We start from the raw sequence: 72,089 nt of genomic DNA on the forward strand, positions 1-72,089 counted from the left end.
TCAATAGTAGTAAATTTTTAAAATACCGTCAATTTAAAGAGAGTATTGTTTGCTTCCTGCGTTACCATTTTTTGTTGTTGACCAGGAAATGAGCCTGGGAACGGGAACTCATGCATGCTCTGTTGTAAAAGTTTATGGAGGTGACAGACTATGAATCCAAATTAGATGTCCTCTTAAGAAGCTTTGCCAATGTTTATTTTCTGTTTTTGAAGAATGTAGACTATACCATCAACTTGCGTAATTTAGCAAATTTCTCTCGAAATCAAGAGAGCTGGCCTGATTGACACCAGCTGAAAATCTGGCTCAAGTTTTTAAAAATCACTGTGATTAAATGTTGGTGTTATTTTTCTTAAGTAATATTGTTTGCCAAAGTGGAAAGTGAAGTAAAAGCTTCAAAAGGGATAGAAATATTTCAGTCATGCATCTCAAAGGCAGCTGGGACAATAGGCCATTACAGGGAGTTGCTTCTTCCACATGACAGTAAATTTAGCAGATTTTGTTTGACTAAAGCTGTGTCCCTTAAACCAATAAACCCTGTCCATTGTGCCAGGGCATAAATTCCCTGATACAAAGAGGTCAAAGGAGCTGTCAGTTGTGTCAAATATAGAGAATATCTGAAAGCCAAAGAAATTGTAACTTCTTCCCCAAAATATGTGAAGTTTGAGACCAGCCCACATAAGAGAAGGCAGGGAACGCCAAGCTCAAGGCATATCCTGGACTCAAGAGGCCTCTTGCAATGAGACTTCCCATCTCTACTCTTTTCCTTTAGGTGAAGTAAATTCTACCTTGCTCAGAAGATCTTCATGTGTCTTGCTGTACTAATTCTATTCAGAGAAGTAGGAAGTAACAAGACTAGTAAGCCTGCTGTGTGAAAAAGCTGGCATCCAGAGGGATATTCCCAGCTGGATCATAGCTCGGCACCTCAGATTTATGGGAATAAGACTGCTGAGAAAAAGTGTGTAGTGGAGGGAATGGAGCAAGATCTGGGAGGACTGAGTCTGCTTATGAGATTACAAGTAGTCCTGCTCAGGCCATTTGAACCAAAAAGTTTATCATATTTGTTGGTGACACAGACAGTGGGATCGAGTACACCCTCAACAAGTTTTCCAATGACACCAAGCTGTGTGGTGTAGTCAACACACTGGAAGGAAGGGATGCCGTCCAGAGGTACCCAGACAGATTTGAGGAGTGGGCCCATGTAAACCTCATGAAGTTCAACAATGCCAAGTGCAAGGTCCTGTACATGGGCCACCAGGGCAAACCCAAGCACAAGGACACAATGGATAGAGAATGGATTGAGAAGCACTTGGGAGTGTTCGTTGATGAGAAACTCAACATGAGCCAACAATGTGTTCTTGCAGCCCAGAAAGTCAACAGTATCCTCAGCTGCATCAAAAGAAGCATGACCAGCAGGCTAAGGGAGGTGATTCTCCCCCTGTGCTCCATTCTTGTGAGACCCCACCTGGAGTACTGTGTTCTGCTCTGGGGTCTCCAACATAGGAAAGACATGGGCTAGGATAGATTGCACAGAGAAGCTGTGGATGCTCCATCCCTGGAAGTGTTCAAGGCCAGGCTGGATAGGGCTTTGAGCAACCTGATCTAGTGGAAGATGTTCCTGCCCAGGGCAGGAACAGGGCAGGGTGGTCGAAACTAGATGATTTTAAGTTCCCTTCCAACCCAAACCATTGTATGATTCTATGAAAATAAGGGCCAGTCATTCTTATGTGATAGAGAAGCAAATCATCTGCATCCAAGAGAAGTATTTTGAATAATCTGTATGCCTCTTTGTTAGTCTTTTTTTCCTCTGAAATAATCTCCCATTGTTTTGAATATTCAGTAGTTCACGTCACTTCCTCAAACATTTCTAACCCTGAATGCTTGGCTTCCTCTGTTCCACCAGAGCTGTTCCAGTGAAATCAAATAAAAGCATAGTTTCCTTCATCACACTGAAATCTCTCTCTCTTGTTTATGAGGCTAATGTAGAAAAGATTTGCTTTTTGCAGAGTATTATCTCGTGGTATTGCAAGGCTTCCCACTTTTACATTAAATCATCCAAATTGAGCCTTCAGCTGATGTAAATAGCCATGGACACAACACTTTAGGTCTGAAGACGTCTGCTGGTAATTACAAGCTTGAATAACATCTCTCTGAAATAGCAAAACTGGTTGTCACTTTCAGCACACTGTCTCATTTTGTAAAAGACATGTTCTCAGGTGGGTTTTTGAGGCTCCTGGCAGTGGAAATTTGGGGCATTGCTTAGAGCTATAATAAAGGAAGGTCAAAGGCATAAACCTAGCTTGAAGAGTCATATGATGAGACTGAAAGATTTTCATTGAGAATAATATGAAAATATGACTGTAGTGGAACATCAAGAATAGTGTTTACCAGTGTCTGTACACTGCCCCCACCTAAAGAATGAGAAACAACAACTAATCCCTACTAATCCCTGCATATAACTTCCTGATCCTGCAGCCACTGTTTGGAAAAATTATTTGTAGACTAGTAGAAAGAATTAGACACAAGGCAATAAAGATGATACTTTCTGTCAATAGATCAACACTGTCTCCCATAAGATCCTCACAGAGAAGCTAATTAATTATGGCTTTGATAAGCAGACAGTGATGTAGATTAAAAACTGGCTGAATGGCTGCACCCAGAGGATGACGATCAGTGGCACAAAGTCTAGTTGGAGGCCAGTAACTAGCAGTTTACCTCAGGAGTCTATGCTGGATCCAAGCCTGCTGAACATCATTAATTTTCTGGATGAAGGGGAGAGTGCACTCTCAGCAAGTTTGCTAATTGCACAAAACTGGGAGGAGTGGGTGTAGTGCCAGAGGGCTGTGCTGCCATCCAGAGGGACCTTGACAGGCTGAAGAAATAGGCTAACAGGAACCCCATGAAGTTCAACAACGAGAAATGCAAAGTCCTTCAACTGAAGAGGAGCAATCCTAGGGATCAGTATATGCTGGGAGCCGCCCAGCTGTAAAGCAGCTTTGAAGAAATGGACCTGTGGATCCTGATGGACATCAAGTTGAACATGAGCCAGCAATGTGCAGTTGTCACAAAAAAGGCTAATGGTATCCTGGGCTACACTGAACAAAGTATTGCTAGCATGTTGAGGGACATCATCTTTCCCCTCTACTCAGCACTGGTGAGGCCATACCTGGAATGCTATCTCCAGTTCTGGGTTCCTTGATATAGGAGAGACATGGACATAATGAAGAGAGTCCAACAAAGGGCCACAAAAATTTTTAAAGCACTGGAGCATCTCTCCTATGATGAAAGGCTGAGAGAGCTGGGACTGTTCAGTGTGGAGAAGCTGATGCTCAGGGTGATCTTATCAATACTTACCTGAAGGGAGAGTGCAAAGAGGAGGGGGTCAGGTTTTATCGGTGAAGCTCAGTGACAGGACCAGAGGCAATGGGCAAAAGTGAAACACAGAAGGCTCCATCTGAACATCAGAAATTTTTTTTTTTACTGGCACAGTTTGCCCAGAGAGGTAGTGGAGTCTCCATCTTTGGAGATATTCAAAAACTATCTACACATGGTCCTGAACAGTTTGCTGTAGGTGGCCCTGCTTGAGCAGGGGGATTGGACCAGAAGACCTCCAGAGGTCCCTTCCAACCTCAAACTCCCTGTGATCACCCTAGACTTGAATGTCTCAGACATAGATTAGCTACCTTTTTATAAAGATCTCTTCTTATTAAAGCACCTAGTTCCAAGATAAGACATTATTCAGAACAGGCAATGCTGATCCTTCTTTCACTAAAACATTTGAAACACTGACATAGCTAAAATTTTATGATGATGTCCTAAGTTGGTGAACAACTTACTTCTTTCAGAAGTATTCTTAGAATTAGGAAACGCACAGCTATCTTTACCCTGGTTTTTGAGGAGCGTCACAGATATTGGTGGGGTTATTCTATTAATGATTTACACCACTTTAACTGAAAAGACAACCCAACCTCTCATATATAAAATATGCAGTATTATATCTAACAATAAACAGCTTGACTGCTTCATAATAAAGTTTGTTAAATTTCCTAGTGCACAAAAACTCTGTTGTCAGTATTGTTACTGTGCTGAAGGTGCCTTTGTTATCAGACTTTCTTGTACATGCTCATGATATGGTAGGACTCCCTCCCTCCCTCTCCGCTCTGATTTCACATGAACGCTTCCAGTGACAGAGCCCTGCAAGGAGTCTGCCATCCCTCTAGCCCTGCTGTGCAGTGCAGTATCACCACAGACATCCTCTCAAGATTCTATCTCTCTTTGTAACTCCCACCTTTGACTAGGGAGGAAAAGAGGCATTTATGCTCTTGCTGAGACTCAAAGCAGCTGGGTTAGGTGGGAGGAGAGACACTGCCTCTATTTCACAGTCACTTCTGCCACTAGGCATGAGTTATGAGAGTAAGAGCTGGGTGGTAACTTCAGCTGTGCAGATACTTTTAGTGACTCCAAGGTCAAACCTGGAAGTTGTACTGAATAACAAGACTAAGTCATTCAGCTAACACATAACGTTTAGTCAGTAGGTTGGAAGAAGCTATTTCCTTCACATTGGCTTTTTGGGGACACAAACTGCATTCATCAAAAGCAGATTATTTTCCTTGCACTGTGAGGATAACCCACATAAAATTGCACTTTTTGTAATTTTTCACCAATACATATTCTCTGCATTTTCACTCCTAACATATTGCTGTTTAAGAATTTGTATGTCTGGAGAGCATTGCTGATCAACAAACTAGTAGAGATACATGGTAAACTACAGACTAGAAGGAACAAGCAAAGGGATGAGTTTTGAGATGAACAGACTACAGGAATTTAAGTTTGTTTTAAAGTCCTTGATAATTCATTCAAAGTAAAATGATAGGTTGTCACACTTATACCTACAAACTTAAATAATGAATTATTTAACTCAAGAAATTAAGAGAAGCTTGACGGTTGTTCAGTTTGGAAGACCTCATAAGATGTATCTGCTAACCTATCTAAGCAATTTGGGAAACCTTTTATGGCACAATTATGAAACTGCTGGGATTGAGTTAATTTTCCTTATAGTAGGTAGAACTTTTCACCAGCTAGCACAGTCTTTTGGATTTAGTATGAGAATAATGTGGTAGCACACTGAACTTCCTATACTTTTCCCTGGGACAGAGTTAACTTTTTTCTTTTCAGTAGTGAGGAAAAGCTTTGGAGTTTGTATGAAAAGAAGGTGAGAACTCACTGATGTTTTGGTTGCTGCCATGGAGACCAAGGACTTTTTCAGCTTTCCAGCTGCATGTGCATATAGAACATGAGACAGAACATAACACGACAGCACCTAGATTGACAGCCAGGCTGGCCAACATTATGCTTTGTATATAGCTGGACCCAGCTTTTTCAGCTTGCTAGAGTTTTCTCTCTCTCTCCTGGATCAGTTGTTGGAGACTCGGATGCTCTCTTTTCTGTGACTGGCTGTTCAGCATGATCAGGCTCAAGCATAAACTGCCGTCTGGGTCTCCACTCTTCCAGAATCAGCTATATGGGACTGAGAGAAACTGCATTGTGCATCACTTATTTTTTAGATATATTGTTATTATTATTACTACTATTATTTTATCTTCTTTTTCTGTCTTATTAAACTGTTTTTATCTCAACCAATGAGTTTCTCCCTTCCCGTTCAATTCTCTCTCCAATCCTACTTGGAGGGAGAGAGTGAGCACACAGCTCCTTGGTCCTGGTTGCCATCTGGGGTTATACCAGGACAACAACCCACCTTCCATCCTGTCTTCTGTTTACTGGATACTTTGTCCTATTTGCTCAATAATTTGACCTTCATGATCCATCACCTCAAGACTCTTATAGCAGTTCAAACATATACTCATTCCCCAGTAGTTTTTATTTCATTAGAAGACACTGAAAGGTGCAACTCTGTATTATAAGCAGTGTCAATGCTTAAAGATGTATTTCTGAAACACAATAAGGAATATTTCTTATTTTACCTTACAGCTATTACTAACCTTAAAGCCATATTTGCAGAAAACGTATTCTGTTGTTTTCTTCTGCCAGTCCTACAAAACAGGTAACTGAAATGGACACTCATTTAAGTGATTTGTTTGCACAAAGAACAAAGCTTACTGGAAAACTGTTTACAGAGAGTTTGGGTGCTTGTGAACCTGAAAGTTTGCAGCAGATTTAGCATTTGTGTATCAGTATATCTCAGCAAGCTCTTATCCATCTACCAGCCAAACCACACGCAAATTCTCCTTGTCAGCCCCACTGACCTTGGTGTTTGCCTATTTTTACACATCTAAGAAAAACAATGAGCTTTGAAATGTTATTTGAAGGTAATTTGGTTTGGGATACTAACCAGACAGTTTTGAAGTACAGAGATCAATCTTTAGTAAGATTTATTCTTCGTACTGTAGCAGCATCTACCAGTTCTACTCATGGATCATGTGATTCAGGCCTCTAAGTTTGTACCCTAATATATCAAAGTGCCCTGCTTTCCTGTAAGAGGCATTTCTCATGTTTGCTGAGACCTCAGCTATTCTAGCCTTTAGCTGCTCACCTTTCTTGTTAAATCTCAATTCTTTGGCAAACTATGGATGTTAAGTTATTCAGTGTATTACAAGAGATATTAAGTCCTTTGCCTACGCTTCTGACTAGTGCCAAGTAAGAAGCTGGGTTGGAAAGTCAGCCTTCTGGGAAGTCACAGACTGCAGTTTTTATAGGAGTAGTTCTGAGTTGTTTATATGCTGTACTGATGTGAGATAAATAAGAGTTGAATGTCTTCAGAGAGACCTGGTAGAGATGGTGTTTTTTCTTAAATATATTTTGGCTGTTTTGATTGAACTGTACTTCTCTAGGAATTGTACTGAAAATTACAAATTGAACTGAAGTAATAGCAGAAAAGAAGTGCTAAATCAAAGAACAGTATTTGTGTTGTGTAATAGATGCAACAGCACATCTCATTCAAGGTGTGACTTCCTCACTTCTACAACAAATCTTTACATATTAAAATAATAAAATTTCCAAAATAATTACCTCGTAACTTTTAGAAAACTGCTTTAAAATTGTGGGGGCTTTGAAGCAGCTGGAACAGAAGTTTCCAAATATAAATTGTTTTTATATTAGTGCCAAGCAAAAAGTCACTGCATCTGCACAATCTTCACATCACTGAACACGTTTGATACAACATACTTAAACCTTCAATCAGTGGCAGAAGGGTAAGTCTTTATCAGAAAGCCACCAAACCCATCTGTCTTGTTATTCCTTTCATTTAAAAATGCAAACTGATCTAATTTACCTCATAATTCTTACTGGATAAGAGAGAGGGGCTCAGAGTATTTCACAAAACTATTCATTGGCTCAGTTATAGCTGTGCTGGAGTATGACTATCACCTCCAGTACAGCAAGCACTAAATCAATTCATACAATGCACTTCTTTGTGTACTGAACTGGGTTAAATCCAAAATCTGAGACTAAGTCCTTTTGCATAAAATGATTGCTCTGTTTCTGTGCTCAGTGCAGCCTGCAGACCCAAAGGTCTTAGAGTCATTCTGACACAATAAATGAAATGCTTATTCAGAAGACATGATCTTTCAGTAGGAAAAAAAAAAAAAAGAAAAAAAAAGCAACACACCACCCACCATCAACAAGAAACAGATGGATTTCAACAGATAAATAAGGAATGAAGATTGAACTGGCTACAGGGAGATTTATTTAGCAACTGTTTCCAATTTATCTTTGGGACGTACAGCAGCAGCAGTTCATGAGAAGTCAAAGCCAGCTTGCTATTTACGTTGCATATAAACAACCCTAAGCGAATAATTAAGCAACTGAAATACTTGTTTATCAAACTGAAGATTAAGTTTGGAAGTCTTGCTACTTCCTAGCACTTCTTGTTTCTTGAGCATCCTAAAAATAATTAGCATTACTACAAATTTGTAAGAGTTTCTCAGCCTTTGGAAGTAATTCCAAAAATATATGCAAGTAAATCTAATACAAGCTCTTATATTTATTCTATTATATTCCTAATCAGGATATTGTCTTCATAAACAGCATTCATTCAGAAATAACTGCAAACACACCAAATAAAGTTTGTTAAACTGCACAAGCAATCTTTATATTAAATAAAATTTCAAGGAGATTATTGCTAATATTGCTAGTGTTAGCTGCAGCAATTTCTGTTCAGCTGAAATAAATGGGAATTATTTGGAAAACAAAATTTCTTACTAGTTAGCATGTGATGACATTTTTATTTTATTATAATGCTTTTGCTTTAAATTAAATTAGTGAATTTAAAAGCCCTAGAGTTATTGCCATTGGCGACTGAAGTCTTTTGTGTGCCTACTGAAAGATATAGTATTGCAGATTTGCTCATGTTGTTTGGCCAGTGTACCTCAATTCTTAACCAAAAATTTCACTGCGTGCCTTTAGACACTCACCTCGTTGTTAGTAAACACAAAACCAATATTGGATACAGCACTGGGGGCAGATACTGAATTGAATAACTAGGGTAATTGTTGCAGAAATCCATGTCAATACTAAGACATGGAGCATCCTGACTGGATGTTTTTGTTGCGTGCTCTTTACTTTCCTCTTTCAGTCTCTCGTATTTTCCTGTGCCTTGTTATATTGAGCTGGTCTGACTGGGGGTTTTTGCTAGCTTCTGAAAATTTAAGACTCACTATTAATAGTACTTTCTGAAAAGTGCTATGATGGTTTTTATGATGTAAGCATCTGCTAACAAACAGACTAAGATGAACAAGACATTTAACACAGATCATTGAACGGCTGATGGCAAATTTCAGGTGTCACATTATCATCCTGTGTTAACATGGAGCAGGAATCACATTTTATTATCTTTTCACAGCCCCCTAGTACATTATAAAGGCTTCTGATCTAATAACAATAATATCAATAATATTAATAGTGACCTTTTATAAAATACTGTTTCTATCATTAATTTCTGACAGCAAAGACAGGCTAGAGCTAAGCCCAACAGCATGGTTTCTTTTCCCATATGCACCATGTATGTCTTTATAAAACCATATGCAATGATGCAATTTTCTGAATACTGAAGTACACTATCATTTGTATATCTAAAGCTCTGTAAGATGCGTATTATACACTGAATGAAACAAAACTCTTCAGGCTTTTCATGCCTTGTATAATTCCCTAGAGTTCCACAGATGCTACAAAAAGCCTTAAGACATAGAACTGTGACAGTACAGTATTTCAAATAGTATTTATATAAACTTCCAAACAAAACATTGCACTGTATGAAAAAATCTTTTCAGTTATCAAATATTTACATTTCTAAATCTGACCCTTTGTATGACTACAGAAATTGCAGGAAATAAACCCTCCCTTGTGTATTCACAGGATGCTGGGTTATCTGAGCTTTAAGCCAAATTCAAAACATACTTCAAAAGCAATTGCTACACAGAAGATACTGTTTATGTGAGTAACTCGGTTACATCTTCACCATATGAAGTGCCATGCATTTTCCTTAGCATATCATAGAATCACAGAATGTTAGGCATTGGAAGGGACCTTGCAAGATCACCTAGCCCAATCTCCCCCACTGGAGCAGGAACACCTAGATGAGGTTACACAGGAAGGTGTCCAGATGGGTTTTGAATGTTTCCAGAGAAGGAGACTCCACATTCTCCCTGGGCAGCCTGTTCCAATGTTCTGTTTCCCTCACTGTGAAGGAGTATGTATCAATACACACAAAAATGCTGATGTTACTTTTCTTCTTTTAAATCCACTGAGAATCCATAGGCAGGTGACAGTCAAACATTCACATAAAACTTCAAACTGAGTACTTCAGAAACTTACAGATGTAATCCCAACCTGTGTTTCATGCTTGGTTCCAAAAATACTTTATATATAATTTCTAGATCACACTGTCCCCTATCAGACACAAGGAAGCCTGTAAACTCTCTAAAATTCCTCAACATCCACAAAGTTTAGAAAATGTTTCCTAGGTTCCTTAGTACATGTCCAGCTAGTACTATAAACTGTCTGCTGACATGATTCCCAAGCTGCCTAAGACTATAGTATCTTCATACAGAGAGACTGTTAAACAATTATCTGTTTGGATCTGACCAGTTTCTTTCATAATAACTCTTGCTTTTTTTTTTCCAGTTTCAAGTTGAGAACATAATTTTGTACCTGTTCGGTTAGCCAAGCAATACTTCAGCATTTAAAAGCTGGCTTTCTTCTATATTTTTTCATTAGGCTTTTCTGATACTGCTAGTTACTCATTTTGGCTTTCTATGAGTTAGTTTTGACCATCTGGCATACAGTTGCTTCTGGTGCAGACAAAAATTCCAATGTGTAGCTCCCACTCTACAACTGCTTGGAAATGTCTTCTCATTGACTCATTACTTACAGTAAATACAGAGGAGAATTCCTCAAAAAGCTGATGTTAGCTGGAATATTTATATTATAACAGGGTAGAATCATTGCATGTGGAAACGCAACAGGACTCCAAAATTGTGCAACAGAAGAAGTGAGGAGAAAAAGTGACTCACCTCCCTTTCTTGTCACTGTGTTGGTTAGCAGAGCTGCTCATAGCAACCATTCACACAGGTTGGAGGTAGCCCCCACCTCTCTTCCCACCAAGCGCTAACTTTGTTACAGCACCAAGGGTCCATCCCTGCCCCCTGGCACAGGAACGCCCAGCAAATGTAGGTTGAACTGTATAGATGAGAGAGAAGACAGCAAGCAAAGGTATGCAGAACAAATATGACATCGGGAACAAATGGAGGAAAAGGGCAGAAATTCCATGTGGCAACTGTGTTTCCCCATGGGACTCCAGTCACCCAGCCACCCAAAGTGAGGAAGTTGGGGCTGTGACTGAAGGTGTGACTGTCTTTTTACCTCACCCCGGGCTCTGTACTGCCCAAAGAATGGGATGCACCCAACTGCCCAGTCAGAAGAGGAGGGAGCTAGCTCACCTCCCAGGCTCTGCAGCACCCAACGGGCTTCCCAGGAGCTCCTGAGGGAACTGCTGGGGACCATGGCCCAGGCAGGGGACATGGACAGCTTGTTGGATGGTAAGGCCAGGCTGCAAGAAAGTGTCTCACATGTGTGCAAAGAGGTACTACGGTTGTATTCCCACCATTTTGTTTCAAATGTCTCCCTCAGCAGCTCTCTCCTTAATTTCACATATGGCCTTACTCCACTTTATGTTCTGATAACCCCCAGACCTTCCTGTGTTACTGCTTTGGTGCTTTTAAGGAAAGGCAGTGCAAGCCTTTCAGTGACTCATCAGGGTCAAAGTCTACTGACACTTTGGTTTCAATTCTGAAAAAATGGCTAATGCCAATCTATATAAAGCTTCTTTCAATGGCCCCCTGCCACCACCTGCAAAAAAGGGGTTATAGATCAAAGACTCTTTGTCTCCCTCATCAATTAAATAGATTTCCCAACTGGAACTCCCAAGTTGACCATTAGTCTTATGAAGAAAAAAAAAAAAGAATGTGTAATATAAAAGCCTGCTTGTTCCCAACAAATGTAGCTAAGAACATTTGCACTATAAACATTTACCACAAGAGCAAAGAGCTGGACTGAATAAAAGGTGCTGGCTTTTTTTTTTTTTTAATCACTTCCCGACATGGAGTTCTCCATTAAAATGGGAAAGCAATCTGTTCCCAAACAGCCCGGTCAAAACTTGAGAAAACAACCAGAAGATGTATCCATAAAACTCCCAATGCAATGAATGCAAGTCGTGTGCTGAAATTGCCTTTACAGCTTTTAGAGCCTCAGACTTTGTCTACACTTTGGTCCGATTCTTGCAATGTGTGTGTCAGAAAAAAAGAAAAAAGAAATAAATTTTGTGCATGGCAGTTACTTTTTTCTTCTAGAGGCAAGACAAACAATCCAAAAATAAAGACTGTCAAAGGTACTTTTACTATGTAAATTATTTTTATTCAAAACAGATTGAAAAAACTAACAAAGCTTGCCTAACTACATGAGGTAGTATATGTAGCAAAACAGAAGGCAGAATATACTATCCTGAAATATGAAGAATATGAATAAGTTTACAAGTTGGAAGGAAATAAATTTAACAACAGAAACAAAAAATACCAAAAATAAAGTTTAACAGCTTTTCAGTCTTAAAGCACCAATACACTTTTCATAGAAAGAAACATAGTATCACCACTACATGTTCTTCATATACCATAATATGGTAAAATTAATGCACTAGGCTGTTCACCATAAATGAATTTTTAAACATGGTGAAGCACCAAATGACATAATCGTCACTGGGCTCTGTACCACTATACTTCCTGGCCTGCAGGAGTATTTGCCAGGTCATGAGGAGCAAGGTTAGCCTTTGTTACAATTTTCTTTGAGTTTTTCTTGAACATTTACCCTCATATTAATGTATAGTATATGGATACCATGCACAGCTTAAGGCCTCAAGCCTGCAAATTTTTATGTATCTGTACAATTCTATGTTTTTGCTGAAATCCAATTTATGTAAATTGAAGGAGTCACATGGCAAGAATAAAGCATGTATGTGTGCAGAACTGCATTGCAGAACTGATGGCTTATTCCTTAATTTCAGGTTACTCCACTTCTCAATATGAAACCTTCAAGGTTATATGTGTCTATCTCTCACTCACACATCCCAAGACAGTTGAATATTTGTGAAAGGACTGGGCCATAATGAATTGGTTATTCGAACTAAAGAGCTTAGCAGCACCCAGTAAACGTTTTATTTATTAACATTTTTAAGAAGTAATAAATGTGAATAGCCTAGTCTCTTAAAATATTTCTTTAGAGGAAAACATGCTAATATGACCGAGGCCTTCCCTATATTTCATATTTTCCATTTTACTTCAAAATAGGTATTTGTATTTATGATTAGTGTGAAATTGAAAACAGTCTAGCTCTTCATTTATGCTTGCATGGCTAATGCTACTGTAAATCATCAGAAAGTTGTATATATTTTATTTTACTTTAAGGCATGATTTATTACGTAGAATTATTGGGATGGCTTCTTTTATGTACATTGGAAATAAAATCTCAGACCTCCCTATGGTATAGTTTTAAGGTTACTGTTAGTGGCATATATAAAGCACCATACAATAATATATTCAGATGAAGGAAACAAAGAACATTTATGAGCTTTGAATCAACTGCATAAGAGTAACTGCTAAGAAAATATAGCAATATTTAACACAGGATTCAAAATATTGTTATATATCATTTTAGATTTTCAAATTAATTTTCCTCCCATGTTTACTTTTACAGATTTTTTTTCATTAAGATATATATGTAATTTAAACTTTTTGGTGAAAAGCAGTATACATATTCTGTACAATAATGTTACAGTTTTATACAAATTTTAGGAATTATAAGAAACAGCCTTTATTATTCTCTTCCAAATGCTCTGTTTTCACTTGCCTGTTTTACATTTTACTTGCTGGACTTAAACAACAGCAAATACTCTGAATGCCTTGCTTCCTGGAGGATTCTGTAAACTGAAACATAAAAACATTCCTGATGTTATTTTTTAAGACTGGAACACTCCCATGATAACTTTTTTTAATTGTGAAATACAATTCTAGGATCCTGAGACTCTTCGTGTGACTACCCATAACTTTACCTAGCTAAGAACTCTTTTTAAAGCTGTTAGAAATAGAAATTACATAAATTTCAGATTATGTTTTCTTCCAAGCAGCTTATTAGGAACAAATCATAACATTAAAAAAAAAAAAAAAAAAAAAAAAATCAAGTAATCCTTTGCGATGAGGAATTCTGGTTCCAAGAATAAAGCTCCATTGAAGCAAAATATTAAAAAAAACTTTTTAGGAGAAAGAGAAAGCATGCATCTTATGCTCTCTATTCTAATAACTGTATTTGGACAGAACTTGAAACACTAGGAGATCACTTGTTTGTTAGTTACTTATATGCTGAAGAACAGATTTCTAAAAAGAATATTTCAAAAAAACATAGGAAATGCCTTCTGAATGGATAAATATCTGGCCTCAAAAAGAAATGAAACAAAAATGCCTAACTGCAATGAAATTTCATTAGAATAAATATTTTTGTCTTATAAACTGAACTAGCATGTCATATTGAAAACAATGTCTTATTGTTTTCACTTTTGCAGATCCCATCTGAGGCATATCTGGGAAGAGAAGGAAAATGGAGGTGAAAGTAAGCAAGGGCACAATGAAACAGGTTGCCTTCAATGGCATTACAATCCATCTTCTTCTGCTTCGCAGGAAAATTGCATGAGACTGTTTACCAAACTGCTGACCTTTCAAATTTTGCCAAGATGGTAAAGTACAAACCATTATTACATTTGCTATACTTTTCCCAGCTACATCTCTACTTCATAAGGAGATTTAAATGGAGAACAAAAGTGTCAGTGAGGAAGCACCACTTCTGAGGAAACTGGATGGTCATGTGTAAAGATCAAAGTATATGCAAATGAAGTCATCCACTAAGCAAAGGAAATCTGTATTTTACAAGTTTCCAGGTTTGTTGAAAGGTTTGAGGGAAAGAGGCGAGACATAACCCAACCTCCTATTAAAAACACTACTTCCAAGTTCTCCACAGAAACTTTTGGTGTTTTTTCCCCCCACAAATTTCATGGAAAGCCTACAGTTTTAGGAGTAAAAATAATTCCTAGCTTTACAGGACTAAAGAGTGGGACAACATTTTTTTTTAGGTAATTTCTCTTTCTTCCTTTAGAACCTGGAGAACTCCTTCAGGGATTAAATTTAATCTGCAATATGCAGACATATTTTATCATCATAGAGCGCATGAATACAGTGAATACAACTAAATGAACTTTCAAAGTATCCTCATGTCTTTCGGAAAAACACTGAGATAAACAGTCAAATCATTAAAAAAATTAAAATTATGAATTTTAATGCTTGTGAATATTATTTATGATCCAGGCTCACTGGCTCCACACCACGTAATCAGTAATAAACATTTGATCATGAACTCCTGAACTTGCATCAGCTACTTGTAGCCATCTATTGCAGATTGTCTAACTTGGACAGAAAAAAATCGCTGATGTTAATTTAAAAAAAATCCCAAAGAAAGCAAGGGTAATTTTCTTATCAAATAATGTGTTAGTTGCAAAAGAACTAGCAAAGTAAACAAGAGGGTTATTTTATTTCATAAGCAGCTTTTTAGAGTAATGATTTACAAGCTTAGAGGAGGCAGGCAGCTCTGGTACCACAGCTTCTCCAAAGTCACCACAGCTGTTACACAAGCTCTGTAAATCACCCATGTTGGCTTATTTGTTTGGTTTCTAGCACTGCCTCAGGTACAAACAGAAATAATGAAAGACTTTGTAAATCTTATTGAGGTGAAGGGTAAAATGTAATCTTTGAAACTGGGTTCTGTACCTTTCTGAATATATCCCATTTTGAAAGGAAGCAACGTACACCTTTCTTTTGTCTACTGGCATAACATCAACATAACCACCTTGATTGCGGACCACACCAGCATGTACTGCTGCCCGGCAGATACTGGATATCTAAGAAAGAATGAGGAGAAGATTAGTTTTCATTCGTCCTGTTATTTCAAAATTCTTTAGAAGAAAACTAATAAAGACATTTAAACCAAATTCTAGAAAACAATGATATTTATTGCATGACTAATTATATTACTCTTACAGTATTTGAATCAGTTTCATAGGAATTAGGCCAATTTATAGGAGAACAGACACTGCCTCTTCAAAGATCTCCTGCGACATGAACCCAAAATAATTTATTTCAGGCTATTTCAGTTCAAGGATCAGGAATAAGTTAGAATTTTTGAGCCTTTCAAAATCAATGGCTCTATCAGCCTTCATTTCAACAGCAGAGAAGTAGTAAAACTCTAACCTTAGTCCCATTAATTACTATGCATCAGGAGATTCAGTTTAATGTCCAGCCAGAGCCAAACAGGAGAACCACAGAACAGCAAAGACCCACTGGAGTCAGATGTTTACAGCAGGATGTCCTACCCCAAAGGTGAGGGTTAGACTGCAATAATTCCATTTCTAGGTGCAAAACCTCAAACAATGGTGACATGATCCATATTCAAAGGGAATGCCACAATTTCCTATCCAGTCATGGGCAAACATTAAAAGCTAACTAGATTAAAGGTACAATCTGAGCATCAAACAGAAGTTAGAGATCTAAAATCATCCCTTAACTATGAAAGTTGATTAATGGCGGACTAATGGCTTTAGCTCCTTAACTCCGAGTGAGGAAAAAGAATCAGGAGGTAAAGACTTTGAAATTGCCTCAAAAGAATAATTTTTAAATTGGGTTCTAATTCCAAAACCTTTACGCAAGCAAAATTCTCTGTGAAGTTTACAGCCATTTCATCTGAGCAAAACCTACATTCTCTGGCCACTAACTCCTCTCACGAACCTATGTAGCACAAATAATATCCACAGAAGTATTACATAGTGACAATCTCAAGAATATTCATTTAAATTATTGATTTAAACTTGCAGTTCTCTACTACACTTTCAGCATTTAAAAAAAAATATAATAATTGTCAGAGGAATTAAGCTTATTAAATACTCCAGAATGTAAATATCAATCTTAGATACATAGCACAGCAAAGTGTAGCTCCAGCTACAGTGGTTCTCCACTTGGAGCCGAATAGTTTTGTGGAAAAAGTCTTCACTGCAATAGGTGTTTCCTCAACCAACCTTAAGAACTTAGCCAATATAAAGATCAATAGCTCGCCACAGAGAGCACTATTTAAACAAGAATTGCATTTCTTCCACTTATAATTGGAATAATTTATATCTGTTACCATAGCTATTTTGTAATCTCAATGCTATACAAAACCAGGAATTTAAAATAGCAATGATTTTCCTAGTCTCATTCTAAGCACAGAACTTGTCAGTTTCACTGGTACGTAGTTTATCTTTTAATGTTACAATATTTCTAGGAGCAAAGATTTCAGACTTTTTATGCAAAGAATCTTCTACAAAGATGCTTTAGAGTTTTTACTCTTCATACTGCTGGTTGCAGTTTTCGCACATGCCAGAAGGGATGCCATTTACGGTCCTCTGGACTTTTTCTCCTTCTCCCAGGGTTACAAAACTTTTGTTACATCCTGGACACCAGTGGTCAACTTATTTTTAGGATTACAGCATCCTTTATGTACTCATACTATGGGAGTAACTTTAGATCAGATTGATCATATGCAATTTCCAAGATATGGGGGAAAAAACGGCCTCTTCAATACAGGATTACAGTCTAAAGAAACAAAAGATGAGAATCACAAGCAATTAACTACAGTGAAGAATGAGAAGAAGAGTATTAATTACCAATACTATGACATAGTAGCAACTTCGTTTTCAGTTCTCATTGGAGATATTAAAAAACAAAAACACACAAAGAGAACACCTAGAAGTACAATTGGGGAAAAGAAAAATCAAAGATTGTCACCTCTGTAGCAGTAACCAACTTTGTATACATCATTAGATAGGCAGTTACTTTCATAATCGTATTTGAGAGCACCTAAGATACTGGCTGTTCCAATGTTACTTAGAAGTTTCTGGTCAAGTAAAAAAGAAATTAGAAGCCAAAGGATGGAGATTTTGACAGAAGACTGGCTGACTATTTGCTGGAAGGTATTTCCAGTAAAGTATGGGGTCATTGTTGGGATTGGTACCACAGTTGGTTACGGGATCAATGACGTACAGCTAGGCTAATGCACAACATTTTAAAGCTAAAGGCAACATACTTATCTGGGATATGTGAAAAAGGAGAGGTCAGAAGAACTGGGTTGATGAGGCCCACTCAGAGGCTTTTTTCAGATGAAAAATAAACTGATATTCTGATGCTGCTTTCCAGATAAGATCGGAGAACAAATGTGCATACTTTTTGAATTCATGAAGAATTAATTTAGCATAAATTCATAATTATGAACTAGCTCATAAGAATACAGATTAATAAATGCATGTAGTTTTATCAATATATACATAATATATATTTTTTTTAAGAAAATATTATCTGATTTGAGCTTCCAAGAACTCCTGATTGACTTGGTAATTTTCACCTAAATGGAATCAGATTCCAGTACTAACGACGTAATATTTCCTATACTTGATAATATTATGTCATCCTGATCGCACTTCCTTGAACAGTTAAGGTGAACCTCCTGTTAATTTAAGCAGAACAGGATTTCACACGTAGGTCTATCACAAATTTCAGCATATTATTGGTAAGTTAATTTTGCTTTAGCAGCCTTATGCCACATTCTGGAAGTTTTCATCATAGATTTGGGTTTGTTTCTTTAATTTTAATGAACTCTCTCCAAAATATATATAAGACAGTATTTTTCAGTCGACATATACATTTCATACAGCATTATATGACCCTGCTTTATGGCTGTGCTGTGAACACACTGAAATTCATTAGTATTTAGCAGGTCATAGAATCTGAATACCAAGCTGCCTGCTTAATTATTTTCCTTCTTCAGCTACTCAGCAAAATACCAAATATGTACCACAGCATAGCAGGACTCTGCAAATGCATTTTAACCACGTACATCTCTTCCTCACCATCATGGGAATATAGAACTATTTAATACCTTTTTTTACATCATATTGTTTACATTTTACCACAGCAGAGAATAATGATTAGTTCTGCACAAGCATTAAGGAAATATTTCCATATATGGTTACTGAAACAAAAATGTATATGGCCAAAGTCCTCAGATGGTATGAAATTATACAAAACTATCAAATTCTTTAGATAACAGACCTTTGTTGGTCTCTAGCTCCTAAAAGGCGGCTCAATTTTTTGGTAGAAATGCTTAGTCAACACCCATAATAGAGAGTCACTACTGGTAAAAGATTTTATTTGGGAAAATGTTGCCTGCTGTGTAAGAAACCTTCGTCTCTTCGGGAGTTCTTAAAAGGCAACTAGAATGTCATTAAGAACTTCTATCACACACACTTCTAAGCTTTTCCATTAAAATAAAATGTTACCAAAAAAATCTGCAAGTGAAAGAAGTTTCAACTGAACTATTGTAGCCTCTCTTTCTATTTGTGAAAATATTTGTTACTTTGGTACTCGATAAACCAGGGACCAACAGCAACAACAAAAGACAACCTCTGTACAGGCAGGTACTGCAAGATCATCTCCAACAGAGTTCAGATAATCACATCAGGTCTGGTATATGCCAGTTCTTGGGAAAGTTTATTTTATTTCACAAATACGGTAATTTCAAAAAGTGCTTTAAAAATTTAGACATTGTTAAAATGCTTGTCAGTATGACACAATTCTGAAAAATTTAAAGCAAAACAGATAAACCAAAGTTGAAATGTGGAACCAACTCTTCAGTACAAGACAGGAGGAAACTTTTTTTCCTGGTCTCCCAACAAGATGAATCATGACCACGAGGAAACTCTAAGCAGTGAGGCCAGCAAGGACACCAAGCACAAAGGTAGCAGTGTGTTTGTGCCGTACGAAGAATGAGTTATTTCATAGAATCATAGAATCATGCAATAGCTCAGGTTGGAAGGGACCTTCAAAGGTCATCTAGTCCAACCCACCTGCAATAAGCAGGGACATCTTCAACTCTATCAGGTTGCTCAGCGCACTGTCCAGCCTGGCCTTGAATGTCTCCAGGGATGGAGCATCTACCACCTCTCTGGGCTGTGGAGAGTCTCTGGCTGTGTGCTGTGAACAAGCCAGGGCTTGATCCAGCTGTGCTACACGGAAGGATTTCCCTGAGGCACCAAAGACAAAAGGAAAGTAAACAGAAGCTGCTCTGCCCTCGACCCAGGCTGCAGGAGGGGCGTTGCCGCTGCGCATGAACAGTCTGTGAACAGTGCCCTGCAGCTAATCACCACAGTAGGGGGGATGAGTGACTGTAAGTGTAACCAATTGTAGCCTGCGCTTGCCGCATGGTCTTTTGGTATAGAGTATATAAGGCTTGGAAAAACGTGGTCTCGGGGACATTGATATTCAGTGTTGTTAAGAGTTCATTAAAGAGTACGGATGGTAAATTCACATTGAATTAGACTCCTTACTCTCGCCCGGCCTGCCCGTTCGATCAAAGAGCTTATGCTGGCGTCTGGATTCGTCGAATTTATTACTACTACACTGGGCAACCTGTCCTGTCATAACACACCCTTCTATAGGCTCCTTTTAAGTACTGAGAGGCTGCAATAAGGTCTACCCAGAACCTTCTCCAGGCTGAACAACCCCAACTCTCTCAGCCTGTCCTCAAAGGAGAGGTGTCCCAGCCCTCTAATCGTCTTGATGGCCCTCCTCTGGACCCTCTACAACAGGTCCATGCCTATCATGTTGGGGGGTCCAGAGCTGGATGCAGTACTCCAGGTGGGCTCTCATGAGAACAGAGTAGAGGGTGTACTTCTGTTTGCTGAGAATGACACATACTACAGTTCATACTCATACTGTTATAGCACTGTTTAGAAAAGAAAACTAATCGTACCATAAACTTGGAGTAAGAAATACTTTTTTTTTTTTTTTTTTTTAAGGACCTGCAGTCTACCTCAAGACAAACGAAACAAGGAGATCAACTAAAAAAATACAAAGTATAGAGCACAGATGGATGGGTGTGACACGAAAACTCTGCACACATAAGTTTATAGATCCTGGCTGTATGAACCATCACAGAATCACATAATGTTAGAGATTGGATGGGGTCTCAAAAGATCATCTAGTCCAATCCCCCTGCCGGAGCAGGAATGGCTGCACACATTTCTATATAACAGAGATGAATAATGAGATAGTACATCTAAAATAATTTTAAAGCATAACTCTCTAATACTAATTAAAGTCATTTGGGACTTCTCCAACCAAAGAAAATACATATTCTGAGAAGTTCTCCTGTATAAGTTAAACAAAAATGGGTCTTCTTTCTCCTACAACAAAGTATTTTCTAACACACTGGGAAACTTTGACTGTAGCCTTTGATTACAACCACAGAACTGAAAGAAAATTGTATTCCACAAAATGGACTTTCATTGAATCTATTTTCACTGCCCCTGTTATATACATTAAGTATCCAGTTCCACATGTACAAATCAATTCACCTCCTAAACTGGAAGTACTGCTCACACAAGTAACACTACTTATGGACAAGAGTGTTTTCTTCACAAGTTACTCAGGTAATCTAACAGACCTAGTTAGATTCAAAATAATGATGAATACATATTTGCATATTATTTTCACACATTTCAACGCGCTGGAAAGTACTGAAAATCATCACCTGACCCAGCTAGTTGTCATACTATTCCTTATGACATCTCAAAGACAGTTAAAACATAGAGTGTACTGGCAAAATGTGAACTGCTCTCTCTGCCACTATATCCTGGCTTCTCCACAGAAAGATGACAAAGAAGGGCATAAATAAGAATTTTCTTTTAATTCCTTCTACCCACTACAGAACTAAATGTGATGTAGAAAAGACAGAAAAAAAAAAAAAAGTTGACTAGGAAACAGAATGACCAAAAAACCCAGAATATTAGTCTGTTAAAATAATACAAAGTCAGATACTCTACACAAATATATAAAGAACCTGCTGTAAATATTTAGCTATCTGCACAGATAAGAAATATCCAACATAAAGAGACTGTAGACATTACTTTTTTTTATATGGGTCCAGAGTCTACGCTGAGTTTACCAATAACTTTCTGTACCCTCAGCAGCTGAGTCCTATTAATTTAAAAGGGAACCTCCGAAAAAAACTTTTGAAAAGACTATGTAAAAAATCAGCACATGAATGAAACTAGATATCTGTATAATATCTTATCTTTACATGATAGCTTTTCATAGGATTTTATATTCCCTTATATAATGCAATGTAAATCACTATACTTACATCAGAATAAATTCGTGTTCCAATTACACGAGCGTAGTGTGGATTTGCCTGCATACAGTTGTGAGGACAATACACCCTGAAATATCAAAAATAAATCACACAAAGTTAGGAAGAATGATATCAGAGTATTACTATGTTATCTACTACATCAGCTTTAAGTATAGATTAATTTGATGATGCATACATCTGGGTCCATACTGATACTAAAAGGCAGTCAGTTCTTGAAGCTTTAATATTATGGGTGAAAGTATTGCTAATATAAGTTGTGGTTCAAAATAAAGTGCTCAGAAACATACTTCAACAGGTCTGGTCTTCTCCCCTTTGGATAAGCAGATGGTGTTCTTGTTCAACATATGTGAAGCCAGTTTAACAGCCAGTGAGAAGAGAGACTGTTTTTATCTGTTTCTACAGCACCCCATATAAACTGTACAGTTGAATACCTGCTCAGGAAAGGCAGATCTGAATGAGGACCTGCTATGATGCTGAGGACTTGGTGATGCAAGGCAATTTAGCAAGTTATAATGAGAGTGAGCACTTGACATCTGCAGCTAAAATGAAAAATGCTGGAAAGTAATGAGATTCCTAGCTGATTCTAGGAGATCAGACAGCCACAGAAACAAAGACTATTTTTATTCAACTGCATTTTGTCAACCTTTGAGAAAACTCTCTCTGTGATTTACACCTGCTAGAGCTCCAAAGTGCCCAGGAACACCATGTGGGAAGCTAACAGCAGGACAGAAGGTGTCAAGCATCTTGTTTGGTAATTGCAATTTGCTACAGGGAAGAAGTGTCAGTTGGCTCTAGGTCTGCTCTAAGCTGTTTCATTTAAAAAGTAGGTCATGCCTTAAGAGCTTTGGAGTCATCCTATATGGGACAGCCCTGGGAAAGTGTACTTCTCCAGGATGTTGTCTATGCTCCAATTGACTCAACATTCAGCAAGTCACAGCACTTGGGCAAGATACAGTCTTCCCAGACGGGTAATTCAAATAGGCTGATGCACCTAGGAGAGAGATGTTTGTCTGAAGAAAGCAAGATGTCAGAGAGTCCTTTTGGAGACCTACAGATTTATGATTAGGGCATGAGAGGGTAAAATATGGTTGTGCAACCAATGCCATGGCTGTTTATTGCTTGTAACTCCCGAGACTACATTTTCAGAATTAAGAGCATGTACAGAATCTTGAATAAATCACTGCTGTTGTGAAGTTCCTTAACTTGATGCATCAGAATTACTCAGTAATTTTAAATTAATTTTTAAATCTTCTTGAAGATCAATCCTATTTTTCTCTTAATGGAGCTAGTTTTATTTTTTAATAATGAAGAAAAAATAAGATAGCAACATGGGATTGCATCTATCCATTCCTGTATTCCACTCCTTCGCTTACTTCTCCACATCTTCCAGCTAGAAAGCCAGGAGTCATAGCCAAACACCAAACAAGTTCATGGACCCAAGTGCTACATGAAGGGATGTTTTCCTAGCAGTTCTGGCTTTGTACTTGCTTCCTGTATTGGCTGTAGGGTTGTTATGAAAGTAATCCTGTGGATATCTCCAGTTTAGCTTGCGGTAAATCATGCTACAGTGTATTTACCTTTGACGCATCTATGGTTTTAAGAACTGTTACTGATTTCCTTCCTCAAAATACCGCAGCACAGGCTCCTTTCAAAGAGTTAAAATGTAAGCTTCAAAGAAATGACACATATATTTGAAGTCATTAAGTGATGTGCAGACCACACCTTACCTTAACAATGTATATTTCTTTTTTTTTTTTTTGCAAACGTATTTGCTCACTCTAGCCTCCAAAACTCCAAAACAAGTTGGTAACTTCTGCAATAAGTAGCTTTATCATATTATTTTATTGTATTTGTTTTACAGGCAAAAAAAAATATGAAATAGAGTGTATTTTGCCCAAGGTGCATAGATTTAATAGCAGACAATAGAAAAGAAAAATGCATTTTAGTTTGCACTCTTTGGTCTAAACAACAATGATTTCACTAAGACTTGCCAAGGGACCAAAGAAAGATCTTTATGGCCAAAAGAAAGTGAGTTTCTTATAATGAAAAAAACTGTAGATCATCTTTACCTATCTTAGACCAAAGACTAAGATGCTGGTAAAACATTTCTGCTTTCACTTCTGCAGCTACTGATCTTACTTTTATCAATGACAAATATAGATAATTAGTAACTGACAAATAATATGGCAGCACTTTGAATTAATAAAACTCAAATAATTTTACCTTGGGCAGTGTGAGGCTGGTTTTTGAAATGGGCACAATTGTTCCACTGTTGTTTCACAGGTGATAGCTTGAACTGAAGAAAGAAAAGAGAAACAAATAAATGTGTGCTATTTTGAAAAAAACATAACTCAAAGTAGCATGGAGTTTCTAAGAAATAAATACTAACCTGTTACTTTAGAGACAGTGAAGGAGTTAGCAGACTGGTATTTTCTGAAAAAGAAATAATAGAAATAGCCAGTAAATAACATCTCTCAGTTATTTCTTCTAGTTAGAAGAATTGTTATTAGCGCATCTACAAGAAAACTCAAGACATTGTCACCAATCAGTTTTTACTCACTGCATTCCCTGTCCCCAGTTGTGAATCTATTTATTGCAATGACACATTTACTTTGTACTCCCAGTGAATCTGTTTGAAAATCAGGAATGCATGTTAAGCTCTTTCAGTAATTCAATTTGCTGAGAGACTCAGTGTGCTAGGAAGAGATTATGCAATCTATTTGTCCCTCAAAATGTAGCAACTAAAATCTGTGGTTGAGAATTGCTCAGAAGCACCCAGCTATCAGAAGAGACGATTTTTTCCCCCTAAAGATTCCTTCCTACAAAAAGCTCCAACAACGAAGAGTTTCTCCTGGTAGCCTTTTGGAAAAATTTCATTAACTTTTACTTCTGGGTCATGTGTGTATATTAAATTATCACCAGTATTGCTATAAACCCAGTAAAACATGTAACAGTCTGTTTTGCTCAGTAATTATACGGTGCTCAGATCTGTTTCCTCTCATTATATAAAGTCAGGTATATACATCCTGTTGCTACATTACAACTGATAAACACTTGTGTCGTACTTCTTTCATCTCCTATTTCAATCCTCATTCAACTCATTGGATATGCCTCTGATTCTAGTATTTTTTGCCTGTAACAAAGAAGTTGATTATGGTTGTTTTGGCACCCATAAAGTTGTTCATTATTAAAAAAAATAAAAACAAAACCAACCAACCAACCATACACCACCAACAACAAGAAAATTATTCCGTATACACCTTTGGAGCAAATTACTGCTATGTTCTCCATAGTACTGCGAGTTGTATTCAGACAGTTTGCTTGCATTGGTTTATTCAGTTGCACGGCCCACCAACTTCACATTTGCTCATTTTTTGGATTCCAATTTACTTTCACAGAGTTAACTCATACTTTTGTGGCCCTAGCACTGCCAAACACTGATGTGGGAATAGTTCAGTATATTCTGTTGCTGATTTGCTTGCTGAGTTATTGTTTTCTCTACTAAGAATTCGCAGCAGTTGAAAAAATTACTGTATTAGCGATCCTGATTATAAATCAAAGGAGCTGAAGATCCTTTGAATCAAATAGACTTAAAAGAAACTGGAGAGGGACTTTTTACAAGGGTGACAGAACAAGGGGTAATGACTTTAAACTGAAAGAGGGTAGAATTAGATTAGATATTAGGAAGAAAATCTTCTCCAGGAGGGTGGTGAGGCGCTGGAACAGATTGCCCAGAGAGACTGTGGGTGCCCCATCCCTGGAAGTGTTCAAGTCCAGGTTGGATGGGGCTTTGAGCAGCCTGGTCTAGTGGAAGGTGTCCTTACCCATGGCAGAGGAGTTGGAATAAGACAATTATTAAGGCCCCTTCCAGCCAAAACCATTTCATGATTATATGTTTCTAAGATTAGGAAATTTGCTGTTGCACCGACATGACCTTTTCTGCCTTTCTGTTTTGCAATATCCACTAGAGGTTAAATCCATGTCATTTTATCTGTTCATTGAACAGATATGTGGTTTATGCAAGGCTCCATCCAGAGACATCAGTGAGACTCAGGTAGCTGCAAGATATCCCTGGCCTTATTGATGGACCTTTTTAAGATTGAAACCTTTGTAAATCATCTTTATTTAGCCCAAATACTTTGATTTATAAATTGATCTATGAAGCTGATGCCTGATCATAGTATTTTGTAAATTCTCTCTACAAGGTGATGTCCTAAGTACAACAGGGCATTAGTGAAGAACTATGTCATCAGTGAGCATAAATAGCGGCAGGAGTTTCCTGAAATATACTTGCAGATAGGAAGGTATAGATTTGGTTCTTTAACAGTCTTTTATCTCTAAGGCATCTAAATTTTTTTACAACATATGAATCACAAAACCAAAATGGTCACTACTGTTCAGCACTGATACGATTATCCATGCCCACAGCAAACAAAACCAAGTGTTAATACCTCGCTCTGAGTTCCAGTTCTCAGAGGATAGGTGACACACTCTGTAAACTGGACCCCTATACAGTTTTGTCTCGGAAAAGAAACACAGAGATTTCAAGTGATGGGTAATAAATTCCTTCTAGCTGGAAGATTTTCTACATTTTAACTACTCCTACATTTATAAGAAATCTGGCTTCTAATACGTTAGACTTACTTCTCTCTTCGTATCAAAGCATTCAAAACCAGATATTTGTCTGCATCTTCATTTTTTTGAGGGTAACGTAAACCACAATCTGATCATTGGATGACTCAAAGTGATTGATATCAATGTTCTAACTGTCAGCCAGGTAGCCCAAATTATCAGCTACTGAATTCAGTCTACCTAGTCAGTGTTTCTCTCCATCCTGGATTAGGCAAATTAGTTAAAAGGAGAAATTACGAAAATTGTCATAGGATGTATCATTTGCTTGAACAACACAGAGTGTTCACACCTGAGCCAAGTAAATCGCTCAGCACAGTTATGTTTTCTTTCAATTCAACATTACTCATACATTAACTGTTACACATTGACTACTATTACACATATACTAACTATATACAGAGTTAAGGACAGCAATACACATCTCTGAAGGATACATTAAAATACAGTGAAGTGTAATTTGCAAATACTAATAATATCTTAGTTTCAAACATATTAATATCCATGTACTATCATGGGATAATTATGTATGGAAACAGCCAAGTATTCTCCACTTTTATGCACTGTTTTTCTGTTTGTAATTTTAGCATGTCAACAAGTTCTTGGACCTGTTTTCACATACTAGTCTTAGGGCAAGTAGCTGAACCATGTAGTACACCTCCAAGTAACGCTTCCACTGTATGCGATATTATTCCACCACTTGCCAATACAGAAGTTGTGCATAATACTGGCACAAAATATCATATATAAATTCTGGAATTGTGATGAAACTATCAAACACACAGGAAGAGGTGAATTTTCTACTTGGTTCATGTTGTTCGTATGCACAGTACAATAGGGTCACTTCCAAAGACAAACATGAAAGTTTATTGTCCTGTTAGCTGTCACTGAATACTGTGACTATAAGTCCGCCCTGGAAATATTACCAACTTTGCCCAAAAAATGTAGAACAATCTAGTTCAGTGTTAGTATGTACTAGTTTTCTACAATAAAAATATACACATGGAAATGAATTAATTGAATACTCCAAATATTGAGATTATTTAACTACAAATACTAACTTACTGCCCAAGTGATTTTGTAAATTATTTCACTTTCTTTCAAATCATTATTGCATCACTTCTGTGCACCATTAGACACTGGATGAAGTTTCAGAATGGATGCAATACCTGTATATCTGCATGCCTTTTTATAGCATTTTCATCTTCTTTATGGCAAAGCACATGGTGTTATTACTGTGATACATTTTGTATGAATTAAAAAGAAACAGGTGAAAAACTTTCCACACGTTTTAAGAAAACTTACCCAATTGACTGAATGCCATTTCTGTAAGACTTGATAAAGTAATTTTTCCTTCCTTGCCTAGTGACATCAACCCAACCACCTTCATTGTCTAGAATGCCATAATGTATGGCAGCTTTACAAATACTGGATTGCTGAAAAACAGCAAGAAAAGCAGTTCCGTATCAGAAAAAGTCACTATCTTGCATTGTAATTTATTCATTAAAAAATCAGGTTTTAATTACAATGTGTCACTAGAAGCTTGGTAGATGGTCTATTACATTTGATGTGGTCTATGCAGGTATTATTTCAAATTAAGAAAACACCGCTGTGCCTTAATCACAGACACACTATACTCAGAGGATACTTGTTCACAGTTGCTGCTATTTCCTATACCTTTTTTCAGTTCTACAGAGTAAGTTGTATATTTTCAGCTAGCATCAGGCTTACACAAGTAGGCCTGCCTTACTGAAATGATTTACATCAGTGCACCTACAATTTGCTGTATTTCTCCTTAAGTTGCACTTTCACATATTTACACCCAAATGTGTGGACAAAAAATTCTACTGTGCATGTATAAGAACGAAGTACATTTGAACAGTACATGCAAAATAGCAGATGCAAACTTAGATCATCTGATGCTATCTTAAACATTTGGTTGGCTTTTATTTTTAGTAAATACTGATTTATTAAAAATTCATTTTTAATATGAATTTAACTAATATTTCAGCAGAAAAAGACATTTAATTAAACAATCTACTGGAACAAAATCTAATTTTAAAATGTTTACCATTTCATAATGTACACTTCCAATAACTTTGGCTTTGCTATCCAAACAGCCAGCAGGACATTCATATCTAAGAAAATAAAATACAACTTGGTCTTAAATCCTGGGATTACAAAAAGGGAAAAATATTCCAGTTCACATACAAATATAGCCTTTTATAATAATCTCAGAAGGACAAATGTAAAATTTACCATACCTATTGCAAGTTGTTCCTTTGCACTGATCTCTTAGCCTTACTTCACATGAAACAATCTGAGCTAAAACAAGCAAAAAGCAATTTCATTGCAATGAATTTGATTCAAATTTGTTGACCACATGCAAATCAGGTAAATTACTTACACATCTGCTGTGTACTTATTACTTCATTTTTCTCACTGTCATCACTGCCTGTGGAGCCTGAAGGTGAATGAGCTCTTGGCCGACTTTGCACCGTTGCATCCTGGGCTTTGGATCGCTGCCGTTCAATCTCATTGGTTTCCTCTTCTGGTTCATGGGGAGAATAAGGCCTTTCTGAATCCTCTGTTTCAGAAAAACAGGCAAAAAAAAAAACTCTCAGGAAAAAAAAAAATCACTGTTTCTGGAATGTAAATCCCTTACCATGTTTTGGCGACACCGCTTTGTTCTCACAAAATGGTGGATGAATACAAGCAAGAAAGCTTAATAATACATCTCAAGTATCTTTCAGATGCTGACAAAAGGTAGAATTTTTCTAGCATGGGCAGCACAATTGAGATATGAAAGTGCTTTTAATACTTGTGTTTTAGTATCTTCTTTATGCCATCAGAGCACCAGTAGAACAAAGGTGATATTTCTCTTGTACATTGGAAGAGATTTACTAGGTTCATAGATAATCTGTAATTAAAGAAGCTGATTTCATAAAAATATGCCTGAAAATTAGGCCCTTCTATTCATACATAATGAATTAATTTTGAAATACTCATGACTGGATCTACATTTCTTACCTAAGCAAGAACAATAATGAAGGTATTTGGGCACAGCGGTGGATAGATACATAACTTTTAAAAGTTACTAACAAAAATTGCTAAATTACTTTTACATGAGAAAAACAAAAAGAAAGAGCAGCTTTAAAATATGCTGCATTTCAATGTTATAAAATACAAATAGCGTTATCAAAAGTGCAAGAAGTTAATAAGCATCCTAGCTGACATTTCACAGAATCACATTTTGTTTAATTACTAATGTCTCCTAGTCTTGTTCTTGGTTTTTCTTACAGCAATGGACATCACTACATTGCTGAGATAACATGTTTCTTTATGAACAAATCACTGCATAGACTCCGACTATATTTTCATAATGGCATACAAGTGGCACACAGTGAGAGTCTACACTTTTGTGTACTAAAAGCCCCCAGTCTGCAGGAGTTCAGTTCTCTCACTCCCTCTGGTGAGGTTCAGCCTCATGTATGTACATGACCTCAGTCATCATAGTAAAAAAGGCCCCTACCAGGTCTTCGGGCACACGCAGAATATATTCTATTCCATTGTGTTAAAACATAATGTGGGAAGTAAAAGAAAGGTTCCATTTTTCTGCCCATTTATAGTATATACTGTTGAAAGAGTACATACCTCTGTAACAAAGATTTTCTCTGCAACCTCCTCCAAAACTAGGGGGACATGCAGAACAGGGGCGGCCAGGTTTATAAGGAGCATGACCCCACCAGTTACCCCTTTACAACACAAAAAAAAAAAAAGAAAGAAAAAAAGAAGTAAATGAACACATTAACATTAAACAGCATTTAATATGTGGACAAATAAATGATGAAAAACATCAGACATTTAGACCATAACATGGTTTTGATATACCAAATGTACAAGGAGTAATTGAAAACTCTATGAAGAAAAAAGTGAAGTGCTGTTGTAAGCTGCTGTAAGATGTTTTTAGATTGGCACAGCACTCCAAGACTAAATTCCTCAACTACCTGAGAACAGGCTCCACACTCCTAAATGGGAAATCCTATAGAATTTGGTCTTAACCATGGGCTTCATGTTACACAATCCTTAAAATCACAACAGATTTTATTTTTCAGATAAATATCACACCACAAGAAAGATCTCTGATGTTATATACTAAAACACATGCCAGAAGACTGAAGAACTAGAAAAATCACAAGAGTATTTGTGCAGCCAAAGGCTGCCTTGGGAACAATGGTCTACTTTGTAACAGTACAAAAAACCAGAAAACTCAGACTGATTTCCTTTCATTTTATTTCCTGGATTATTATAAAATATTTTTCCCCTCTCAAGATATTTTTGGGTGTCAGTCTACTTACTTAGGAGAATAATTGCATACAAGATAGACTGCTTTTGGCCAAATCTGTCCCCAGATGTTCATGTTATGACACAAATTAATTGCACAACCGATTCTGCTACTTGTAGCCCAAACAACCTAAAGAAAAGGAAAGATGTGAAAACCAAAGCTGATTAACATAAGATCAAAACTGTCTCCAAACTTCAACTTACAAAACTCAAACTACAAAAGCGATGTTATATTCCCCTCTTATAAATGGGTTGAAGTGACCTAATTACAACTGTCAAAAGGCCTTTTGGTTATATTCTTATTAAAAAAAAAAGCTCTATATTGATACTTTCATTTTACATATATGGTCTAAGCATGTATTTGAAAGTGTAGCAAAATATTTACAAAATATGATCTGAAGAACTGATTCTTGAAATCACAATTAATAAATAATGGTGAGTTAGAAGAAGTTAAGTTCCTGCGTCCTGGAGTTCTCAGCACAATCTAAGGATCCAGAGGGGTTTGGATTGGTTAGACTGTGAGAACAGATATTTGTCAGCAGTGAAAGGAGGAAACATAAATGATAAAACTATTAACAAAAAAACCCGCACACCAAAAAGACTCAAGCAATGGATTTTAAATATATACGCTTCCATGTCATATCAGTCCAAGGTGACTGTTCTCCTTTATTCATCTGTTGAAACAACTTTCATTGCAGATCTCAACATAATCTGAACTACAAAGGCTGGAACATTCAAATTAGACAAATATGACAGGTGCTATTTATTAATTCAAGGTAACCCAACTATATAGTTCCAGTAGAATTAAGGAGTTGAAAGAGACAGGTCCTGTGAAGAATTTGTACCACAAAGAACTATCTATATGTGTTGCAGATCTCACATGCAATAAATAAGTGTAAATATAGGCATTTTTACAGAAATGGCAAATAAGAATATGGAGGTAATTCTGTTTTAAAATTGGCTACAATTGTAAATTGTGCTAGTAAACAAACAGAAAATAAATGCTTAAAAATCAATCATTTTCAAGTTTTCTAATATGATATTGAATATTTTACATGAATTTCTGTATAATCTGAGGACCACATATTTCTCACTCACTGTAAAAATTGGCTGGTTCTCCTCTGGAAAAATTCTGGCTAGATACACAGATTTCAGAAGTAGCAAATAAGTTAGTTCTTATGCAATTTGAAAATATTGCAGAAGGTAAAGCAACATGTTAAAAACTGTTGTTTGATCTCAGGAATTCACCTATAAAAACCTTTTTTTTTTTTCCAAATGCACCGTTTCTTCAGCGTATTACAGAAAAGATGGCCAGCATACCAGCACAAAGACTAGATGATGCAAAGTGCACTGAGCAGTAACACTCAATACTGAAGTTCGCGAGCTTTTTCCTTAATCTTGTTAAGGAAGTTATATTTATGAGGATGAAATCTAAAGATTTGTATGAAAAACCTACTCTATGTCACGGCTACCCACTACTTCTTACCATGGAGTCTAATACCAAGACTTTTTTGTACTTTAGTGCTATGGTATATACTGCAAGATTAATATGTTCTACATGCCACATAGCAACCTAACTAGAGTCTTTGACTGATGTTTTCCATAGCTGACAAAAACCAAACCCACTTACATACCTGTGTGTAATGTGTACAAACAGGACCAGAGCATTTGTAAGGACAGTATGGGTTGCATTCATGAGGATGGGGATACGTGAAATCTCTCACTTCATCATACCAAGCCTGCACGTGAAATGTGGGAGGTCTGTACCTATAAAAAGCCGGTAGAAGTCTATTAGATCATTAAAAAGTCGTAGCTTCTGTCATTCTTTCTTTAAGTAACAATCAAATTTTATTAAAAACAATAAATCATGCATAGTATAAAACATCTTTAACTACCTTCCCCAGTGTGCCCCCAAATTCTGTCCAATTGATGGAAGAAGACTTGCAGGCCCATGCTCCCATAGACAGGTTTCAGCCCATGACTCCGCAGATCTCTCCAGTTCTGTGTCCCATGTCTGAAATTTGAAAGAAAGGACATCTTAGAAACAATCAGTGAGTAGCCCATAGTATCAAAAAACCCCACAAACAAACAAAACCAACAAAAAAACCCACAAATAAACAGAAAAAGACTGTCCATTTTCAAAGCTTCTGTTACCAAGACAGAAGACTGAAGAAAAAAAGTGAGACTTGACAACTGTATGCCCCATATTTGTGTTACATGAAAAAAAAGTTTTCACCAATGGATTCCCTTTAGAAAGTATGTGCAGCCATGCTGCAGTGAATAAAAGACAAATATGAAACTGAAAGGCTTTGTTCAACTTTCCAAGCTAAATTAAGTGCATTTTCTGTCGTGATAGATTTCTTTTTATTAACAGGCATTTTCCTAGCCAAAAGGGTATTATCCAAGCCACTTTCAACATAAGGCTTTATTTCCCCTAAATTAATAAGTTTATTTGAAATGAAAATTATTTTCTCTTCTTTTTCTATAATCAGTTTTTGCTGAAATAAGACACAGTGCAAACACAAAATAAGAAACTGGAGTAAGGCTGTTATTCATTGCTTTTATAGCTAAGTGGGTAAAAATGGAAGCAGTCATTAAGAGGCATGCTTAGGACATGTTAAAGAAAAAGTCTATTAATTGTTTTGTATCACAATTTTATATCTTTGTTTTTTATTCTTCAAGGTACATGGAAGAGCAGGTTTGTAGCTGAAAGGCAAATGCAAGTTTCTTTCTTTCGAAAGCATACTGAAACCTAGACTTCTAGAAAGAAACTATACCATACTCTGTATGCATAGATTTTACTGCATTAAGCTGGGTTTTGCTCAAAGCGGTCCCTCTTGTGCAAAGTATCCATACTGCTGCTTGACTTCTTAAATCTCCTGATAGTTGCAGAAATAGTTTCTAGATATCTGATTCTCTGATACCAACACTCAGTGTAGGAAACTGAAATACTTCCAGGAAGGAACTAGATTTCTTGATAGAAGCTCAATTATTTCATCATAAGTTCAGACTATGTTTCTTAGAGTTAGACTGTTATCTAAATAACAGTGATTCAGTATTTCCAAACCCAAATTCCCATGCAATCACTGGAGAGAATGTCTACTTTTTATTGGCACACATTAAACATAAAAAAACCCTTAACATAGCCAAACAATACAAAAATATAACAGATAAATTCCACATGCTAGATTTTTTTTCTGTTGATTTTGACATGCAGTGTTCACCTTATTTGTCAGATAACTCATTAAAATCAAATCTGTCCCTGGTTATGCAAGACCATGATTATGTAAGGACTTTAATATCAACCAATTTAATCCTTGAATATCTGTTCTTGGTTCTCTCTTCAAAAGCCTCTAAGGTACTGAATTCCACTGTGTCTGCTATTATTATCAGCAAGTAATAATTTACATAGTACCTTCTGACTCCCAAAATGCAACATTTATTTTGACAGAATTACTCAAATGGTATAATAATGACAGAATAAAGCTTTTAACCCACGTATGGATACAAAACCCAGTGACTTTAGGAAACAATAAGTATTATTCACCCTATTGCACCTATATTTCAACATCACAGGCCACAACATTCTTTAATCTTCATAAGAAAACATTCCAATCTTAAATTAGAAAGTTATGTGACAGTTTGTATAAATCATATATGTATAAATCATTTTCTCTTCCATTTCCTTGTCGCACCATCATAAATAGTTCTTTTTCCTGCTGTACCCTCTGTAAAAAACAGAAGGATTGACACACTTCTCCCCTATACATAATTTTTTCTTATAAATTGTAGTACCATTGTTTCATCATTCTACAGCAGAATCACGAGATTAACATCTTAAAACAAATGCCACAATATATTCTCTTGTAAAGCATCCCTCCACATGTTCAGCTCTGAAAACAGCAGTCACAGATAAAGGAATTGTACTGGGCGGGGGGGGGGGGGGGGGTGCAGAGCGGGGAGCAGTTCTCCATGCAAGTTTCAAAGTATTTTATGCAGCTCTTTTAACTGAAATAATGATTTTTTTTGAAAATCAGAGCCAGGTAGTTAACAGTAGTATCTACGTGGCGAAATTCCACAACATACATTTCATACATTCATTAATTTTTATTTAAGTTTAATCACCAAAATTTTGACAAAAAGTAGTGAATGAGAAGTTTTGTTATAAAAATAATCAGAAATCTGACAGTAAATAGTTGCTGCTGTGTAAGGATTGTATTCAGTCAATTATACTTCCTAACCAAAACACACAGATCAATCACCAGATAATCCCAACTTTAAAATGTTATGAGATGTCTGGAGTGAACCAGCTGTCATAAAACCTGCATATATATTTTGGGTTTGCAGCAAATTATGTCACACGTCTTACTTTTCTCCTTGGTGCATGCACCATACAACGAATTCACTCTAGAATGGTCAGCTGGTCAGGAAATTCTCTGTATGTGCCATAGAAGAATTTGTTTCTGCACCTTTAACACCTAAATCCCTTATTTTTAAAGCCAGATATAAAAACCACCTGGCATGGACATCATGCACATATAGCTACCATAGTTTATTGCCAGAAAATGCTGCCTATTATCCTGCCAGACAATGTTTTGTTTGATTCAGGGGTTTCTTTGGATGAGAAGGTGATCATGACGAAATATTGACCTACAGTACAACTCAACATTGCTTTTTTTTCATCAAGACTATCTTTGAGTTCAAATGAGCTCAAATACACAATGACTATTATTGTTAATGGAGCCAGTCGTTTCAAAGCTATTTCAGGTATCTCATTGCCATATTGCAGTCCACAGCATGGAGGTACACCAAGCAGATTATCAAGATATAATTTAATTTCTTCTTCATTGTAATTATTTAATTATTGTTCGGGGGTGTGATGGAGTAAATGTCAAAATCATTACATATTCAGATGTAAAAAATCTGTCAAGTTTAAATTGTACATAGTAAACAATCTCTTTAATTGCAGTATTCACTGTCCAACTGTCTCATTTTCTGATCAATGCCACCACTTCCTAAAGTGTCTGTAAAAGAAATTGGAATTAATACAAAACTTCTCCTAAGTTACATCGGATTTATGAAATATTCTGGAAGAAATGACCCATTGTCCCAGTTCTGAAGAATTTCCTAGAGATCCAAGTCACTTTCTTGATTCCCAGAGATGTAAAAGACAAAAAAAGAGAATACAATACAAATAATCTCCTAAAGCCAGGGGGAAAAAAAAAAAAAAAACAAAAAAAAAAAACAAAACAAAACAAAGAAAACCCCAACAAACAACAACAACAACAACAAAAACACAAACCAACAACAAAAAACACAAACAAACAAAACCCACCAGACACCACAGAAGAGAGCAGAAGTCACAGTTACTTGGGTCTCCAGCCCCTACAACACAACTCCCAATCAATGTAGAAATGAAAAAGTTTTTCTCAATCTCCAGGAATGCTCTAATGATTTTTAATAAAAAGGGGAAACAGATATCCTAATCTCAGATTAAATTTATATCTGATTACTTCAGTGATGTAAAAATTTCATATAAGTGTTAATAACATCATGAACAGGTACAGAATTTCTGAAAACAAATGAAAAACTTTTAAAAGAAATCTGAAAGACTGCAATCCCCTATCACAGATAACACAGGGTAGATTAGCTTAAAGATATTTTTAAAGGCTGTTTCTACAGTTACACAGTTGGAATTTAAACAAGGTTTTCTATTGCTTTAAAAACATGTCTAATCATTGCTTCAGGCTGGATCAAGAACAGGAAGATGTTCCTTTATCTTAGTGATGCTACCTTGATTTTTGTCCTTCTCTTTCAGTAGTTAAAATGAAAGATCCAAATTTCCTTCCTAAATTAATTACTCTGATTGGAGTCATATGAAGAAAAACTGTGTATGTTAATTCTAACGATTAAAAGACTGTTAATATTAAAGTATTTTCATGACAATCCAGCCAGATTAGCTCTAAACAGAATGCACTTTGTCATATTTGTTCTGTGTTTGCTCACATGGCAGGCTAAATGAAACAAACATGTAAAATAATCTGTATAAGTATATAAAACTTATCTCCTTACTGGAATAGGAGTTTTATTCTTGTGCTCTTAAAAGCATTCCCTTGTTTCACTTACATAATGGCAAACTTTTGGCTTCAAACAATAAAAGCATCTCCATGCAGAAAGGAAGGACATGAAACATATATTTTCATGTTTCATTTCATAAAATTCAAAAGGCTTTTGTTCTCCTAGTGTTCCCTTCCTTCTTAAAGCAGTGAAGAAAAACAAATACAGGCAGAAAAGCAAATACATAAGCAACAGTTTCCGAAAACACATAAAAATGTCAATTCAGAGAAATCTACATAATGAAGAACTTCAAATCAATACAAAAATAGTTAGGGACTTGTTTTAATTATTTAGTCCATCTTTAAAGCAGATGTGAATGAAAATCTAAGAAAAATTTCCAAGAGATGAAACATCAGATACAGACTAGAAAATAGTGATTATATATTATATTACTATTATTTCAGTACTACCACAACTGAACTCAAAGTGGGTTAGGGTTGGTTTTTTTTTTTTCTAAATTTAGATCAGAAATGTGGGTTAGAAATGAAACTCCTGATCATTCCCACTTACTGTGCATCACATAGCACTCTCAGAGGACAAACTGGACCCTTTCAAGATAAAATGCTAGGAGTTATACTCCAAGAGTATATCTAACACTTTGCAGTTGTTAGTGGGTATTCAATTCACACAGATTAGACCTAGTTCAAAATAAAGACTCCTGAAACGTAGACATCATGAATGTCAGATCCTCAGTACCAATTCTTTTGCTCTACAAATCTGCTGCTATCACACCAAAACACTTGCCAACACTAGCATTGCCCTTCATCAGTATGTTGTTAAAACCTAGTGCACCAAAGACATTCACACAGGAACGTCACTGTCAGCATTTCACAAATGTTCCCCATATGATAGACTAGCTGAGGATAAAACCCAGGTGGCAGATGAAACTGAATGGTAGCAGCAGTTGCTGACCCCAGCTGCCAACTCTTGTTCTATCCCAGAAGGTTACAAGTTTTGCAGCAGGGATGTTGCATACAATATGGATCTTCTGAATCCTTCTGGTTTACAACATATCACATTAAAATAAACCACTACTAACACCAGTTTAACTTTACAGACTGGACTACAAATTGTGGTATTTAACCTCTGTCAATACAGGGTTCAGGTAACGTGCAGACTGAAACCGATGTTCTGCTTATGGAGGAGCTGATGTTTCAGCAAGGATACCACAGCTTAAATCACAATTCACCAATAGTCAAACTAATCACATGGGGTGGGATCGACCTCCCACAAATTTAAACAGCCTCCAGGCAGATACCTACATCTGAGCTTATTACCTAAATTACCTTTGCAGTTACACAAACAAAGAGGTATCTATAGGGGAAGATAATTTTAGCTACCTAACTTTAATTGAGATAAACCGTGTGTTGGAAATTCTCATTTTTCATTACTAGTTGTAAAGGAGACTGGCTCAAATGCAGACATCTACACCACAGACATCAAAAGCTTAGTGAGATGAATCCCACCATTTGTGTTTTCTGAATGTTGAATCAAAAGAGCACATTGTCACCCAAGGCAGACCCACGTAAGAGTGTCTACCAATTATACAAACTGCTATTGCAACAGAACTGGCAAGACCAGTAGCACAAAAAAAAAAAAGTTTTCCAGTAAAATACAAAAAATGCCATGATAACATTTTAATTGGAGAGATTTTCATATATATAGGAAGGCGGAAAAAAATCACATGGGATGGGACTATATGGAAAGAAAAAATGAGCTAAAATTTGAGCTCAGTAAAGATGGAAAAGTAAGTACAGTGGGCATCACTGAAAGTAAACATTTACCATGGCATAGTATAAATACCTCATTGCTGTATACATTCTAAATATAGGGAGAGAGTGGTAAAGTAAATAGCACAGTACAGTATGGGTATTTATTTACTTTTTAATAGAATCCACTGTATTCTTTAACACTAATAACACTGAGAAGGAAAAAAAAAAAAAAGGGAAGATGAAACATAGAATGAGAAATGCCATGAACAAATAAGTCAGAAATACAGTTAAGAACTAGAAATGCACTGCATGGTACCAGCACAAAATCACAGAAAGGTAAAGCCGAAAATGGCTGAGAGAGAATGATCTTGACTGTAGTCTATACAGCCTCTTCCACTGAGCCAGAATTAAATATATGTGTATTATCTACATTTTTTAATTAAAACTAATAACAGTAGTTTCAGAATAATATTTACTGTTATTTTCTTCTGGAATTCTGTGACTGTAAGATAAAGAGGACTTCCTTAATATGCTCTGCAAGGCTAGCTGATGTTTTATTGCCAAGAAAAAACAAATCACTCTCCTCTTACAGTTATTTCCCAGATTAAACAAATTCAGATACTTCATTCCTTCAACCTTCCTCATAAATCACATATTCTGTGTTTATAATCAATCTCATTAATCTTATTAATTCTCTCTAGAATGGCAAGACCATTTATTAAAAAGAACAAAACTGGACATTGCATGTCAGACAAGGTCTCATCAGTTTCACACTGAGAAATCTCCTTTCAAAGATTGCTGCCTCACAGTATTTTTTAACCCAGTGCAACTCCTGCATCATTTTATTGGAGTGTTACCTCTACATTTTATTATTTGTATTTTACCTGTTTGATTTCTTCCTTATTCCATATCTTTCAGTTAAATTTCATCATGTTGATTCCAGGCCACTAATTCCACTCGTCAAGTTCTTCTAATTTTGATCATGTTCTCTAAAACCACCTTAACCTGTTAATGTATTCTGAAGTTTTCAAGTGTATTCTTTGCTCACACTAGTCATAACCTAAGTGCTTAACCAAAAAGTGATAAGCTCCAACAGCATCAATACCTTCAATCTCTTGACACTTTAACAAGGAGTTTCTGTCAATTTTCACTTGCAAAAATGTCAGGTGGAGAAAATCAAAATCAAAAACTCTCCTGAGTCAAAAATATAACACCTACTACTTCTCTCTGATACACTATGCTAAAATAGATTGGTTTGACATAATGTCTTCTTGATGAACAGACATTAGCAGTTTTTATCAGCTTGGCTTTCAGTTACACATGGATGAGGCATTTTCATCTGTACCAAACATGTTGAAGGACAACCAGGGAAAGTAATGATAATTAGCACATCTGAAAAGTCAGTAACTTGGACATGACTCAGATGCTTACCTTCAGTCATTCAAGTTTGAAAAAACTGTGGCCTCCATACTAGCCCAACATCCCTTATGGTATACAGCAGAGTGACCACAAAAACTCAGGAGTACTGAAACACCAGGCAACTCTCCTTGAAAATACAAAGCCAACCATACTAACTAGTACTGATAGAGCCTTTAAGTACAAAGAAAGAGGATAGCTAAAATTGTTCAACTTTCTACTACCAAGAAAGTTAGCTATCCATTTTCTATTGGAGGACAACTGCCTGCCTAGAAATGAAATGGTAAGGACCTCACATGCTACCATGTGGTAGACGAGAGTTTACAGAGCTTTAAACTGGGCAGAGATCCCTGAATAGTGCTTGAGGTTTCAGCTGCTCTTTTGGAAAAGAGTAAAAAGCAGGAAAACTGTGGCTTTTACCTGGAAACAGGAAAGCAGTATGAGGCCAAAAATATTGTTCCCGAACACTGAATAAATTTCACCAATATTTAGAAGTATCTTCCTATTACAGTTTCATGTGTTTGAGCTTTTTGTGTTCAAAAAGTAAAACCAGGAATAGGAACCAGCAGACATGACTAATCACATTTAATTCTGTGTGTACTCTGAGCACGTTAAAAAAACCTTGCTGGAATATTCAGCTTTCCAAGGTGTCCTGAAACAGTACATTTACTTTGCTACTTTTTAAAAGCAGTGCATAAAGACTTACTATTAGAACATGACTAAAAATCATCTATTCACTTTTATATTCTGACATGAACGGAAGATAAGCAACAGCGATGTGAGAGCTGATCTTGATTTCTTCATTTTGTCCATTGTCAAAGTATGAATTACACACATTCACTACAAACGGTATTAATAAATATTTATAGCTAATTACAAATTGACCAGAGCACGAGTCCTTAACTCAAACTCTTGTGACGGTTACCATGATAGACTACCTGTAACTGATGGCTTGCATACAGCAGAGTTTCAGATGCTACAGAATTTCCTGGACTTTAAAAAGGAATTAGCTGCAGTATCTCAAATATATGTCACCATAAATGTTTGCTTTTAAAAGATGACCACTGTGATTTCACATACGTGAACTGAACTTACTGCCAGAGAGCACCCATTGATCATATGTGAGTTGGCACTACTGTTACAAACATGTTTACAAAAGATCTAAAAAAAGAGAGTTGGAAAACATATTAGAGAAGTACCTGACCATTTGGAAATCCAACAGCGAATTCAGGACAAATATATTGTGACATGTAAGAGGCAGCCAAAATTCTGGATTTAATGAGTGAAATAGCATGATTTTAAGAAACTGTTATCTTCCTTCATAATAAAGTAAAAATTGTCTTTCTCTATATGGGCAGAAGATGGTCTTTAATGCATCATGCTTTTCTAACTATGGTAACTTTATTTAGACCAAATCTAAGGCTGAGGACTCTATTTATAGATATTGGGATAAATTCATATCTAGCATTCAATGAAATTATGTTAAGAATTTTTTTTCTTCACTTAAAAAAAAAAATCTTAATCTGAAGAAGATTCCCAGGCAGGTATCATGAAGATGGCAGGCTGCATGGAGTTACTTTTATAGATCTCATTGATTCTTTCTGTGTTCAGTTTGTGTTTGGTATTTAAGCTCTGATTCTCTGCTACTGATTAATTTTTAATAATCTTTTTGATATTGGGGATGAAGTAGTTCTCTTGAGAGCAAAAATAAAAGATGAACAGTGTCTGTCCTGTGTTGTTAATTATTTTATTTGGGAAGGCTCCCTTAAACTTTGAGACAGTGAGCCTTTCTGCTACTTTCCTCTTTCAGTTTCTTTACTTGGAGTTGCTTAGTTGTTGTTGGCATTACATCAATAAAAGTCATAATGTGGACTTATCCACTTGCTTTCTTGGCCACTTCACATTGCACAATCCTTTGCTAAAACTGCCAGAGAGAATAAGAGGATAAGTCAACGTCACTGTGCTCTTTGATGCAGTGTCAGTAGCTTTTGAGCACAGGCAAAGGAGTTGAAGCACTTCCACCAACCTTTGAAGTGAAGCAGAAAAGTGGAAAACCAGAGGGAAGGAGGCAGGTTCACTTTGAAAAGAGCTGCTCTGTTCTTGGCACCCAAAGTGCTCTCCAGCCATTTACGGGGTTCCACAAACCGAAGTCCTCTACTTGAAATGAATGGGAATTGTTTCTAACCAAGTGTCCCTGAAGAGCTTTGGCAAAATGGACACGACACACTCCACAGCAACATGAAAATGTTTTGTCAGAAAGGTCTAGAAAATTTAAAAGGGAAGTTCTATTCAGTACAGAAAAAAAAAAAAAAAATCACCAAAATCTGTAAGTCCACTACAAGGCCTTCCTTTATGTTTCCTAATGCTATTTCAATTATCTTAAGTACACTACAGACAAAAAATCTCTGCTGGAAGCTGGCAGATACAGAGAGAAAGAGAAACTGCTACATCCAGACTCACACAGATCGTAGGATCTAAAAGTGTCACAAAATAGCCAAAAATTTATTTCAATCCCTATTCAGTCACTATGATGACATGAACAATGTTTTACTATTATCCATGCAAGAGCTCTATCTGCTAGTGGGTTCATATGATCCAAAGTCCAATAATCTATACTTAAATACAGCAGGAATTTGCCTGAGGAAAAATTAAGAAAAATCTAATTGAAATATTGTCAGTCGTTCTTAAGTTTCTTCTTCTGAAGGCTTCATGAAGTTACTGAAATGGAGGGGCAAATCTTCAAGCCTCCCAAAATATAAGGCCCCACAGAAGTCACAAGTCAGTCATAGTTTTGAAAGGAACTATATGGTATCAGCACTTTCAACACATCTCTATCAAAGTTTTCAGGCTAAAACCTTCAGAGGTATTATACCAACACAGAGTAAGAATCAATAGAATTTTTTTTTCCTTGTGAATATGATATGGATCCAATACTGCTGCCAGATACACATCAATAATTGTTCCTAAAAACCATGCAGCTGCACCAAATAAATTATTCTAATCTGAACTTTTTAAAAAGGGCCTCTAGAAGACTGTACTTTCTTCAGAAGGTTTGCAAAATAAAACTTCATAGAAGCAAGGCATGGGTTTTGCAATGACATCCCTAGCATGTATCAGCAGGATCTCGTCAAATGACAACTGAAAATAATTAATAACTAAAGGCTTCCTTGGCCCAGAGGACACAGATGTTCTGCAATTCAAGTAATTATAAAGTGCAGTGCATGGCTAGGTGTTAAGAAATACCAGGTTGAAATGCATTGCTGTCTGTCTAGCTGGGAACCTAAACACTTTTCAGCACAGCAAAGGCACGTGCATGGAAAGAGTATCTCACATGAGCTGTTTGACTTATTCATTTGTTTGGGAAAATACGAATGAAATCAAAGAATGAATACTAAAAGAAACATTTAAAATAGAACGCATTATAAATTCATTAGTCAAAATTGCTTCTGTAAATTTTATTCTTGGTGAGTCCTCTCAGTTTGCAGAGTATAACTCTTGGCAATATAAAGGAACTAACAACTTCTATTGTCCAAGTAATAATGACTATTTTTGAAGTTTTTACCATGATCAGCATGAAAAAAACCCTCAGTTTTCACTAATATGTTCAGAGTTATTAAGGTGAAATGCTGCCAAAGAAATTATCAGGAAAAAAATTTGCAAATTCAGTCCATGATCCACAAATAATTCTTAGAAAGAAGAACTATTTTAAAAGATAAAGAGGTTAGGAAGTTGCAAGGTTAAGGTGCCTAAAACAAGTATTTTGAGCTTTATTGACACTTTACAATCTAGTAAGAATTTATTAATAATTCAATAAAAGCCCTTCTAACTGAATAAGACAAAATAAGACCTTCCACATCAACCCAGTCTGAACAGCAAGCATATGTATTGATTTCTTGATTTGGCCACAGTCTCTTGTATGATACTTATTTAGGGGTGGGATTGATGGCAGTAGAACACATAAGGGTGTCTAAAGTCAATCCACCAAATAACAATTTTAACCACAGAAAGAATGTACTGCTTTCTGTACTCCAAAATGATTACACATATTGGCAAGTGTATGACAAAGCATGATGGTTCCCATTTCTGTCTTAAAGGCCAGGCGTTTGCCCAGGGAGGTTGTGTAGGCACAGATGGCTCCAGGACAGCAGAGGAATAGGCAGGGACACCAGAGCCAGGAGAGCATCCTGCTCAGGTCAGGCAGACTACAGCGAGCAGCACTTGGCTTCAGTTTTCAGTACTAGCTCAGATATCTCTTGCATACAGATGTGCCCCAAACACGTACCTGGTGTGAAGGCCACACTGGTGTTAATGACCTAGGATGGGAAATGTCAAAAGCCTGATGTTTTATATGACGCTCTGATAAACATTGTTATGGTACTTTGGAAGGGCAGCTAGGAAACATCATCACTCTCTGCTCTCTTTCTAGTGTTGTGAAGTTCTTCTGCACACTAAAAAGAAAATGTTCCTTACTGCTTTCTTCACTAGGAAACAATTGTGTACAGCACGTGGCAGGATGAACATACACACAGCATGCACCTGCCATAAGTTTTCACAACAAACAGTTCATTATAACCTCAAGAAACATTTTTTTTCTCTTTTTTTTTGCCGTAGAAGTCATAATGTTGACAATTCAACAACTCTCTCAGCCTTGAAGGAAGAGATCTAGGAAAGAATGAGCTAACATGCAGTCATAAGGTCATATAAGGCCAGTGCAGAGGAGTTAACTGAATCTGTTGGATTGCTGTTGCCTACAGAGGAGCTCATGCAAGTTCTCATGCCAGAATCCTCCCATACGGAGAAAGGGACAGAAGGGAAGCTGAATGATCCATATCGGACTTAAGATACATTGCCACAGTAACAAAAAAACAGCACATGGATGTTAATATTTTTAAAAGTTTCCAGTAGATGCTGAGAAACTGCAGGCTAGAAACTGACTTCCATCAAGATTATTTCATAGGACAAGTTAAGAAACTTATTAAATATACAGATAATACGAATTCCTCCCAAATATATTAGACTTCTCTGAAGGTGTCAACAAGATGTGGGAAAGGGTTAAGTGAAGTTAGGTTTTCTAAAATGTTCCTCACTCAGATATTTAAAAAAAAAAAAAAAAACACCTAGCATGAGAGAAATAAAAATGTAGTACAAGACAGAAAACAGATTTAAGAAGAATAAATAATTTTCAAATTTCCTAAAAGACATGTTCATGGTCTTCTGCTGTATACTTTCTTCACAACAGCCCAAGAAAAGGGAGTGCAAGACAGTATTAACTACTTAAGGTAGTTAAAAATAAGATAAGAAAATAAAAGATAGAAATAGAAGACTCACTAATTCTAAGTTATTGGAAAACAATCTAGTAGATGTCATTCATTGTCAACACATGCAAAATAATGAGGACATTACTGGAGATAACAGCCAAATAAACATATACAGCAGTGTACTAAATGACCTCTTAGCACATTGCAAAGGTCTTGGAGCCATTGTGAGCAGCTCTATGAAAATGTCAGTTCCAGATTAGCCACAGTCAAAAAGCAAAAGAATGTAAAACACTATTAGGAAGCCATAACTATCAACAGTCTGATTTATTCTCTCTGAATTAAAAGGAAAACAGTAGAGAAGCAGATAGAGAAAGAAAACAAAATGCAATAACTTTTCACACAGAGCAGTTTTCAAGTAAGAGGAATAGGGCTCTTCAGCTGAAAACAACGTGACCACTGAGTAAATAATTTTTTTAAAGTACTTTTTCATATATTCACATTTATAGACCTCTGCAGCTTGATGCAATGGATTCAAAGAATACCAATGGACTCAAAAGCTTTCAGATTCATAAAAGAAAATCCCATCTGGGACTGTTGAACACAAAAAGTACAGTGACAGATTTAGGAGGTTTCATTGCAGAGGTTTCTCTGTTCACATGCTCTATTCTTATCCTCCTAGCCTAGGAACCCATCATCGCTCAGCACCAGAGCCACAGTACTTGGGAAGATGAACTTTTCATCCAGTAAGTTCAGCCAGACAATCATGAGAACATTCTGTTCATTAGACATATCTACTGTGAATGTTACTGCAGCTAATAATAACTTTAGGTCTCTGAACTGCGACAGCCCACTATTACTCTTTTTCAAGGCATAAAGGGAGAGTGGTCACCTGTACAGAAAAATCAGTAATTCAACGTTTTTATTTTCTTGTTGTTGGTTTGTGTTTTGTTTTTGTTTTTTGGGGGGGCATTGTTTTTTGTTTGTTTTGTTTTGTTGAACAGAACCAAGATCTTACATGTTGGAGACCATCCTCAAAAATCTTCTCCTCTGCACAACTTAAACCACAATGCTGCATTAGCCCTGTGCTTCTTTCAAAGGTAAGGCTGGACTTCGAAAGTAAGGCATATAACCAATAGCTCCTACCCAAAGTGTGGTTCTTCATTCCTCCCATTCCTTAGCTATGCATTCCCACCCTCTTTTATCAGCACTGGTATGTATCTGATTCACCATGCAGGGGAGTCAGTTTCATGATTTAGACTAGAGAAGAGAGAAAAAAAACCAACAGCAACCACCACCACCACAAAAAAAAAAAAAAACCAACAAAAAAAAACCACAAAAAACCAACACCACACCTCTTTTCCCCAGCTCCAAGCACTCCTGGGATTTTTAAACTTCTCAACTATATGGCAGACTTCTAGAGAGAGAGCTGCATCAGTGAGGAACCTGGACCTTGATCACCTCTGTTCAGATTCAGTAAGACATAAAACTTCACTTCCACAAGCAGAACCTACTGTGATATGATTGTGTCCGTAACAGATTTTTTTTGCCAGCATGTCTATAGTAATAAAGCACCTCAAAAGTAGATAAAAGTATTGCAGCTGTACTTATCTAGCTTGCTAAACATCAAGCAAACATTTAGAAGGATCGTTTTCCTGTTCTGGAGCACTGGAACTCACCTTTGGTAAGACCTAATGTATGACATGGCAAGGACTTGTTTTTAGGGGTGTGAGTCTATCTGATGGAACTTTTTTTTTTTTCATTAAACATCTCCATTTATTTTACAAAAAAATAGCCAAATATAGTTTTAATTCTGTCAATGCTGGATGTTTGAACTTTCTGTCATTCGGAAAGCTGATCCAGAGGTCACAGAGTCTTGGAAAACCACATCTAAGAGTGCTTATTTCTTTATCTCAAAAAGTGGTACTTGTCCATCCTATATATGCATCTAGAAAAATAAAGTAACCATTAAGTGTCAAAACAGGCATTTGTTTCAATTATGAAAAAAAAAAAAAAAAAAAAAAAAAAGAACTAGCACTAATAATTATACAATTTTAATATCTGCCAGAAAATTATGAAGTAACAGAATGGAGTTTGCCTGTATTATTTCTTGCATATATGCACTGTGACAATGACCAGATATTAGTTTTTCCAAAGACATGCCTTTGCACAAAACAAATAATGTTTCCTTAATCAACTATCTTTTATTGCCCCTTCTTTGCTGTTCAGTCTGTGGTTCTACACCACATTTACAATTTTGTACTAAAGTTTTGTTCTTATTAAACAATAAACCAGCCCTTTATGACACCTCATATAGAAAAGAAGGTGGCAAATTACACAATCACAAACTGTATCATAAAAATGTATGTGCAAATGACCAGAAATTCCACTATTTCCTCCTTCTGTTCAAGCAGCGGAGGGCTCTCACTGCCTCCTAAACCATCTTCTCTCAGTTCCCAGTAGTGACCCCCACCTGCTTCCTCCACATACAGTCTTCCTTCCCACTGACTCCCAGGCTTATCCTCTTAACAAACTTACGTGTTCTTAACCTCCTTTCATAAACTCCTGCTCCCCACTTTTCTCCACCGAGAGAGTTCCAGTTCTTCCCCTAACCACATCTATTCATCTTTGCCTCCATATCACTGATTCCTCAACATCTCCTCGACTAGACTCTCAGCCTCTCTCCATGCCCTTCTCATGGGTCCCTGTCCCTGAAAATGTACCCATCCCTTCGACCAGATCCTTTACACAGACCCCTTACATTCACAAATCTCAAACTCTTGCCCATCCCAATTCTCAGTTCCCTTGGGTACTATGTCTCGCTCTCTTGAAAGCTTCTGTCCCCTTCTGAATAATGGCACATAAGTATATCTCATTGACATTAAAAATGAGTAATCTCTTTTCCGTGCTACTTGTACTCTGGGTCAGGGGTCCCTGGGGAGCAGAGGAAAAACAACAACAACAAAATCACTTGTTCCAGATATAGATCTAACACAAAGTCTAGGCCAAAGTGTATGCAGTGCAAGAGGAAAATTTGAAGAATATAGCTGTCAAAAATCTAACTCCAATGAGTACATCCAAATTCTTCTTTCCAAGATATATAACACAGGCAAATGCATTAGGAATGGAAAAAAGGACATAACTAAAAATCAAAGCTACCCTTTTGTAGAATCTCAGGGAAAAGTTTTGCAGTCTTTTAACATAGGAAAACAATACTGTGTTTCCTATTCTAATTTTACAAAAAAAAAGCTGGACAGCTTTTTTTTTAAGTTTTCCAGAAACAAATCAACCTAAATTATTGGGAACAAAAAGGTAACCTATATTATATCAAGGTCTGAAAAAGTCACAATGAAAAACCAAGTTCAAGGATGTGCAGACAATTGTAGCTGAAATGGTTAAAGGGATTTCAGATATTATCATTCCTTTGTTTGGAGCTGGAACATCACAACTAATTCTCTGATGGCTCTTAGTCTAATATAGTAACACTCATACAGGTAATCTTAAATTAAACTACCTTTATTGATGGTTTAAGCAAGGATGGTTTCTCCAGGACACATATACACATGCTCAGTTAAATCAGATCTCCAAGCTGAGAGACATCACTTCGAGCTGGGAAAGCTATTTACATTTTGAAATGTGTTAATCTGATCCCCTGTCACAACCTTACAATGGAAAGCATCAGAAAACCTGTGTAATACCTGGTATAAACAACTCAGCCCATAGTAATGGTATTTTTCTGGTGCCTGGACAGATAAACAAATAACTCACAGTGTGGACACAGAAGAAAGACTTGAGCTTTTCTGCAGAAATCAGAATACAGAAGAAAAAAGTTGCCTATTCTTGTCAGACCTCTCAACTACTTAAAAGCTCTAAAGACTTGATTTGATCTAATTAGCAAGGAGAGATATAGTTAGCCTTGAAGTATGGCATAAAATCAAAGTTCAAAAATGTAAGATAATACACTACTAATAACAAACCAAACATAGAGGCTTCTTAAGAGAAAAATATAAACAGAAATTATATATTACATTATTAATCTGTTAAACATAGCAACATACAGGACTCCAGTCTAGTAGCACATGTCAACTTAAATAGAAGACTTGCTTGTTATGGGAGCTTCATTTTGCTCAGAAATTCCACCTGACCTAGAAGCATGGGAGAGAATCGATGTTATTTTGAAATATTCAGTAATCTTAAATGGCAACTTCTTAGGCCACAATCAACTATTTTGAGTACTGCAATTTTAGAAATTGGTCCCTTACACTGAGAAATTGACACTTAAATTCAGGAGAGCTGTGAGACATTAAACCATTAATATTAGTAGAATATGGCATTTGATCCACAAATACACATTTTTATCTCACAGTTCACCCCTGTACAAAAAAAAAAAAAAAAGTAACAAGTGCATTAAATGAGAAAAAAGCAAGCTAAAACTGAGTGACAGTAACTATTCTACAAACATTTCTTTCTGCATGTGCTTTCAGTTTTTCCTTACCATATATTCCATATTGGAAGCTGGTGGATACACCTGACCCCGTAATTTATTATGAAGATCCAAGATACTTTGCATATCACTGTCTGTGATAGCCCTTTTCCCTCTCTGCTTGGCGATCCACCACTCACCATCTTCATCCATGTACTTTTCCAAAAGTTCTTCTAAGAGCGTGGCATTGGGAAGAACCATTGCAGAAACTGCTTGAGCTATGAATAGCAAGGTAGTTACTCTGAGCCATTCCTGTACTATATACTTCATGATGAATGATGTCAAAATGCTCAACAGTTAGCTCCAACACAAAGTCTTTCTTCCAGGTCTGTTGGCTGTAAATGCATAAGAGAGAGTAATGTAATTCGGAGGTTGGAGTACTGGCCTGTATGAACTTACTAAACAACAAAAGTAAAACTAATTTGTATGGAGTTTGCCAATGTTGTTTTAAGGGGGAGTAATCAGGAAGCTACTTTTTTTTTTTCTTTTTTAATTCTAACAAGTATACACTGTTGCTTTGGGAAGATAGCTATCTTCAACCCTGTGAACTTCAGTTTGTTCAGGTAATGTTATATAGTACACTGGCACGCACATTTCACTGCCCACATGCCAGAAAGCATGCTTTTCATATCTACTTAAAAGGAGCCAGACACCAACAAAGATTAGGATGTAGATAAGGTCTTCCAGTATTGAAATTTAAGAACAACAAAAAAAAAAGTTAAAAGACTTGCCCAACTGAAAAGCACGATAAAGTTGATATGAAATATTCCTTCTTGATGCATTTCAAAATATGACTTTGATTACAGCTTTTGTTTTATGTTTTCTAAAAATCTAATAAAACTAAAGGTATTCAAGTTGGCCAAGAAAATTAGGGGAACATTTTTTCACCAAACAAAGGAAAGCATAGACAACTCTCAGAAAAAGTAGCACCACTTCCAAGACTACAATATTGCAACACTGCCTATTACATGACCGAGTACTTCAGGTAGGAAAGCCACGGTCACTCCCTCATCCTAGGTGAAAACGCGTGAATCCCGCCACACTGACCGCGCTAGACCCAGCCCCCGGGACGGAAACAAAAAGAGACGAAGGGGACAGAACCGGGCTTTCTCGGAAGCGCCGCTGCCCGCAGCCGGCAGCCCAGCCCCGGCCACGCTCTGCACCGAGCGGCCGACCCCGAGAAGCCGCTCTCCCACCGCAGCGCCCCGCGGCCGCAGGGGCCTGGATGCCGCCTCCCTCCAGCCAAGCCCCGCCGCGGGGTGGATGCTGCGGGGAGCCGCCGGGCGCCCCTCGCCAATGCCCTTACCCCTCCGGCGGCGGCTGCCTCCTCTCTCCGCAGCCAGCTGCGTTCCACCGCCCACCTCCTCGCCAGACCCGCGTCGGGGCCGGGGGGCGCAGGCACGGCCTTGCTCCGCTCGCTGCGGCGGCAGGCGCGGTGGGAGCGGCGCGGCGGGTGCGGACGTGTACAGCAGCGGAGCCGCGGCAGGGGCTGCCGCTGAGCGCGCCACCGCCTCCCTCGCCGGCCTCCGGGTCGTCGTCGCCACCGCCGCCCCGAGGAACTTCGAGCTTTTCCTCCCGGCTCCCGCCCCGCCGGGCATTTATCGCGGGCGGCGGTGACGTGCGGCGGACACCCCTCCCCGGCACCCGCGGGGCGGGACGCGCCCCGCTCCAGGCACCGCGCTCCAGGCACCGCGCCCGGCCCCGGCAACCGCACCGGTACGCGCGCCCGCACCGGTACCCGCGCCCGCACCGCCCGTTCTCGCTCGAGCGGGAACAGCCGCGGGCGGCGGAGCCCGCACCAGCTCCCCGGGCGCTGCCTCAACTCCCACAGGCAGCAAGCGCTGGCCTGGCCGGGACCTCAGCCTTCTCCCACGAGCTGGGCTCGGCCCTGCGAAAGCCATCACCCTGAAAGGTCCAGGAGGGGCCGTTGTTGCTGGCAAGAGGGTGCTAAGCCAGCCTGCTCCCACTGGCACACAGCAAAGAGAAAACACTGGGTGTTCACACAAAACTGGGAGTTCCACAAAAGTCCAGAACATGTGGATATGGCTGGAGGTATCAGGACAGGAATTTCATTGTGGATTCACACCAGCCACGTGAGACTTCTTGTTGTGAAGTAGAATTCAAAAGCTAGTAGCTACTCATTTCTTTTTACAACACGGTTAGGAGTCCAATACATACTTTGTTGTATTTCTATCAAAATCTTCTAACCTGAATTTTTTATGCAATCTGATTAGGACAATGTTGCATTTATTTAGTATAATTTGGTACATTGAGCTAACAGTAGGATTGACCAGTTTCCAGTGTTCTCAGGACTTCTATACTAGCCTGCAAAGATTTTCTGTATTTTCATTTTTTCAGAAACTGAGAGGCTGAGGTTGAAATTCATCAGAAGCCAGCTGGCTTCAGATTGACTCTATAAATGCTTCCAAATTTCATGGGCCCAAGAGAAACAATGTCATGCAAGTAACACACCACTTCTTATTGTATCCTCTTTCTTAGCTTTAGTTATAGTTTCCCTGAAGACTTGGAAACTAACCTGTCTCACAAGATGCTATAGGTACTGTGTTAATTAGGCACTGCAATGTGAAAAAATTGTTATGCTCAGTATTGGTTGATCTTTATGATATTTTCGTTGCAATGCTGGGAAGTGGACTTCTGCACCCAAGTATTGGGCACAAAATTTTTTTTCTAGCAAAACTGTGTGAGGTAAAATGCCACTTTGCAGCTGGATACACAGACTAGATGAGATTTTTTTCAGGGTTTATGTACCCAGATGCCTTAACATCTGACATTTTGGGTATGGAAGAATGAGCCTTACCTATAGTCTGGCCATCAAAAAGAGTTTGAAGAGAAGGGAAAGAAACCAAAAATTAGATAAACTCAATACAGGCCACACATCAAATTTGCATTTTTTAAATACTCACCGTTTGTCTCACTAGATGGACTTGCATCCTCTATAGATGCCTGGAGGCCAAGGTGTAGACTCTATGCTATCACGACACAGCTTCACCATCGTCACCTAGTAAAGAATATGTGTCATAAAAAGCCATTTATTCTTTGTACAGTCACAAGCACTATTTCATTCCAAAGCATCAGAAAAGGTTTACATTAATGGTTGCATGCAAGAATCTGAAAAATTCTAAAGAAATGAATATATTTATGGGGTTCTCATAAATCATTGGAAAGCCCAGTAGCTACCCGTTTCTATCAGCACTGGACATCCGCTGGGTTTAAAGGGAATATAGATCAAACATCACCTTCCATCTTTCATTTGAGTATTCATCATATTTTTTAGAAAGCATTTGATCATAGTTGGTCTTTGTCAGATTGAAGACGATATTTTATTGTCATGTAGGTTTTAGATTCAATAAAATAAATATTAATACATAAAGAGATAGATGCCATTGGTTTTTTTTAATTAATTAATTTATCAGCAAGTGAATAAAACCTTTACACTCTGTGACTGTGCCCCTTGTATTTGGTTTGTGGTTGTATGATTTGTGACCACATAAAGCGTTGTTACTATATTTTGACCTATCCACTAATTTTGTGTATGTTATTAAATGTAATTGCCTGGATCTGTTGTCTTAATCAGCTTGGGGGAGACCCTTTTCTCCTTTTTTGTTATTCTGGATTGGTTTAAACCTCCAACACCAAGGATATAACTGTCATTCATAATTTAAAAGTGTTATAATAAATAGTTAAACACGATTACATCTCCTGAAACTAAAATTAACTATCCTTCCTTCCCAAAGGCATGTGCAGACAGGCAGATTCAGTAACTGTTTTCTGAATAGCTGTAGCAGCAACAACAACACTTGCAACTGAAAAACAAACAAACAAACAGACAAAGAAACAAAAGAAATCCAGGTACATGCTGGACAAGCACTAAGAGTATGGCACAAAGACAGATTTTTAGCCTAAACTATGAATAAAAAATTATTTAAAGTTTAACAGAAAGAGTATCTTCTGCTGTTTGAGTCTTCCTGGGTTCAAGGAGACAGAATTCTGGCAGTCATGGTAAGTAAACAAGGGCCTGAATGAAAAATATTTTACTTCATCATCAATTTATTTTCCTAATAGGTATAATACACAGGGCCCCCAAGTATGTATAATTGGGTTAAGAAAGAATGACACCATCAAGTAAGAAAGAGAGAAAGACTCTGATACATGCAAACACACATTTAGCAAATCTGCTAAATTATAAGATCTTGACTTTTAATTGAAAACAGAAGGAAAAATCCAGTCCATCTTTCTGTTGATTTTAAACATCTTTAGTTAATATACCTTCTGGTTTGCTACTTTATATTACAGGATCACAGCACTGCATTAACCAAAAAGTACTATTAAAAAGTCTGATCCATTAAAGGATTAGACCCATAAAAAGTGTTTTGTTGTAGCCTGGTGTTGTAGACAACCAGTAGTCATAGGAACGTTTTTTCCCAGAAAAATCTACTGTGCACCGAAAGTTCAATCCCTAGAGGCTTACCTTACTGTATATAACACAAACCTGCTGCCACAAACTTAAGCTCCAGTGACTCAAACCGAGCTTCCCTCTGCCTACTTGTCCTAACAATGTGGCAAATTTCTCCAGGCTCCCACAAAAATGGCTGAGCAGGAGACTTTTGAGAAGACAAGTCTGTAAGCCGGGAGACCAGTTTTCAGATTTAATCTTTTCCTGATGTGGACCAGGCTCTTGTATGCCAGTTTGCTGGGACCTAATAAGCCCGCCATGTTGCTGAGCAGTCTGATTTGATTTTGCTTTTAGTGGTTCTTGTTTAATCTATTCCATTTTTCAATCAAATATTCATAGTGCTAGAAGAAACGAATATATTCATCTGTAAGTTGGTGGTTAAAATGGAGAAACTGTGCTGAAAGCCTTGCTTTAAGCTTTTTCCCAAACAGTATTTTTTTTGTCTGCCTGATCAGGTTTAAAAAACTGTCACAAAAGGCTTCTGGCAAGGCCAACAAATGAAGTAGAAAGGATGGATACTGGTATTTGTGCTATTCTGGGTGTGGTGGGAAACCTTTACCCAAAACAAAATTATTCCAGTGTTGCAAGATCTTTTGATAGATGGATTCCTTCAGCTGAAAATGTCTTGGGCGCATCCATTGTGAAGGACCTTGTGAACTGTTTTATTCTCATAGAGCACAGCTATATCAGTTATTTGGAGACACAACTCAGCCAAAACAAAGCAATGGGACATAGCTTTCCTATGGCCAGATTTATCAGGGTAAAAAGATGCATAAACATCCTATATCATCTATCAGAAGTCATTCTAGTGCCTGGACACTTCGTATGTACCAGGTAACATTTCCTTTTATTGACAGACATCAATTATGCATTCTCTAGCACAGTTTGTGCAACATACTCTTCATTCAAGGGTTGACCAGCTTTAGGTACCGTAGCATCATAGAGAAAGTTTTCTATTCATTGTTTTTGATATTTCACCAACAGAGTTCACAAAAATCATGGCATCTCATTGTCTTTCCCAGAAGCTTAAAAAATATTTAAAAGAACACTCCACAGTTTCTGGCCTTTGGAAAGAGGAGCCTGTTATTTTGCATTATCCATCACTATGATAAAGAGCAAAACTGGCAGAAATGTTTTTCTCACTCATGAGTGACTGAAAAAATAATCACAAAGGTCTTTAACAGTAAATAGTCAAATATAAATTGGGTTATAAAGATACATGAAATGTTTGAAATAAAGTCATACTATGGTTTCTAGAACAATTATTTGAACACGAATTTTTATACTTAAGTTATGAATAGATAGCGTGAAGATTTTGCTTTTAGATAATTAGTTTAAAAAGTTTCATTTTAGAATTTGAATACGATGATTGCATAAGGACAGATCTGCAATTTTATCGTCATTGTATTACTTTGAAAAAGTCATTCATGTGTATTTATAGTGATTGGAAGCAATTATTTCTGCTAACAGGAGCTTCTACTTTGTTTCTAATTGAGATTGAGAACAGTTTATTTTTTTACTTTAATTTTGTCCAAGATCAACAACGAACAAAAATTATCAGCAGTTAACATTCTGCAAGTAATATGAAATCCAAGAAAGATTTTAATCAATGGAGATATGTCAGAGCTGCAGGTCACTGGGGAGACAGGGGGAACAGAAAGTGGGTTATCACCAAAAATAAAAATGTCATTATTTATATTACTTTGAAGATATATTTTAAAATAAAAGTACAGGAAATAGTTCTGATTTCTGGACTTTTGTCCATTATAAAACTGGTTACTTTGCTCTTCTTGTCTCTTAAGCATATAAAGATCAAAAAGCATTTTGTTTACCAAACAATAAAACTATTGAAATGGAGAACAATTAGACTCTCAAATAAACGGTCTCTGACATTTAGATATTAGCACACATACTCATTGTTTCGATATGACTGTTCACAAAATATGACAAAAGACAAGTACACACTCCCTTTACTTTTACATAGTACCACAAGAGATATTCAGTCAGAATCTGAAAGAGTAGTTTTCCATTTTTGGCAAGACTGATTGTCCTTGATTAATTGTCCCAACCTTTACATTACAGTGAGTTAGGATGGCATTCTCTCTGTCACTTCTACTTCACAAAATAATCAAGTATGCTTTGAGCCAGGAAGATACGTAGCAATGCTTTTGTAACCCAGTGATGAGGACGCTTCTGCCAAAACGAAATCACACGGAAAACTGATATTTACATTTAAGGTATTTGGAATAAATAAATAATTGGGGAAGGTATATGGTACCATATATATTCTTGTTGATTTAGTCTCCTGATTCTGTTCTTTCTAAAGCTCACAACCATATGCTTCTCTCAGTTTTTTTTTGTTTTGGGGGAATAGAGGACTGATGAGTATGCTGGGTTTTTTCTGCCTGAACAGATGTACCCAGACTGCTCCAACAAATTCAGGCCTTAAGCACAGAAACACTGTTACAAGTCCTTTCACTGCTGATTGATTTGTAACAGGACTGGGAATTTTGCTAGTGGTTTTCATTGTCTCCAACTATTTGCCCCATGAAGTAGTTTAACTTAATTAAAAGTTACTTTTGTGGTCAGTGTTGCTGCAGAGACAGAATAGGAGTATTTTGCCCCAAAACACCTTCTATTCCAAGATAAGTGGATTTAGTAGTACTGAACTGCACATATTTTTCTTACGCTTTTACATGAAATGTGGCTGACAGTTTATTTCTAAATGTGTATGTATGAATCACTTTAGCTGTATGTATGAGGAAGCAATCCAAAGTTTGAATCTCTTCCTGCCAGTTAAAACATTTAACATCGCAATGGCTTAACAGTTCAACAGTTTAATCCTAATGGTGCAGTCCTGTCCAGTTTGATCCTATGAGAGGCATTGATTCCTTGTTTACTCTCTGGAAAATAAATGGTTTGACTTCGACATATCAGCCTTTCCAAAGTTAGGTGGTAATGTCAGCATATTTTCACTATTGTAATTTAAAGTAGCATCTTTATCACCAAATGAATTACAGCAAGGAGTCAAAATGAAAAGGGAGAAAAAAGTTTGAAAAGGAGAATTTGTGGAGAAGTCTGTCTCTGGACCAAGACCTTGCAATGAAAATGCTCAAGGTTTACTTGTTTGTTTGGTTGGTTTTTATTTTGTTTTGTTGTTTTGTTGCTGTTTTGTTTTTGTTGTTTGTTGTTTTTTCCACCCCATGGAGAAAATTCACTTTTCCCAAGCATCCTGACTGCTTTTCTGAGCTGGCTGGCACAGAAACAGTATCACAGAAATGCTATGAAGTTCAGACAATCAGAAGGATTTGAACTTGGTTTTTGGTTGGTTGGTTTTGTTGTTGCTTTGTTTTGTTTTGCTTTTGTTTTTCTTCTGAGCATCTAAATCTAAACATAGGAAATCTTTGAATAGTAAGAATAAATGAAGGATATAAGGGGTGCCCTGCTGTGTCAGATCAATGGTCCATCTAGCCCAGTGTCCTGTCTCCAATGCCAATCAGAGAGGAAGCTACTCAGGAAGCACAGATGAGCCTGGCTAATTTCTGCCATATTTTCCCCTTGCAGTCCAAGCTGCAGCCCAGCAGAGGCCAGTCCAGGCAGAAGGACAAGGCAGGCCCAGGCAGAAGGACAAGTTCTGTCTCACGGGCTGTGTACATGGCAGGGCCTGCTGGCCACAGCAGCACAAAATGGAAATCCCTACTGCCTCACTGGGGACTGGGGAGAAGAACCCAGCATTTACCACCTGGACTGCTGCACTGTCGCTATTGCCAGGAATGATATCTCCTGCTACACCTAGACTCCTCAGTTTGCCTCCCTTTGAAAGGGGACAGAGAAGATCCCTTCTTGTTGACTTCTGTCCTATTCCCCTCTTGCTTCACCTTTCTCTTTTGCTGCTCCTGAGTGCCTAGGTAAACTTTTTTGTTTGTTGGGTGGCAGGGGAGAGCATAAGGCAAATTTTTACTCTTATTGATCATGTTGTCTTGCCCCAACCTGACACCCACACAGACATTGCTGCGATGATTATTTGCTAAGATATATAAGAAGATGACCATCTTTGTATTGGGGAATAACACCCTGACAGCAGTGGAGAAGGAAATCTCAGTGGATAGAATCACCACCCCCTTTGAGTCTCTACGGTTATAAGTAGTCTTCATTTCCCTCCTTCCTTCCTTCCTTCCTTCCTTCCTTCCTTCCTTCCTTCCTTCCTTCCTTCCTTCCTTCCTTCCTTCCTTCCTTCCTTCCTTCCTTCCTTCCTTCCTTCCTTCCTTCCTTCCTTCCTTCCTTCTCCCTGCTGCCCTTCTCCTTCCCTTTCCAGTTTTCACCCAAAGCCTTCTCCCACTGGGCTGCAAATACCTTGCTTTCTACCACATGCTCTCCTTTTACCGACAAAAGATCACCTAAATGCCAGTGGCAGCACATAGTGTGATGGAGAGGAATAGAAATGTTCTTTGTCACCCTTCTTCATCAAGGAGAGATCCCTCTGCTCAGCGCACTGTTCTGCATGAGCAACTTAGTGCTATTCCTGCTGGATGTGGGAGTACCTCAGGAGGGACAGCCCTTTGATGCAGTGAGAAGGAGTTCCGGTGGCCCTGACAGTGGATAGCACTGACTACATCATTGCTGTTGACTCACTTCTGGTGAACATCATCCTTCCTTTGTAGCACTACCCAAAGAGCTCACCCAGGTGCAGAATCAACCACCTACATGCTTCCCATTGCACCCAGTAAAGCAGACTGGAGATGACAAAGCCACACAGGACCCTTGAACAGTAAACTGGAGGAAATAAGGTGTCTGGCATGGAAGACAGTCATTTCCAGAGGGTATACTGTTTCCTTCCTTCCCTTGCCTTCCGATCCTTTCTTTTTTTACATTGCCAAGTGATCCTCAGTCCAGATCCCTAGCCAGTTATCTCAGGGAGAGGGACAAAACCAGCAAGTTCAAATCATGGACCGAGAACATTCCTCACTAAGGTGGAAAAAGTCTCTAAACACCTGATAATGTACCTGTGGGCCTATGGGTATAGCCCAGAGATGGTCTGGGAGGTAGAACTGGCTACAGAGGCACAGAGAGCAACTCCTCTGTTCTTCCTTCAGTTGTGGAGCTCTTGGCTGGGACAGCCTCAGAAGTGGTTTCCTCACCATGGTGCCATCAGCACCTCCACTCACCGCTGAAGCTCTGACCCACCAGCTACTAGGTATTCTCTCATCTTCCGGGAAAGACACGGCCTCTTTGAGGAGGCTGGAGCTCTTGTAAAAGACAGAGAGCAATGACAACTTTTTCCACTGTCCCATCTTCTGCTACACCATAGAGGTCATGACAGTACCTGACTGTGATTCCCACATGGGGCCCCACCATCCCTACCCCTAAATTCTCCAACCGCTGTGCTATTTTAGCAACATAGGTACCAAGGTTTGTATGCCCATAACCTGCAGCCAAACTTGACTGCAGTGGAGGAGCAGAGCCTGGTTCTGCCTCTTCTGAAGACTTCTTTGGCAGACCAGCAATCTTTTTCCTTCTAGACCTACCTGCTGCAAGTTACTCAGGCCATGCTGGTCATCTGCTATATCACCAGGTCCATAGGGATAGATCAATAATAAAGTTGTTGGTGAGAGTTTTGTAAAATTTATAGGTTTCCATCATGACCCGTGCAGCTCAAAGTGTACACACTTGTGACATACACAGTCTGCAAGTATCGTCCTCATGTGTTTTACCAGTGACGAAATCTGCAGGGCCTCAGCTCTACTTCCTATTGAAAGTATCGGGACACCTAAAAAGAGTAATGCCTGGGAACAGTACACCACTCTACAAAGAGAAAGAAATAGTTTCTGGATGTGAAAATGACACAGGCATCTGGGTTGAGCCATTGTGGCCACTGAACAAACTAGGAGTCCCACTGACAGTGAAAAAGATACTGTGGGTGCCTAGAAGCCACCAACTTTTTATTCCAGGTATTGTATTATCAGCAAATTCCAGACTTGTCTTTATTGTATGACTGTATGGGAAATATGCATTTTGCTTACTGGAAGGAGGTCAGAGATTCATCAGATTTGATGTCCTATTAATGTTTGTTGGCTTTATCCTTCACAGGTGCAGTAAGGCAGTTGGTGACAAACTGTAACTTCAAGTGAAATCATCAGATTTCAGCAGCAGTATCGTGCTGCAAAACTAGAAGGTCCTGTCTCTGAGGACTGCTTTAATTTTTATAGCACTGGTATGACCAGTGCTACAATGTGCCTCAAACTAATGGCAATGCAGTGCTCCAAATCCTGCAGATTCAGAGCTTTTGTAAGTGACCTGGGAAATACGCAGGGCTGGTTAGGGGGATAAGAAGAATAGGAAGTAGCACTGCCCTGATCCCAGAGCTATAAATGGTGCAAGGCAGAAGTATTTGACTTGTTTGCTGACAGAAATGCTTGGGTCTAGTTTGTCCCTGTTAAGTAGGTATTTATTTTTTAAATCAAACACACACGAAAAAGGACCTATGAAACTGCTTCTACACAGATCACTCTTCTTTACTCACAGTACCCGGCAGCATAATGAGAGGACTTCAGATGTCTTGACTGGCCTGGAGCAATCAATCTCTAAGAAACCCATTTTCACCCTGGGACAGCCTCTGCCATGATTGTGCCTCTGTCTTGGACTCAGCTTCTGCTTCCCACATCATCCTGGGTCTTAAAAGCTGTGTGCCATGCTGAGGATGAGAGGTGGAGGAGAAAAACAGATCTACTGACTTACGTCAAGTTTGCACTGACTTACACTCAAGTTTCTTATGACTTGAAGAAAACAACAAACAAGGCTGACAGTAGCACTGGTAGAGCATCTGAGAAACATGTTCAGGTGCCGATATAGAATCATCTGCATCAGTATCTGTAACATCTCACACCATCCACTCTAGTAAGTGGCTTCTTGGCAGTAACCTTTCTCCTAGAGATCTGGTACATCCAACCTAGGTACAAATGTTCAATATTAGATCCTGCAGTGAAATACAGAACAATTTATTATACAAGTCTCAGGCCTTGCTTCAGCTGAATCACATGTCTTCTTAATGCAGGCAAAATCAGAAAGAGGCATCATAATTCCACTGGTGATAGGTAGCATTCCCGTAGAGAAAGGATTTATGCTTTTAAGGGATTCTGGGTGAAGAAGATGACAGGAAAATCAGAAGCCAAAGGAACAAAGGAGGTACTGGGGATAATGCCTGTAGTACAGCTAGTACATCTAGAGCACAGGATAGTTTTAGATAACACAGAGTAACTTCTTGCACCATTAACCCCCTTTTGTTGTTTAGTTTTCTTCTCTTGAGCAAATCTGAACTAGTATATGTGTAGATCAGACAGGAAGATTATATTATTTAGATATTACAATTCAGAGTTGGTGCTGGGAGTCCTTTATTATCTCATGATACTGCAGCCTAAAGGTCAGGTGAAATTACTTTTATCCACATCCCTATAGTGCAGCTGGAACACTCTGAAACAGGGCTGTTCAAGGATCGCTAAGAATATTTAATTCTCTTTTTATGTTAGCATGACTAAGCATGCTAATTCTTCTATTATAGGTTGTTGATAATTCTTCTTTGCTCTATATAAATTACTCATACCCTGCTGTGCAAAACAGGGTCTTTACAAATTATACCAGCATGGACAGTTATGATCCACTTATTAAGAATTAATTTATGTCATCCTACATATCACCTCAGTTTTCAATAGCAGCTCATTCTAGATGGCAAAAATCAACACAATGTTTAAAACAAAGATGTTAAGATTATTAATTTTTATTTTATTAGATTTCTTGTAAATTTCCATATAAATGTAATAAAATATATGATTCCACAAGCACATGAAAGGAAGAAATGGTTTAAAAATTGATTCATAAAGGAATATTTAATTAGAATTACAAAGGACAATGAAAGCAATGAACTTTGTCAGTTGGAATATGGCTCTTTCATAAATAGATCTTTGAAGAAGGTGTTCATTAGCATATTTCTATATTTTGCCCAGAGCACTTCGTCCAGACTTATTCAAGTTTCATTAATATTTTAAAATTTGTGGCAAAAATGTAACTTTAATTATGGGGTTGGATTATTTGAAAATTAAAATACTGCCTTTAGCTGTACTAAAAGAACACTCAGAAGAGACCTTGTGAGAATCTTATTTCCCCTTAAATCCCACAAGATGGAATCAATTTCTATTTTAATTAATAGCTTATTTGCCAGTCATTTACTATTCAGTGTGTAGCCTTGACTGTTAACACCTCTAAATACTCATTCCTCACACTGGGTAAATTATTCTCCAGTATCAGGAAAAGGACTGTGACGCAGTATCTTTTTCTGATGCAATGATGGCTTTGGGAATTGATCTATGTGGTACAGTTGGTTGCATGAGGGAGAGCTGGATGTGATCATATAAGAGTAGGATCATCGCAGGGATAACATGACATGATGGCCTGCCACCTTCACTAGAAGCAGCAGCTTCCAGCTTCACGCCTGCTGTGCAGGCGATGCAGGAAAAAACATTCTTGCCTCATTTCTTTGTTAAAATTTAAGATATTGAATGTTGTTTGAACGAGATCAGTAAAGCACCAGATCCTCCTCTCTACTTCCTCTGTCCCAGTCTCACACTTCCCCCCATTCTTCCATACTTCTGCTGTGTCCTTCCACCAACAAGCAAGCAGTCCCCATACTCCCTCTCTCTCAAGAGACTCGGCCCTTTATTTTTTGCCTCTGCAACCTTGTTATTGCATTTATTTACCTGCCTCATATTGGCACCTCTTAGTCCAACTTAGGAGCAAGCTCTTTGCAATTCCCTATCTTACTACCTCACCTCTCAGAATAACTGGGCACATATTTCTGAGTAGATAAACCATTTATTTACCACCTTTTTGCTTGTGTAACGTGGGTTATGCATTAACAAATACTACATTTGGCAGCAGTAGGGTCATGGGTGTACAGGTGGCTAAAAAAAAAAAATAAAAAGGGATGTTTATTAGAGAACTCTTTTTTCCTCAGAGTCTCCCATTTCATCAGTCTTCCTTATCCAACTGTTCTGTATCCAGTAACCCCAATTCTCTCTTTCCTCTGACCCACAGTTAAAACAGGGCACTGTTGCCGAGGACTGGGGACTATGCTGCATTCACAGCTGCTGCAATGGATCGCAAAGCCACACAGCTACAGCTACAGGAGGGTATGTGAGGATTTGAGTTGCTGCTTTGAGGGAATAGCACCTTTAAAGGAGTTCAGGTTATACACATCAAAACACTGACCTGTTCTCTGAATGCTTATGTTATAAAACATAATTAATTGCTTACAGAATGTGGGGCCCCAGAAAAGGAAGTTCAAGCACGCAGTATAGCAAACGCTTTGCAAAGAAGCTTTCAGCTTTGCAAAGTCTATTGATGCTTTCCAAAACAGTGTCGCCAACGTCAGCCAGGTAGGTGCCATTGAAAACACCACCAGGGTAAATACTGGAAGGTCTGCTCCCCTTTTGTGCCAGTTGTGTGTGCCTGTTCTTCAGCCTTCTTGCTCTAAACAGACTGATACCTGTATGTGCGCAAATATTAAAACATACATTCTTACACTGGTGCCAGTGTCTGTTTTTCTTAAAGAAGCAATGTTTATATATGCAAACAAGACAGTTACAGAGAGCATGCGCTGCAGTATTTTCACACCACAGTTCCTTATTGCCTTGAAAGAAGGAGAGAAGGACAGGTCTTTCCTGGGATGGATGAGAGCTTGGGGATCTTGGCATATTTGCAGTAGTATGATACCTGACCAATCTGAGGATAAACATTGTGATCCATATGGTATTTTGTGACTGGTCCTCCTGAGGATGCTATAAAATTCAGTGCAGCCAAGTGGAAGCAACAACATTTATTCCAAGTTTGCTTCGTTTGGAAAATAAATTTGATGTGGCTTCATTTTAATTAGCTTGCACTGTGCAAGAAAAACACTGACTACAGAAGAGGTGTGAAATGTTCAAAATGCAATAGCGCTGCCGACATCACAGTCTGGATCTTGAGGAGGACAAAGAGTTAGAAGGTTTCTTCAGTTTTTATGGCACACATCAAAGAGGGTGATGAGGAGTCTGTGGCAGGTACTGTGTGATTGTGCAATGGAGATGTATATCTGGTAGAGTCAGTGAGCTGGACACTTGTGCTACATGGGAAAAATATCACTATCTGCTTCCATTTTCAGTAATAAACTGGACCTGTAACTTCCCCACATACAAGTGCAATGGTAGAAAGGGCAGATTTGATTCCTTAGTTTCCTTTGTGCAAATTGTATAAATTCAGATTTTGGAGGAAAAAAGGATCTATCCCTCAAATATTACTGATAGTCTGTATGTCCTTTGCAGTTAGTAACCCAAAATACTGCTGTGTTTGTGTTCTCTGCTGTTGCTTGTCAGTGTTGTGACGGAACTGCACATAGTTTCTGGTCTCTGGTTTAGCACTAGGAAAGATTATATATTTGAATATTTGGGGGTTTGTAATGTGTTCTGTAATAGATACAGCAGTTAAAACAAAGAAACAAAAACAACAACAAACCCCCACTTTGAAAGACAGTAAAATGGTAAAACACTGCCACTTCTGTGCACAATATGATAGAGAGGTTTTATTAGAAGGTGCTTACACTGAGGGTAAATACTTCTCAGAAAATATTCTGAGGTTGAAAGTTTTGGGGAAGATTGTGAAACTTGATCCCTGTGGTATTGGTGAAAACTTGTGGATGAAATTTTTTATGCATTGTGGCATTTTTCTCCTGAATATTTTATATCACACGAATTTACAGCTGACTTACTAGGTAGGAATTATAGCATATCACATACTCAAAATAATATTATCATAATAAAAACCCACACAACGTTAATGTGGTGACCCACCTGACACTGGGCAAATTTTAACTCTATGCACTTTCTCCCCACAACCAGGTTTCCCCTTCACAATCACTTCCTGACATCAGGACCACCCATTCACTGATGTATGATAAGATTTTGAAAAATGACCTGTCAGCAAGACTCACATCTATACTTAACTATTCCTGATTAAAATAACTGAAATTTCTAAGGTTCCCAAAATATACAGTAGAAAAAATGCTCTGAGGGAGCTGTATAATGCATTGTTTCCAGATGTGTAATAAATAGCATGTTTCTTTAAAAATTACTAGGAAAACAGTTTTTTCCAACATTTAAAACACTTTAAGAGAAAAAGACACATAAAGGAAACAACAGGAAGTGTGAGAAAGATGGTTTGGCGTTGATAATGTCTATAGCAATTGCTGTAAGGATACTAAAGGTCAAAGTCCTTGTAATTTTAAAGAATATTTAATCATAATTTATATATTTCCATGTGTAAAAGAGTGATTTAAAACATCCCAGTGTTATATTTCACAATTCCTGTATCCAACTTCCATACCCTGCCAGGCCGCTGCTCTCAGTACTGTGTTTTAATCAGCTCTTAGAGGTATCTCCATGCCTACTCCCAGCCTTTTCTTCCATATGAGATGCTATTCCCAAATCTTTTTGGGAAGCTTTTATTCTTTCTTGGAATGCAAATACTCTTCAAACCATGCTTTGGACCTCTGATGATTCAATGTTTCCCTGATCTCATGGTACATTTGGTAGCACAAGCCAAGACAAGCTGCATGTCACCTAAGTGGAAAGTATCCAGTTGTTCTGGGGAACTCTCAAGAAGGCCAGCTGGCAGTTCAGATCTCATGAACAACCATCTCTTCTTGATTGAGCCTAAAAAAAATGCCCAACCCAGACAGATATATTTTGAAGCATTTCCAGATGACTTGTAAAAATAACCCATGAATAGTTACATGCCATCTACTGCATGCAAGGAAACCATCAAGTTTAACTGAAATCTGTTGAAATTTGTTTGTGCACTATTCAATACTATACCCTATACTTTGTGAGCTTGCAACCATCTCTTATCAAATTCAAGACTTTTCTCCAATTAGCCCTTTAAAAATATTTTCCACAATTTGCTCACAGTAATATTGTTTCAGCCATTTCTTGCCTGTCGGAATGTATTTTCTCAGTCTTTTTCATTTCAGAGCTTTTTTTTTTTTGCCTTTTTCATTCTGAACTCTTCTTCCCTGCTGCCTTTCTTATGCTGTCTGTCCTTTTCCATTCATTCTTGGAACAAGGCAGGCATATGTTTCACTGTCTCTCTTTCTTTAGCTCCTCACTAATTGTTTTCACTTTCTCACCTTTATTTTATCATCTTCTCTTCACTGTCTCTCCCTTCTATTCCATCAGCCTGACATAGTAGTTCAGGCTAATACCATTGCATTAGACTCAGCAAAACATGTCCTCTCCATCTATAAATGACAAATATAACACATACAGCAAAGACAACCAGGTCATGTTACACAGATCAGATTTTTACTAAAAGTTTTATTGTTAAATAGCAAGTGTCAGTATTTTCTTTTGGTTTTGATGTCTGCTTATATCTTTACCTTTCAAGATACAATGCAGTACAATCTCAATTATCTATCACTGCTACAAAATAGTTAATAATACAGAAATAGAAGCCGTATAGCATGTAGGGAGGGTATGTAATTTCTGACAGATAATACTGTGTCTCTCAATGACAATCACTTTCTGATGTCATGCCACTTCTCTTTTCCTCCTTGATTAAAACCCATCTCTTCAGTTTCTCGCTTAGGTACAGAATACAATATGGATCCTGGCTTTGATGTCCTTGATTTTTGGTTTTGGTTATTAGACATACCATAGAATATCAGTGAGTGCAGAATAACAGCAAGCAGCATTAAAGATTTCTGTAAGGAACTGAAAAATGTAGTCTGCCTTGGTTTTTTCAGATGTTTTCTGTCCATTCTCTGAAAGCATCTTCAGTGATCTTACACGGAGAGTAACAAACCGGTATGTTTGTTATAATATTTCTACTGTTTTGAGTTCCAGGTGTGTCATTTAATTTTAACCATTTCAAATAGAATTTGTCTTTGAAGAAAATCCATAGCTTTCTTACTAAGCTCTGAAAACATGATGGATAGAAAGGAAATTCTTTGTTAAGCTTTTAAATCTACTAAATGAAATGTTGTTGTGACACAGGTAGATTGATGAGATGATGACCAAAAATTGAGGAAAACAACCCATAATGAATTAAGTGACCTTATTTGTAAGCCAAGATCTCCTAATGAGGAAACTGATTTCAATGTACCTCACTTTTTTTCCCCACTAAAAGAAATATTTCATTAATGAGATAATCCTCCTTAAAAGACTATCTTATATCTATGCAGGTATGGTTTTTGAGACATACTTGCTTTTTGAGAATTAAGTGTAGCTATCAGAAAACTATTAATAGAATCCGCATTTATAATTTGCAAATTTTTATGCAATTTAACACCGAACTCTGATTTTGCATCATCATCTTTTCATACCTACAAGAAGAATATTTTCCTCCAGGTCAGGCTGTACCACAGTTGGTAGTTCTTTGCAGTTATAAATAAGAGAAACACTCTTGTCTCTGTCTGTCACCATTCCTTCCTCGAGTGCTGAATAAGAGACCTCATTTGCATTTATTAGTTAGTGGTACTTTTCTGCCTTTTTATTCTGCCTTTCTGTCTTCTTTCATATGACTTTTTAATTAAATCTTATTCTGTTCTCTCATTACTTATTAATGTTTTCATTGGGGAAGCATGCTTTTCAGTCTCCTCACAAAAGCAAAGACAATTTATTTCAATAACCTAATTTAGACTTAGTTATCAGTAATAAAACAATCCATTTGTTAATTATGCAAATTGAAATGGCAATTTCCGAACACACATTCATAATATAATGTCATATAATCATACCTAGAATTTGGCTTCTGATTCATGAACAACTGTGCTGATTATTTATGTGACAGCATCTGATAGAGGTTATTCACAACTCCTACCTGGAAAACACTTGAGATAGGTAGCCAAGAATGATCTCCCTATGTAATCAGTGATAACAAATATGTCCATCATAAAGATGACTTTGAACATTTAAGTTAATCTCCTCATCTTGGCCAGCCCTCTAAAGAAGCCTACATTGACTATACAGGAGCTCCGACTCCTGATTTAAGTGCCTGAAGTTAAGCAATTCAAATAACCTCTTCCCTATGCCTCTGCAAACAGCCAGATCTCATAAAATGAAATATTCACAAAGACGCTTTAACTGTAACTCTTGTTTTAGCCACATTCCTATGGAGCAGTTTCTTGGTAATACATCCAATCTTCTGTTACCTGCAATCCTCCAGCCACATTTCGTCCTGACTACTACTTGTCTTGTAAATTTGTCTTCTTCATTGAGTAATGGTTTAAACTGAACACCAACATTTTTTGTACTTTGTCGCTGTTCTGCATCTTCTTTACATTGCCAGTGGACTAATTTCTGTCACTTTCAGTACTATCATTATAATCAACAATAGATTGCAATTTCCTTCAGAAAACATTTATCAAATGAAATATGGAAGCACCTTATTCCATGTACTTCCTTCAGTTTTCTGATAGCTTCCTATATGCAGTGAGCAACTAAAGCAACACAATTTCTTCCAGTATTGACAAAGGCTTAGCTTACTTCTAATTCTTCATAATGTCATAATGCAGAAGAGAACAGGTGAGGGATTGCTATTTTTTTCTTGACTTGAATCATATGGTCTAGATCAAGGTTACAGCAGTCTGACATCTGTCACATAGGTACTGATAAGCTGTGATTCCAGTGGCTGCCAGGTTCACCATGACTTGGTGACACATCACACACTTTTGCCACCCAGAGATTGAGCTCAGGCACCATGAGCAGCTGTATGATTGTAATCCAAACCAAAACAGTCTGCAGAAGAAAGTATAAATTTAGTTCACACCAGTAAAATGTTGCTGAGTATTGTTGAGGTATGCAAGTAGATGGGTAGGCAAGAGGAAATTAGTTGCAAAACAAAGGATTCCAGTGCTTGCATGAAGGGAAAAGTTAACTTTTTCAGAGGGGTTATTTGAGCTATGAGCTGTCCTTTCCATCTGACTCAATGCTCTGTTTCAAGCTTCTCTTCTGTAGCTTACTGGCTCTTGAGTAATTATAGGTTAATATGTTAAGAAGCAGTCACACAGAATTGCCTTCTGTATATTGGATTTTACATGCCAGCCTTTGGCTGCTATCCCCACCACAACATCAGACTGCTTGTATAAAGTGGTAAAAAAGACACACTGGGCAGTGAAGACAAACAGTAATTGCCCCTGCAGCCACAGCCCCACAGTGGCGCAACCACAAAACTAGCATTCATAAAAATAAGGAACCACGTACAAGAAGCTGCCTACACTGAAAAAAAAATAGACTTTTCAGATGCTAGAGGTGTTAAATATAAGTGCAAGCACATTTTCACCAGGGTTCCACAGGACTTAGGAGTGGTATCTCAGAGGCTTAAATATTGTGGTAATATGATATTCTATGGTGTATGGCATTAAAAGACAACCCTTTTAATTTATTTGCTACAGCTTAAAAACTGGTGCAGAATAATGAATATCGAGAAGACATATTGCATTTAATTGCTGTATCTGAGAAAAACAAAGTTTGCCAGAGAAGCAGATGGGCTTTGCTTATTGACACTATAGTGCTCTTACTTTCCCAGAGGCACCATGTGTAAGACTGCCCATGCTGGCTCATGTATCAGTGCAATCAGGTGAACGCACGGTCCCCCAGCTCCTTTGGCTGTGCATTGTGTCATGCATGATGTAGCATCACACCGTCTCTTGTGCTGAGCCACCATCTCTCAGGTGGGATCAGTGGCAGATGACAAAGTCAGCCAGGCAGGCACACCAGGATGTGGAATTGTGGGGCATGAGGCAAGAATTGGCAGTGCAGGGTCTGATGTAGTACCAGCTTTGCAGAAGACAAGCATGAGAAGAAACTCAGATCAGAGTTTCTCACACAGCAAATCTCACGGTTGCTTAAGAGTCTTTCCTCGGTCTAATTTGTGAATTTCCTAGTTTTACTCAAAGTTTCATAAGTTTTCAAGTTTGTGTTAGTATGTGTTGGTACCAGTAAATAGTAACAATTTGCATATACTGCCCTTTTCTCACTTCTTGCTCCCTTGCACCTTGCAGTAGATAACTATACTTTGCATGAGTGGACATTGCTCATGATTTTGTCCATTAACACTGAGGCGTACTTTTCAAGGTGATATAATCTACATTTTTAAGCACAGCCACTGATTTTTCACTGTAACTTTTTCTCATGCCCAAAACATGTTGTACAGTCTTTATAAATACCAGTAAGCAAACAAAAGATTTCTTACTACCGTTTTTCCTCTCTAGTATATATATGTAGAGAACTTCTGAGCAAGAGAGAAAAGAAAAAAAACTTTGATAAAGAGTCTACTGGGTTGGTGAAGGTTTTGATCCTAATTTCTATTCTTCTGTTGTTTTAATTTGTGGTTATAAAAGCTATCTCTTCCTAAGAACAGTTTCTTATATTATTTTGGTGTTTTGGTTGCTTAGTCTGATAATTCACAAGGTGTTTAACCTGAATTTTAAGAGCAGTTGTGTGGGTATGGTGGCAACATGGAGGGTACTGAAGTAAAAATAGCAGGGACTAATACAACAGGACAATGGGTAATTGTTTTAAACTAGAAAAGGGGAAATTCAGGTTAGACGTGAGGAAGACATTTTTTACAATTAGAGTGCTAAAATACTGGGACAGATTGCCCACATGGTAGATGCCCCATCCTTGGAGACATTCAAGGCCAGGCTGGATGTGGCTTTGAGCAACCTGATCTAGTTGGAGATGTCCCTGCTCTATTGCAGGGGGGTTGGACTAAGTGATCTTTGAAGGTCCTTTCCAACCTAAACTATTCTATGATTCTGCATACAACTATTACATTTTACTTGTTCACATCAGCATCTGTCACTGACGAAACACAAAACCCAGTATTAATCTTTTGTGGCTTTGCAAGGGGGAAATGCATTACACCAAAACAATATTCCTATCCATTAATTTCTTAATAAAACTGCAAGTGCAAATACAAAATTCCATCAGTTTTGAAAATACCTTCAAATTTCCTTTCCTAGAACTATGAAGCAATAGATTTGCTGGTATTCCTTAAACAAATTTCATCATTTGCTGTTGCAGCTGTGGTTTTTCAAGCTTAGTACAAACTAATTACTTTTTAATATTTTCTTCTATTCATAAAGACATCTCTCTCTCTGATTTTTATCAACCTTTAATGTGTTTGCTAAGACTGCATTTGTATATATAGATATATTTTTGTTATAATCAGAAGAGAATGGCAGACTGCACCCAGGAAAAGAAAATAACCTCAACAAACAACAAAAACCCCAGACCTTTATAACCAGCAGCAGCTACAATACCTGAGCAAATAGTCAGATATCTTACTAATTTCCAAAACCAACGAACAAACAATTCCTAAGAAAACAAAATACCACAAGGATATGCAACATGCATTTAAAGTAACACGTATCTAGCATGGAGCCTTCATAGTTGTATACATCCCTTAATGTATACCAACCATCTACTAAGTGACTAGAGTTGTTTCCATTTCCTTTTTCTTTGAGCTCTGATTGAGTCAGCTGTCACATGCTGAAAATGTGGAGCCTGCAAGCCTCTGCGGAAGTCTTCCACAGAGCTTCAGAAAACATGCTATGTCTTGCAAGTCTAACTATCATTTCTACATGATCCTGGAATTACTACTTTACTCAACCTTTACTCCACATGCAGCAATTCAAGCTTTTCCCTTCTACTTTTCATAATTTCTTGGGACTTCCTAAAAGTTCAAGCATACACTTTCAGTTCTGCAAATAATCCCAGAGATACCTATAAGCACTC

The 72,089-nt window shown here is 37.6% G+C and overlaps 1 protein-coding gene across 2 annotated transcripts; it reads right to left on the reverse strand.

Moving 5' to 3' along the window:
- Positions 1–11,900: 11,900 nt before the first annotated feature.
- On the reverse strand, positions 11,901–51,260 carry CRISPLD1 (cysteine rich secretory protein LCCL domain containing 1). 2 transcript variants are annotated; one of them, XM_065832342.2, is made up of 15 exons: positions 51,103–51,260; positions 49,809–50,131; positions 32,709–32,827; positions 32,448–32,580; positions 30,828–30,943; positions 30,124–30,224; positions 28,877–29,056; positions 28,734–28,794; positions 28,541–28,607; positions 27,775–27,905; positions 24,230–24,273; positions 24,064–24,136; positions 21,832–21,907; positions 15,372–15,502; positions 11,901–13,484 (listed from the first exon to the last, which is right to left on the reverse strand). In XM_065832342.2, the coding sequence occupies exons 2-15, from the start codon at positions 50,064–50,066 to the stop codon at positions 13,433–13,435; spliced, it is 1,542 nt and encodes a 513-aa protein (XP_065688414.1). In that variant the 5' UTR covers positions 50,067–50,131; positions 51,103–51,260; the 3' UTR covers positions 11,901–13,432. The 2 variants fall into 2 exon arrangements, with proteins under 2 accessions (XP_065688414.1, XP_065688415.1); XM_065832343.2 differs by lacking the exon at positions 51,103–51,260 and having other exon boundaries at positions 49,937–50,076.
- Between the last annotated feature and the right edge of the window lie 20,829 nt (positions 51,261–72,089).

Source organism: Patagioenas fasciata, chromosome 2, assembly GCF_037038585.1.
Source record: "Patagioenas fasciata isolate bPatFas1 chromosome 2, bPatFas1.hap1, whole genome shotgun sequence".
Classification (NCBI taxonomy): Eukaryota; Metazoa; Chordata; class Aves; order Columbiformes; family Columbidae; genus Patagioenas; species Patagioenas fasciata.

Excerpts from the sequence above, each read along its gene's own strand:
- CRISPLD1 (XM_065832342.2), bottom strand. The coding sequence starts at position 50,066 with ATGAAGTATATAGTACAGGAATGGCTCAGAGTAACTACCTTGCTATTC. Across the intron at positions 21,908-24,063 it reads CCAGCCTCACACTGCCCAAG|GGTGTATTGTCCTCACAACT; the intron begins GTAAAATTATTT and ends TTGATATTTCAG. Across the intron at positions 15,503-21,831 it reads GAACACGAATTTATTCTGAT|ATATCCAGTATCTGCCGGGC; the intron begins GTAAGTATAGTG and ends ATTCTTTCTTAG.